The sequence below is a fragment of the Megascapheus bottae genome, unplaced genomic scaffold (genome assembly GCF_031878675.1).
Source record: "Megascapheus bottae isolate mThoBot1 unplaced genomic scaffold, mThoBot2.hap1 HAP1_SCAFFOLD_43, whole genome shotgun sequence".
Lineage (NCBI taxonomy): Eukaryota > Metazoa > Chordata > Mammalia > Rodentia > Geomyidae > Megascapheus > Megascapheus bottae.
The window spans coordinates 420,053-492,141 of NW_028327392.1; the positions used below are offsets into that span (position 1 = coordinate 420,053).

A 72,089-nucleotide genomic window follows, 5' to 3' on the forward strand; every position below is an offset into this window, starting at 1 on the left:
CACCACAGTTTCACACTAGAGCCTGCCCCTAGACCTTTTACATGACTAGTTAGGTACTAGTTAGGTACACTTTATTTTTTTACATATTTTCAAATGACTTATAGGCAGAATGACACACAAACACTCAATACTTAATATATACAGTTAGATAAGTTCGGAGCTAAGTAAGCATATGTGGTACATCCAAATCTACAATCTGTGTTCACAGCACATCCACCTACTAGAAGAAGAATCCCAAATGACCCTTACTGTACACTCTATTTTTATTGACAATGAAACAGATAGAGGAAAGCTTTGTTCCCATGGGTTTTCTCTGGAGACACATTCTTGACTTGTGGGAAGTTGATTTGCTTACTTACCATGTGCTGAGTATGGCTTTTCTAGAAGGAAATTTGGATGCTACCAAGTTAGAGTTTATGATGGTCCCATTTTTATTGTTTTTAATATGCTTTGCTTATACTCTTGCGAACCATTTCAGTCTTCCTTAATGTTATTTTTGTTTTTGTTTTTGTTTTTATAGGGCTCTAGCTGTAGAATGAACATGGAAGCTCTCCTTTTTGGCTTTACCAGAAAGTTATTCCAAAGCTGCTACTGCAACCTGCAGAGTCAGCAGTTCTAGCTTCTGAAATGAACTGGCAGTCTCAGGGCTAAGTCTGTGTGGAGGCAAGCACTCTGCTGGATGATGAATACAACCATAAACAGCCTGGACAATGGCCAGCAGACATGTTACTGATCTGGATGATGCCTATTAATACTCTTAATAAGGACATGCAAGTGTCTTTTCAATGTATTATCAGCAAGGACTATTTTACTAGGCCCCTAAATGAAAATAGTCTCAGGGAATTGTTTCACAAAGCTTGGGGACTTGGGAAATTCTAGGAATCTATTTAGAAAGCGGAGGCTGCATTTTTGCACAGTACCAGTCTTGATTTTCTTTAGAAGGGGGAGGTATGGAGTTTCATAAAGTCCTTAAATCTGGTAGAAAGTACCCAAGGCCTTGAATAGAGATGTAAGTGAACAAAGAGCATGGTTTGCATTGATCATGGAGAGAAGGTAGTGAATTTTGCAAAGGGAGATAAAGAGAAGATCAAATTCTTTAATAGTTTGCAAGGACTATGTAGAGGCCTGGATTGTGGAAGGGAAGAAAACATTAAAAGGCCCATGCAGATGATCCCATGGAAATGAAATAGAATAAAGTCACCTTTTGTAGGCAAATGTGACTTTTGCTCCTGTATTTCAGTTAACTCTCACAACAGCTTCAGGAGCAATTTCCAGAATGTAAAAATCCAAGGTTTATTGATGGCTAATCTTAGAGATGAAAAGTGGGATTCTATTTGACGCTACAAGCAGCTGAGCCAATGTCTGGTACTTACTGTAATGGGGAAGGCTGTAGAGATAATTTATTTGGAATTGAGGGGAAGGTGGAGTTTGATTTGAGAGATATAACCGTCTGATAAAAGAAGTGCATGAATATAGGTTGAAGTTGGAAGTTGAGATGTGAATTTGGAAAGTTGACAATGGCAGCCAGTATAAAGAGATAGGAGAGATGTAGACAGGACCTGGGAATTCTTATGTAAAGGTCTGCTCATTCCTCCTGGAGTGAACAAGCTCCTGAAGTTTGGGGGTAGAGTTGAGAAACTGTGATGGAGGAGAAGGGAGAAGAATAAGGATGAGGGAAAAATGTTTTCAAGCAGATGTTTAAGACAGATGTAATGGCTACCTGAAATTTGGTGATGAATTTAAACAACAAAAAAGCAACATTAGTTTTACTATAGCCACATTCTATAGCTTGATTGCAGGTTTGTGTCATTATTTTTTGTTTGTTTCTTTTTACCTTTTTTTTCCTTTTTCTTACTTTCATTTTTTTTTGGTGGGTCATGGGACTTGAACTCTGGGCCTGGGTGCTGTCCTTGAGCTCTTCAGCTCAAGGCTACCATCTTACCCTGGAGCCACAGCCCTACTTCCTATTTTCTAGTGATTGATTGGAGATAAGAGTCTCCTAATATTCAGTGCCTGGGCTGGCATTGAACTGCTATCCTGAGATCTCAGCCTCCTGATCTCAAGGCTAGAGATCTACCACTTGAGCCATAGCACCACTTCCAGCTTTCTTCTAAGTATGTGGTAACAAGGAATCGGGTCTTCATTACATGCTAGGCAAGCACTCTTACCACTAGGCCAAATTCACAGCCCCATTCAGACTTCTTTTATAATATAAAACTCTCAGTTTGTGTTTCTTTACCATTTTCTTATGATTAGACTGAGATTACACATTTTTATTGAATTTAGTTTCACTTTTGGAAAATTCATCTTTTAAGGGATATAATTCAATATTTCAAAACACTATTCACAGAGTTTATGGAAATACCACCACTACATTATCCCAAAACATTTTCCTCATTCCAAAATAAAATCTCATACCTGGTATATTGTATGTATGTTTATTTGAAATAGGGAAGGGAAGATGGGAAGACAAGATGATTGGGAGGGAGTGGGATGAGGGAAACAGGGACAAAAACATGAGGAGTATCAGTATCCAAGAAGTAAGATGCCTATTACCTGACAAATGTAACTGTAACTCCTCTATACATTATCCCAACAATAAAATTTCTAAAAATATTCTCAAAATTATATACTTAGGTTTTAAAAATTCTACAGATTTCAAAACCATGTAGACCTCAAAACTGAATCAGCTTTCCAACCCTAAAGGAATTTCTTTGCTGGCCTCTTGATTGGTTTTAATTCTTGGGGATCTCTTCTTTACTACCAGGTTCTCAACTTGAGCGGTGTAGCTGATGTACTGAATCAAAAGAAGATTCCCACTTAACATCCTGTTACTGAAGTGTCGTGATGAAGCAGAATAGAGCAGGCCACGGCAAGTGTCAAGTGCCGCACCCTGACCTGACTGAGTTGATCTGGAAGGAACTGTCCAAGTGTAGGAGCGATTTGCTCTCCAATTCTGTGGAGCAGAGTTTCCATTAGACATCAGTAATAGAGCTGGAAAGTGAACTGGTTGAGTGGTCAGAGTCGCCAGTGTAAACGAGGTGAAGCTGAGAGTCAAACCCTACGAGGGATGCATAACAAATGGCTGTCACTCTGTCAGAACAATGGACAGTACCAAGGTGGAGATCACGAGATCCTCACCACAAGGTAAAAAATGATTTCTGGGTGTGTGTTTAGTGGAGAATCCTTTCTAATACCTTATTTTCAGGCATTTTTTTTTTAAAAAATGTAACTGTGTCCTCAAGGGCTTCTTCTTCCTTAATGTCTTCCAATAATCAGTGTGTGCCTGCAGGAAGAGGACATCCATGTGTAGTCACAGAGCCTTCCCAGGGGCCAGCACAGCCATGACCCACGGACATGTCTGTTGCATGTCTGGTCCCAAGTCTCATCAGAAGTGATATCCTGTTTATTCTCTTCACCAACAGTGGTGTGCTTAGAATGCTAGTCAAATTGCCGTAAAAGTCATTATTAATTTATTGCCTCTGCTCAGTTCTTGATATTCTTTTGAATAAGAGCATCTTAAAAAGAAATTCCTGTAGCCATAAACCTTGAGTATGCCTAGTTCTGACAGTTATTGTAATTTAGGAGAGTTGCTAAATCTCTGTGTAGTTATGTATGTGCACGTACATAGAGATGTAGAGACTGACACATACACACCAGAGCATGGCTGCTGCACTTAGAAAATATTATTTGTAAAGCACTAGCAGTGTGTTTTGTGATCAGGTAATGGGAATTTCATCATAGCTTTTCCCTGTTCCTCCTCCCTTCTGCCAGTGCGTGTGTACATACATTTGTTATTGAGAGGGAGAGAAGGAAAGAGTCAGTGATAGACAGGGACAGACTGAAATAGAAACCCAGAGAAAGATGGAAAGCAATATCTCATCCCATTGAAAAAGCAAACTGAAACACATAGGGCTTTGTTTTCCAGGGTCAACCAATGATTTTAGAGATTTAGGTCCTGAAACTGACCATTTCTTTTAGCTAAAGTACATTGATGGATCTGAGGTTTTGCTATGAGGCAGAAGGATTTTGCTACTAGTAGAGGCTCATTTTACCTGGTGAAACAGATGTGAATGTTCCCGCCTCTCTTGGGCAGAACTAAGTGAGGATGGATGACTCCTGGGCAGTCCCAGGCTCGTGGGGCATTCCAGAACTTTTCCCTCTTGTTTCCTCTGGGCTCTCTACCTTTATAGAATTGCTGGTTCTGTTACTGCACCTGGGCTGTTGCTGTGGTTACCGATAAAGTTCCTGGTGGGAGTCGGGGAGGAGCTGTGTTTTATAAGGGCAAATTCTGCTTACATATAATTTGGAAGTTGTACAACTGAGTAGACTTGCCAAGGAATGGAAGACTGTACATCCCTTTCGTAATGACAACGATGGGTCTAGCAGATTCCTAGTTCCCTTTTTTCTCAAATTTTTGTATGGACTTGTGTGTTCGGTAGCTTGTGACATATTGGGAGGAGTGATCTTCAAGATGGGAAACGGAAAAGGAGCCATTTTTATTGAGATTCTGGGGGGCGAGGAGGCTGTTAGGTCTGTTTTAAATGTTTTTGAGCCATTGTTGTTCATGCCTGTAATCCTAGCTCCTCAAGGTAGTAGAGATCTGAGGACTGCAGTGAGAAGCCAGATCCTGCAGGAAAGTGTGAGAGACAGTTATGTCCAAACAACCAGCAAAACCCTGAAAGTGGAGGTGTGGAATTGGTAGAGTGCCAGCATTGAGGAAGACAGCTAAGGGATACCACCCAGGCACCAAATTCAAGCCCTAGCACCTACAAAAAAAATACACATACAAAAATCTTCCAGCAGATGCTAGAAATAATGTAAATCCAAAGAATTATATGTGAGCAGAAAGCCAAATGAATGAAACCTAAAGGAGATTACAAAGGTAGCCAAATGGAAGCAGATGAACTGACAGACAGGAAGTCAGTCTTCTGCGGTTGAGAGAGAGAAGTGGCCCAAGGAAGCAGAGAGCACTTTGCCTCAGGTGCTCATGTTTGAAGTCTATTTCTGGGGCACAGGGCCTATGTGGTTTGATGGAATCACCAGGCAGGCATCACTGAAGGATGCCCATGCCATCTGGAAAGTGAGAGACTCAACCAAGCTGCCAAAAGCTTCTTTCTCATCCAAAAAAATTGTGCTTAAAGATAAATCGATTTGGATTTTTTTCTGAGCAGTTGCAGACTTGCAATATAGCAAACATGTTCACTCACAGAAGAAGATTTGCGAGTGGAGCTACTACACAGAGCAGTGACTTACTACTCTGTGTGGGGTTAGACTAAGGCCTGCCTAAGGACTGAAGTATTCTTCTTTTGGGTTCAGTCCTCATGTAAATGTATATTTAGACCTTACTCTTCATTGTTGTTTGTTTCGTCAAGTTTCGTTGTGGTATAAGTTGAGGTGTCCCTATAGAATGAAACCAAACGTCATAGTCAGACTCTCTAATGGTTTTTGTAGACTTGATTACAAATCCCTTCTTTCTTTCTTTAATAACCCATTAACCATTGACAGTGTTTGGTTCGATTTCTATCTATTTCAATATTTTCTGCAGTTTATCTTGCTATTTCCAGTTGAATCCCACCATAGTATGATAGGAAAGAGTACATTGACTTTTCTTATATGCAATTGTTAAAATTTATGCCAAGAAATCTCTTTGAATAATTACTGTAGAGGAGAATTAGAGAAAGGGAAAGGGAAAAAGAATAATGCTGCCTCTAGGCTCTGAATATTATTTCCTTTGGAGAAAGCTTGGGGGTTGCTGGGATGATACATATTCTGGGACTGTTGTGTAGAATATTCTGCAGATATGTGCTGCCTTTGGCTCTTGGCCTTCAGTTGAATCTGGTTTCTTGCGGATTCTTTGGAAAGGATCCAACATGGTTGGAATCCATCTACTCATTTATGTTTAGCACTGTCTGTTGCGCCAAATTGGGTACATTGAGTCTTAGTAGGATTTTGTTGTTAATAATTGCAGTGCCTTTAGCCAAATGAAATGACTTTCATGTTGCAATACTTTCAAGTTTTCTTTGCCAGAGAGGAATACATTTATATTTGCTTCCTTTTGGGTGCCATTCTTGGAATATCTCTTTCCATCCATTCACAACAAGCCTGTGACTTTCTCTGCTAGGGAGGTGGACTTCCTTCTTTCTCTTTCTTACTGTGTTTATGTGCAGGTACTATTGGGCTTCCTCTTAGGGCCTGGGTGCTCTCCCTTAGCTTTCTCTATTAAGACGGGTACTCTACCACTTGAGCCATACTTCTGGCTTTCAGGAAGTTAACTGGATAAGAATCTCATAGAGTTTCCTACCGATATTACTATTTAGACCTCCACCTCTTTGTTCCAGAAAGGATTCTATCCTTTGGTTGACTGCATTTGTAACATCTTGTGAAGTGCAGCTGACATACTGACTAGAAATAAATTCTCTTCATGACCTGTTCCTCTAGCTGAAGAATATATATTCTATCAGAAGATCATATGCTAATAACCAGATCTCAAGAAGCTGAAAAAATGAAATCAAAAGTATATCTGATATTTTTTCATTCAAGGGGCTTGAACTCTGAGCCTGGGCATTGTCCCCGAGCTCTTCAGCTCAGAGCTACCACTCTACTTCTTGAGCGCCAGCACCGCTTCTGTTTTTTTCTGGTACTTCATGGGAGGTAGGAGTCTCAAGGTCTTTAGTGCCAGGGCTGACTCTGAACCAGATCCACAGTTCTCAGCCTCCTCAGTAGCTAGGATTATAGGCTCTATGTATCTTTTACTTTTATAAAGACACAGCTACAAATATCCCAAAGACTTTAGGGATTTTGATAAGACATGAAAGTAAATTGATAAGTACTTGATCAATCAGAGGTCTGATAAACCAAGAAAGAAAGTAAAAATTACTTCAAGCAAATAGAAAAATAAATGATTCTATTGCAAAACACACTAATTTTCATGTGGTAGCTTATGTTCTAGATGTGTAAGACAGAAGAGTATTCAATGGTGGGGATTTGGTAGTGTGTGTCCAATGATTGTGAAATGCCCTTTAGATTGTGCTGGTGTTTTTGCAGGATCTCAATCACAATGGGGACATGAAACATATCTTAATATATTTCTGTTTTGTCCAAATAAAATTAGAAAGATTCCCAGGCATACAATATCGAGATGAGGTAGAAACTTAGTTGATGTCATTTTCTAGTGCTGGAAAACTCTCCCTGAACATCAGAAATCTGTCTCCACATTTCTCTACTTATTAGGTATCTTCAGTATCCACACATGCAAAGAAACTGAAGTGAGGCTTTTTGCAGAAATTAAACTTTTACACCTGCAAAAGATGATTTTTATCCAAGGTTTAATAACACTATAAACAAATAAATCTTCCTAACCTGGTGGATAACAGCCTCATCTATTTGCACCCAACTCAATTCAAAGGGACTCAAGAGTTATATCTAATTTCTGCATGCCACTTGCCTTCCACTCCCAGCTCTATTTCCTGCCCCTCAGTTAGGGACAAGGAAGAGCAGTCGAAAAGCAGGACTCCCATTCAGTGTGAATGTGCTTCTTCCTCTTGTGCCCTTCAGACACCTGGGACTACCTTTAGGTTTCAGAAAGGGATTGCCAGGTCCCTGGGCTTCTGGTGAGTAGCTTATAGGCTCTGTGATAATCTCAGGATTCTGGGTGCTAGTTCTTGACTTCACAGCACTCCGTGAGCCACTGTCTTATGATCTGCTCTATCATTTCTCCTTAGTTTCAAAACATATCATGATTCCATGCGATATGGATAGGTGGTCCGGTGTACTGTGAAAATTCATCATTGTCCAAAATGGTTTATCATTTAGATGACCAAAAACTCAACTCACACTAAATGAAAGGAACTCTAGGATATGGAAACAAGAGCTTTATCTTGTGTGATTGCTGTTCTTAATGTACTATGTTATTTCTCTTCTCTTTTTTTCCCCTTATGCTTAATCTCATATTGTTACTGTATCTGGCTTTGTAACCTGGCACACAGTATATACGTTTATTTCCTTGTTTGAAATAGAAAAAGAAGTAGAAAAAACAAGATGATTGGGAGGGGGAAGGCACATGGGCACAATAACATGAGAAGGGATATCATTGTGTGAGAAGTAATGCATCTACTATCTGGCAGATGTAATTGTAACCCTTCTATGCATTACCCCAACAATCAAAAATAAAATAAAATTTAAAATTAGTCAACTCACCCCCTCTTGATGTCTTCATCTGAATGAACAACAACTTTGGTTAAGCTGCTGTCCTCACTGTGGATATATTGAAACATACAGAAATTAAATCGGACAATGTAGGAAGAAGTGATGGATTTTTCTGACACTTCTCGGTCAGAAAACTATGGCCTTGTGTGTGCTACACAGGTCATCTTTCAAATGTACTATGTCTCTAGCTCTTCTGTCTCTGCCAAACCTTCATTCAGTACTGAAGTTTCAACTCAGAGCCCTGTCCTTGCTACACCTTTAGTCATGGCCTGGTGAGCCTTCATGCCTAGGCTTGCCTGTTTAATGACACTTTCACTTAAGTCTTTCACCAGAACTCGAGATAGATGTGCAAGCCTTTTGTTCACAGATGTGATTCTGTTTTCCAGGGGTGTGGTGGATGTGGGGGGAAGACCACCAGAGGATGGCAAGATGACGCCATCCAGGGCAGAAAATCCTTTCTGTGGTAGGCCATATCCAATGAATCAGCAAAATGGTGTGCTGCACGTGTGTATCAAGAAGCAGAGCCTCAGTGATAAGTAAGAAAGGAAAACATTCCTGGAGCCCTGACTTTAAGGGATATCAGAGTACCGTCCTTCAGCCACATACGTATGGACTCTCTCTCTCTAACTCTCTGTCTTGTAGCTCTTTCATTGAAAATGTACATTTATTCATGAACCATGTATTCACAGATGTGAGTTGTAAGGACCTTGTCATAATGTCACCGAGTCATCTGATTATCCAATATAAATGGTACAGAGACAGTGTTTATAGTTACACAAAACTTAGGACCTCAGTTTTTAAAAGTTGGCATTAAGTGCACAATGAAAGGTATATGTAAAAATTAAGGTCCAGACCTAGGGAAAGGGAATACCCATCAAAGAATCAGACATAGCCAAAAAACTACGGAAAAGATCAAACAAAGTTGTATAGCCACTTTGAACTGACACTTGCATTTCTTCACCTGTGAAGAAATTGTTATGGCAGGAAATAAATACATAGAATTGTATGTCATTGCCGTCAGAAAAAAGGAACATAACCAATTGTAGTAGGTTGTCATACATTGGCAATGTGCAGGGTTTGGGGGGTTTTCCTGCACTGCTCCCTAAAATAGCAAAACACTTGTGCACCTCCTTTCTCATTTACTCATCAAAATGAAAAGGAGTAATATGACAGACAGAAGGTACACTGAAAGTATTTGGAACCTACCCAGAAATGATCAGTCTGTTTCATAACATATATATTTATGTACGTTTTTCTATTGATAGATATCTGACCTTTGCTTGAATTCTTCTGTCCCAAATTCTGTTGAATCATTTTTATCCAAGCTAGAGAATTAAATTATATACAGTCAAATACCATGTACATTCATAGTCTTACTCAAGGTAGCAAGTTACCCAAACACCAGTGAATTTGTAGAATTTAAATTTTTACATACTTAGCTAAATAAACAGAGGAATTCTACTATTACCCAGAAAGGAAATTAATTTCTGTGGAAACTTACATTTTTATCTCTTCAAAAGAAACCTTTAGTGCACAAGTAAAGAAATTTCCTTTCTTAGTAAACCTAACACAATGTTTATTGGTATCATGTATTTTCATTGTACATACAACTCACTACAGAGGAACTCAATCCTTTATGCAATCTGATTTTCAACTTTCCAAGTCTGCTCTACCCCCTCCGTACTTACATTAACTTGTTGTTTTCTTAACTGCTTCTCACCAAGAGAGTCCAAAAGCTGGACTGTCATCAGAACTGAGAGTCCAAATATCACATTTCTGAAGTATGAAAGAGGCCCACCGGCTCTTTTCACCTCAGAAACACTGAGACTACCTCATTGCTCCTGATTGCGATTCTTACCTCCATTGGCTCAGTGCAAGTGGCATGAAGGCCCTGATAATAGGTAAATAAAGATATGCTTGCTACTTTTCACTTCATAGCAGACCATGACCAAGTATGTACTAACTGACTATATCATTTTCTTTTAGTTTCAATACAAACAAAATGATTACAGGAGGACACAAAGAAGCTGTCATATAGATTGTGTAATAAATTCACACTACAAATGAATTTACACTCAGATGAGAGATAATACAACTTACCAAATGTTAATGGTTGGGTCACAAACTGCAACTGCAGTTAACGTTGTTTCATCTCTAAAAAATAAAGTAAGACACAAACAATTGATTTGCAACATACAGAGGAAATGAAACTTTTCGACAAGGCTGGATACTAAAACCATGACTCTGTTCATGTAGGATCATGTTTGCCATTTGAGCTCCAGCTCCAGCTCCAGCTCTTCTGTTCCCTCTAGCTCTTTGCTCTGGTACGCCGGTGTGAACTAAGAGACCAGAACCAAATGAAAAGCAGTATTTTCATTTTACCCAGAAATACAGTTGAATCTGTTCAGGAAATTAAATATGGAACAGTTTCATGCAAGGTAGAAGAATTTTTCCCAGTACCCCTACCACAGTACCTCTTGACATCTTGTATGAATTTCAATAAAATACTCTTCAAGGGAACTCAACCTGAGGTCATAGCTAATATTCTGCTTCCTCTGTTCCTTCTATTCCCTCATTACTTTCAGTAATCCTAGATGTCTTTACTGACTTACTCTCACATTGGACCAATGGGTGGCAGGCCAGAAGCAGAGAACTCTACACTGCTCAGCAGGACAAGGAGAACTCCCTCTCCATACTGGAGTCTCAATCCTTCACTCAATTTGCAAAAAAGACAGAATGGCACAGACAAAATTACACTTCCCTGACCTTCTAAATTGTTCCCACAAATACGGTGCTTGTTCTCTGTACAGCTTTGTACACTACTCTGTCTGTACTTGGGTATCTGACCACATATGGCTGTCCTCTGTCAATCTATGTATGTTCTGCTCCTCATTATCAACATGAACCATTAAATTATGCACAGTCAAATACTATGGAAGTTTCTAAAGAGACTTTTTCTTCCCAAATTGCTCTAATACCCGGAAAACAAACTCTACATATACTATATATGGAAGGGGGTATTTCCTGTGCTTTCCTAGAAATGAGGCCTCTCTCTCCAATGAAATGATTACCTGTGCTAAATAAAAACCTATGCAAGATTCACAAGGAGTTCTTTTCCTATGACCCTAAAGCACTGTTTAAACTGTTTTCGTGGGTTTCCTGATGTTCTGTTTCTCTTGCTATGAAGGAAATTGAGCTGATCAACCATCTACATTTCTGCTTCCTGTCCCCTCCTTGCTGGCACTACTGTCCTTTGTCTCTCCAGCCTCTCTAATTCATAAAAGGATTTCTAGTTCATGACTTATTCACCTTAACCTACAGAATATATGTGGAAACAAAAACACAGACATGCTTTAGCTGTTTAGGAATATTTGCTTTTCACATAATATTTCAACCCTAACTTGATGATAAAAAACAATGAAATAAGACACATCAGGGATGAACATGGGCATAAGCAGATTCGCTGGTTGGTCTTTTTATCATCATCATCATCTCTTGAGATAGACATCCAGCACATAATTAGGCAAATTTTTGTTTGGGGCAGAAAACGCACCTTAGCAGTAAGGCATTTTAGGAAAATACACATCAAATTAAAAATCCCCTAATAATCAGCCTTTTCTCATTCATCGAGACAAAGAGACAAGGAGAGATACAGAGCGAGAGAGAGACAGAGACAGAGACAGAGACAGAGAGACAGACAGAGAGAGACAGAGAGAGAGAGGGAGAGCTCGCAACTGTAACTTGTTTTATCCTCTAGTTATCAGAGAGACGTTTTTAAATTGCTGAGCCTTACAACAAAACACTAAATTGCCTTTGAACACAACAATAGATTAGGAACAATAACTCTTGACATTTCTTCTTGGAAACACGTAAGATTTTAGAAAGTTATCTACTGATATTACAGCCCAAAAATCTTAGAAAAATAGCACAGGCCCTGCAGTGTCATCAATACCTAAAATAAAGTTCAATAATCCTAATCACTTTCTTTTCAGTGACTATCCTTTTATGTATGACTGTACTTACATACATTTTATTATGCATAGATACACATAGATGAGAGTATATATATATATATATATATATATATATTTAGACGTTACCCTTCATTGTTGTTTGTTTCATCAAGTTTGGTTGTGGTATAGGATGAGGTGTCCCTATAGGATGAAACCAAATGTCATAGTCAGACTCTCTAATGGTTATTATAGACTTGAATACATATCCATCCTTTCTTTCTTCAATAATCAACTAACCATTCAAAGCGTTTTGTTCCATTTCTATGTATTTCAATATTTTCTGTCTTTTATCTTTTGTCTATTTCCAATTGAATTCCATCATAGTATGATAGCAAACAGTAACATTGTCTTTTCTTATATGTGATTGTTAAGACTTCCTTTATACTCTGCCAAGAAACCTCTTTGAATATTTACTGTAGAGGAATATTAGAGGAAGGGAAAGGGAAAAAGAGAATAATGCTGCCTCTATGCTCTAAATATTAATTTCCTTTGTAGAAAGCTTGAGGGTTGCTGGGATGATATTTATTCTGAGAATGTTGTGCGGAATATTCTGCAGATATGTGCTGTCTTTGGCTCTTGGCCTTCAGTTGAATCTGGTTTCTTGCGGATTCTTTGGAAAGGATCTAACATGGTTGGGATCCATCTACTCATTTATGTTCAGCAATGTCTGTTGTGTCAAATTGGGTGCATTGAGGATTAGTTGCCTTTTCTTTGTTGTTAATCATTGCAGTGTCTTTAGCAAAATGAAATGACTTTCATGTTGTAATACTTTCAAGTTTTCTTTGCCAGATAGGAGTACATTTACATTTGCTTCCTTTTGGGTGCCATATTGGAATATCTCTTTCCATCCATTCACATCAGGCCTGTGACTGTCTCTGATAGGGAGGTGGACTTCCTTCTTTCTCTTTCTTACTGTGTTTATGTGCAGGTACTACTGGGCTTCCTCTTAGGGCCTGGGTGCTCTCCCTTAGCTTTCTCTGTGAAGAAGGTACTCTACCACTTGAGCCATACTTCTGGCTTTCAGGAAGTTAACTGGATAAGAATTCCAGAGTTTCCCACCGATATTACTAATTAGATCTCCACTGCTTCGTCCAGAAAGGATTGTATCACTTGGTTGATATTCAAGGGGCTTGAACTCTGAGCCTGGGCATTGTCCCTGAGTTCTTCAGCTCAGAGCTACCACTCTACTTCTTGAGCCCCAGCACTGCTTTGGGGTTTTTTTGGTTGTTAATGGGAGGTAGGAATCTCTAGGTCTTTAGTGCCAGGGCTGTGTCTGATCCACGATCCACAGTTCTCAGACTCTTCAGTAGCTAGGATACAGGCTCTATGTATCTTTTATTTTTATAAAGACAGAGCTACAAATATCCCAAAGACTTTAGGGATTTTGATAAGACATGAAAGTAAATTGATAAGTACTTGATCAATCAGAGGTCTGATAAACCAAGAAAGAAAGTAAAAATTACTTCAAGCAAATAGAAAAATAAATGATTCTATTGCAAAACACACTAATTTTTATGTGGTAGCTCAAGTTGATATTCCAGATGTGTAAGACAGAAGTGTAGTCAACAGTGGGGATTTGGTAGTGTGTGTCCAAGGATTGTGAAATGCCCTTTAGATTGTGCTAGTGTTTTTGCAGTATCTCAATCACAACAGGGACATGAAACATATCTTTTATATATTTCTGTTTTTCCAAACGAAGTTAGAAAGATTCCCAGGCACACAATATCGAGATGATATAGAAACTTAGTTAATGTCTTTTCCTTTGTTGGAAAATTTTCCCTGAACATCAGAAATTTTTCTCCACATTTCCCTAGAAAGGAAATTAATTTCTTTGGGAATTTACACTGTTATCTCTTCAAAAGAAAGTTTCTATGCACAAGTAAAGAAATTTTCTTTCTTAAAATTAACAAAATGTTTATTGGTATCATGTAGTTTAATTGTACATGCAACTCACTACAGAGAAATTCAATCCTTTATGCAATCTGATTTTCAGCTGTCTAAGTCTGCTCTACTCCCTTCTTATTTTCACTAACTTGGCTCTTTTCTTAACTGCTTATGAACAAAATACAAGGAACAACAGCCGAGAAATTGGACTCTCATCAGAACTGACAGTGGGCCTGTCTAAGAAACAGATTTCTGGAGAAGGAAAGAGGCCCAACAACTCTTTTCATCTCAGAACCACGGAGCTAACCTAATTGTTCCTGACTGGGATTCGTGTCTCTATTAGCTCAGTGCAAGTTGCATGTAGGCACTGATAATAGGTAAATTAGGATATGATTGCTAATTTCACTTCATGGCAGACCATGACCAAGTATGTACTAATTGACTCTATCAATTTCTACTTAGTTTCAGTACAAAAATAACTATTACATGAGGATACTGATAAGCTGTCACATAGATTGTACACTAAACTCACACTACAAATGAATTTACACTCAGATGACAGATAACACAACTTACCAAATGTTAATTCTTGAGTCACAAACTGCAATTGCAGTTAATGTTGTGTCATCTCTAAACAATAAAATAAAATAAGACACAGAAAACTCATTTGGAACATACTGCAGAAATCAAACTTTTCTACGAGGCTGGGAACTTAAACCATGTCTGTGTTCATGCTAGGATCATGTTTGCCACTTGAGCTGCAGCTCCATCTCCAGCTCTTTTGTTCCATCTAGCACTGTGCTCGAGTACTCTGGTGTGAACTAAGAGACCAGAACCAAATGAAAAGCAGTATTTTCATTTTACCACAGAAATGCAGTTGAATCTCTTCAGGAAATTAAATATGGACCGTTTTAATCCAAGGTAGAAGAATTTTTCCCAGTAGCCTAACACTGGACCTAATGCTATCTTGTATGACTTTCAATACGATGTTGTTCAAGGGAACTCAACCCTGAGGTCATACCTAATATTCTGCTTCCTCTGTTCCTTCTATTCCCTCCTTACTTTCAGTAATCCTGGATGTCTTTATTGACTTACTCTCACATTGGACCAATGGGTGGCAGGCCAAAAGCAGAGAACTCTTCACTGCTCACCAGGACAGTGAGAACTCCCTCTCCTTACTGCAGTCTCAGTCCTTCACCCAATTTGCAAAATGATGGAATGGCACAGACAAAATTGCACTTCCCTGACCTTCCAAATGGTTCCCACTAACATGTTCCTCCATCTCGGTACAGCTTTCTACACAAGTCTGACTGTATTTGGGTATCTGAACTCTTATGGATGTCCTCTGTAGATCTCTGAGTGTTCTGCTCTTCATTACCAACATGAACCATTAAGTTATGCGCAGTCAAATACTATGGAAATTCCTAAAACTACTTTTTCTCTCCAAACAGCTATAACTAGCTGAATACTAACTCTAAATACTCTTTATATGCTAGGGGTTATTTCCTGTGTTTTCCTAGAAATGAGGCCTCTCTCTCCAATGAAATGTGATAAACAAAGATTTATGCAAGGTGTAAAAGGAGTTTTTTTTCACATGACCCTAAACCACTTTTTGCAGTGATTTTGTGGGTTTCCTTATGTTCCATATCCCTTCCTATGAAGAAAATGGAGCTGATCAAGCATCTACATTTCTGCTTCCTCTCTCCCCTCCTTGCTAGCACTACTGTCCTCTGTCTGTCCAGCCTCTCTGATTCATAAAAGGATTTGTAGTTCATGAGTTATTTACCTTAATCTACAGAATATATGTGCAAACAAACACACAGACATGCTTTGGGTATTACCTTTCACATAAAATTCCAACCATCACTTGATGGTAAAAGACTTCTCATCCACTAAAAATATCACAAATGGTATGAGGGAGCTGTCTTCAGCTGTCTGTTTTCCCCAGAACATGTGAAATCCTAGGCAAGTCATTCTATTTTAGCCAGCCTCCTTCCCACAGCAATGAAATGAGTCATATCAGGGATGATCATGGGCATGAAAAGATTCTCTGGTCTTTTCATCATCATCTCTTGAGATAGACATCCAGCACATAATTAGGCAAATTTTTGCTTGGGGCTGAAAACACACCTTAACAGTAAGGCATTTCTGGAAAATACACATCAAATTTAAAAACCCCTAATGACCAACCTTTTCTCAGTCACTGAGACATAAGAGAGAGACAGGGAGAGACACACAGAGACACAGAGAATAGACAGAGAGAGAGAAACAGAGACAGTCAGTCAGACAGACAGACAAAACCCCTGTAACTTGCTTTATCCTCTAGCTAGACAAAATGGAGTCACCATAGAGAAATTTCTTAACCTGCTGAGACTTACAGCATAACACTGAATTGGTTTTGGCCACTACAATAGATTAGGAACAAGAAGAATTCATGGTATTTCTTCTTGGAAATACCTAAGATTTTAGAAAGGTCTCTACTGATACTAGAGCCCAAGGATCTTAGAAAAATATCAAAGGCTCTGCAGTGTCATCAATACTTAAAATTAAATTCTCTAATCTCTATCACTTTCTTTTCTGTAACTATCCATTCACGTGTGTCTGGACTTACCAACATGCAAATATGCATAGATACACATAGGTGAGAGTGTATGTATATTTAGACCCTACCCTTCATTTTTGTTTCTTTCAGGAAGTTCAGTTGTAGTATCAGATGACAGTTCTCATTTTGGGGCAAAATCTCTTACCTCTCATACATTTCCCACAGAGTTTCCTTCACTGCTTAGGTTTGACAGCAGACTATAGTATTCCTACCTATGTCTCACAGCTGGGATCTCATGCCTATACCATATTGCTCTGCTACTTCTTGTTTAACATGTTGACATCTGTTTGTGTATGCACACATTTCTTGCCTTCATTCTGACATTAGGAATACGCATAGATATGTATATATGTAAATACCATCAGATCATTGAGAGCCTTCAAGGATATTAACTCACATTTCCATCCTAGATCACACATTATGTCCTACAGCCAATTTTCAGGATAGAAGTGTATTGGAATATATAGGCAGGCATGACACATAACTTTAGCATACATGTTCAGTCAAAGAACAATCTACTTTATACAAATGATCAATTTTCACTACTCATAGCAAATTGCTACCTCATAGGATACCATACATAATGATAGATAAAATCAGAAGATAGATGAAACTTGGTCATCATTTTGATTATAATAAAATGATATATTAACATTTACTGATTGTATAACTATCCTTCACTTAACAATAGATTGTTAATATTACCACAGACCCCACGAAAGCATTTATTTCAAGCTGAAATAAATATGTACTTTGATGATAATCAAGTATTTTAATCATATCTTTACTGACACTCACTAAGTCAACTTACTGCCAGTCGTACAGGGTACAATTTTAGGCTAATACACAAAGAAGAAGGGAATCAATCCTTCTCTGGGTTGGCAGCCACCAAATAACAAAGAAGCAATGAAACAAGGATATATGACAGAAATAAATGAGAATGGGAGCAATATGTCTCTTCTGATCAATCAGAAACTTAGGGGAATATGCATTATTGTATCCAATGAAAGTGCCAATGGTAGTAGAGTAAGTTTGAAAACCCCTGCCCCAATGATATGCTGGCTGCTGAATACCCATTTTTAAGAGTGAGGATGGAAAGGAAGAGTGTATGTCTAGAAAAAATCAAATGAAAGTAATAACAAGCAGTTCTTGATATGTAAAAAAAAAACCCAGACTACAGCAATCACTGGAAAAAGATGTCAAGAAGAGCAGGAAATTATGGCAAATACATCAAATAAACAACCACGAATAGTTATTGTAAAGATAGAGGTATATAGTGCAGGAAAATGCTTTTCTATAAAACCAACATCATGAGACCTACAAGGAGACATATACTTGAAGATTATATTACATGCATTCATATCCATTGCCAGAAAGGAAGTATCATTCAGACAAAAATGTCAATCACAAAACATCAAAGTTTACCACATTTCAAATTTGTCTAGAAGACACTTCAAAACATTTCATTTTCTAACTGAAGAATATACATTCTACCAGAAAATCACATGTTAAGCTAATAACCAGGTTAGAAGAAACTGAAACAAAAATTGGATATACCAATGTATCTTATTTTTACAAAGCAATAGAGATACAAAAAGAGAGAGGACAAAACAACGCATGAAAGTTAAGTGATAGACACTTGAATGATCGGGGGACTGATAAACCAAGAAAGAAATTTAAAGTGTCTTGAAGCAAATGAAAACAAAGTGATGATATTGAAAAACATACTAACTTTATGTGACAGCTCAACATGATAGTCAAGAAGTGTGAGGTAGAATAGTAGTCACAGGGTGGGGAGTTTTGGAGGTGGGTACAGAGTCAGTGGTGTATTAGCACAGAAGGAGTCACACCTAATGTTTTACAGAGCCCAGTAGGAGCTTGTTGGAAAGTCACTGAATGCTTCCCCTTTTTGTCACACTGGAGTGTGATGACAGGGCATTCTGTTTGCCTGCTAGGCAAACACTCGACCACCTGAGTAATGGCCTAAGTCATTTGGTGCTGTAGATGTCTTTCCAGGAAGGTCTTCCTTCTGTCTAGGTCTGGAAGTGGCCTCAGATCATCACCTGGTTATCTGTGCTCCTGGGAGAAGGGAATACAGCTGTGAGCTCCTAGGACAGGCTCACTGCTTGAGATAAGGGTCTCAATAACTTGTTCTCCATGCTGGCTTCTACATAGGATCACCTCCAATTTCCACATACCACACAGTCAGTGTGACAGGCAGACCCTTCCTGATGCATATTTCTTTCATTTTCCTAGCAGCACTGGTGATCCAACACAGAATCTTTCACTTTCTGAACTGCACTGCATCACACATGTCACCATTCCTTTCATGCTGTTTGTATTTCTTCAAATACAAGGGCTCAGCTCCAGCCTTAGGAATGTGGATACTTATGTGTCCATGTGTCTGTACATACATTCATATAAAATATGTACATAAACTTCTACATATACATTTGTCTAGCACTCTATTATATGGCTTGGATTATAGCTTACCTTTCAGTCACACTGTCATCATCATGTGCTGAACAAAATTCAAATCCAGATGTGCTATAGGAACAAAAAATACATATAGTCAGATATCACATGAATAATTAAACTTCATATTCTGGGTCAAATTATTTTGCAAGTCACAAAACAGTGGACTATGCTTCTTCCCTATAACTGAGATTTTCTTCTCACACTTGATTTCAAATCAGCACAACATTACAGTTTAAGATCATCAAAGAAATATACTTGGTGATAAAATATTAACAATTAGCGTTCTAAAGTAATCGTGTATCTAGCTCACTGGGTCAGAAAAGAAGACAGGTGCAAGGTCATCTCCAAAGGTAAAGAGAACACATTACTCACTGAGTCACCAAGACACTAGGCCACAACTTCCTAAGGAGAAGGCAGGGTAGTCATCTAGCCATGATCTTCATCACATGTAATCAAAACCTCCAGTTTTCCCAAGTAACTGAAGAGAGAGGAGAGAAAGTAACCATGGAGTCATTACTTGCTCTGAACGATACTGCAATATCCTCCATTCACAGGTTGGGATAATCTTCAGAGTATGTGTGCCAAGAATGAACATTATTACCATATCAATCCAGTCACTTTGAGACTTGGCAACAACCTTTCCATATAAAGAAGAGAGAGTAGTTTGGGAAGGGACATATTTGGTTTGGGACAATTCCATACAAGAAAGCCATATCCATACAACAAAACTTTTATGCTCATTGTTTGCAACTAAGTAAAAGCAGTGCTGTTAGCTTCTAATGGCCCTGTTTTCTCATTCCAAATTTCTTCTTTTCTCACAGCTAAGTTCCAGATTCTCCACTTCTCATAGCAATTTCTTATACCCACCATTAAAAATATCTACATTGTTATAAAACAATACAAAGTGTGGTATGAGGGTAAATGTCTGTTCAGTTTGTTAGAGATTAGGATCAGAACAAGCTGGCAGAGAGGCACAGCTAGACCCAGGGGCATTGTAAACACTAGCTTCACATGATGACAGGGCTGTATATTATAAGGGATACTTACATGACCTTGATCTTTCATACAAATAGTTCTGCTGCTCACTAGCCTCTACGTCTGTTTCTTTCTGCAATCTACTGCAGACCTGTGGGGACTTGTAGCTAGTGGTTTAGGAGCCATGCTGCTTACCACCTGTGTTTCAGCATGTACACTCTCAGTGATGCAAGCAGTCCAGAATCAGAGGGTGCCTGGTCCCTCCCGCCTGGAGTAGGAGATCCCAGATACTCCCGGCGAGTGGGGCCTGTCTCAGGACACCATTGGCTGATGGTCGCATTCAGGGAGGTCCCTATTTGATGACATGACAACCACCGCTTGATCTGTATTTAGCCATCGCGTTTTCTAAAATAAACTTAGATCTGCACTGAGAGTCTGGTGTCCAGATTCTGTGTTCCTGTGATTAGTCGTGGGCTCTGTCACCATCTTACCCCCGCCTAGAAGTCTGAGAAAGACCCCAAAAACTGGTGCCCAGACGTGGTGCACAACTAGCAGGTAAGTGGACCTCTATAAGCAATTATGTGGAAAGGGATCTTGGAGAGCAGGCACCTTCACTTTTCTCATAGACAGCTTGAGCAAGTTTATGAAATTTTTCTCTCTCTCTCTGTGAGGGATTGGAGGTAGGATACGGGATGAGTCCATGTGGAAAAGGGGAGTCCGGCAGGTCAGAAAGGGGAGCACATTGGTGATTTGCCTCATTTCTTCCCCATCGTGGTCGCTATTCTGAGTTGCCTCCGGGGTTCAGTCACCTTGGCTCCGGCGCCAGTCGGGAGACCAGCACCCCCCCGGAAGAAGGCTGCCAGCCACAGCCAGCTGACCTGAGTTCTGCCTCCACCTTTGCGACCTCACCAGTATGACCTAGGACACCGACCTATCCAGAAAAACCACCCTGAATGACTGCTCTGCTGGCTGTGGATGCCACAGACTCTGCCTCCACACTCTCCTCAAAGCTACCTCATCCTATGTCTACCCTGGCATGGGACCGTGATATGATTATGAACAATACAATCAGAGGAACTGCAACGCTATTGTCTTCCCTCAAAGCATGCTGGGGAGTACATGGGGGCTGTGACTCCTGTTAATGCCAGTCCCATCTTAAACCCACCTAGCCCTAGTTCTCTCTAGCCCACCACACTCATTTCCACAGCAGCAGGACCCATGTTTGCTTTAGCTAAGTTGGTTGAGTTTATCCAGGCTTGCCTGGATGCCATCTAGCTAATATCTTTGCACAAGGTTTGGGCCCCATCCTACATTCCATTATGAGTGTCCACAAATAAAGAAAAAGGGGAAACTGTGGGGTCTCCTATCTAGTGATTTAGGAGCCCCGCTGCTTGCCACCTGTGCTTCAGCATGTACACACTCAGTGACCCAAGCAGTCCAGAGCCAGAGGGCACCTGGCCCCTCCCACCAGAAATAGGAGTTCCCGGGTACTCCTAGCAAGTGGTGCGTGTCTCAGGACATCATTGGCTGATGGTCATACACAGGGAGGTCCCCATTTGGTGATGTGGCGGCCACCACTTGAACTGTATTTAGCAAACTGCACCAAGAGTCTGGAGCCTGGTCTCCAGAGTCTGTGTTCCCGGGATTATTTGTGGGCTCCGTCGCCATCTTACCCCCCTCCTAGATGTCCAAGAAGGACTCCAACACAGACCCATAGATAATATACTTCATATTTTCTGAAGGAATATGTTATTAATGTGAGCAGTGTAGATGAAGCATATTGCTCATGACCTGTTCTTCCCTCACCCAGTTTCATCTGAAGACAGATGTCATCCCCTGACACATCAGTGACAAGCATGACAGTTAAAATGACACTGCAATTCCAAACCCTCAAGAGGGTCGTTTTACAAATTTGAACGACTTCTTCCTTTCTCCTCTTGTTTCATCCTGCCCACTTCCAATCATGTGCTCTACACACTTAGCTATCATTAACTCATGTGTTTTGTGTGTTCACACATTATAAATATCTCTGCATATGTATATATGCACACTTGTGATAACATACATTTGATCACATATCAGATCTGATATATAAATTCTTAAATATTGTATAAAAATGATTCTGAAGCTTATAGCTACAGGAACCTTACGCCCAAATAAATCAATTACTTGGAAGTTTGTATATGACTTTACAATTTACTGAGTTGTATAAATTTATGATGCATTAAACACCTATTGCATATAGGAAAATGTTTACTTCCTCTGCCTTTCTTCTCAGATGCAAAAAGAATACAGCATTTGGTGATGGTTTCTGTTACCTCCCGATTCAGTTTGTTCTCCTAGTATACATCTCTTGTATACTATTTAAGTTCTTGATCCCAGTGTCTGTCACTAACACCGAAAGTTCAACATCATAAGAGAATTCACGCTGTAACCCAAGGGCCATAAACTAGAGACCTGCAGCTGGGCCTCTGAACAATGTACACTGGGATTGAGGTGTCTGCTATCAATATGGACAAAAGTACATAGATACTGTTATTGAATATAACTTTGGAAAAGCCAATCACTGCATTTCTTTGATGAGTCTGGTAAAAACTGACCTTGAATATTCATGTATATCATCCTAATTCATATCTAACATCTTTAACTAGAAATGAGTTTTCCTGTGATAGTGACCTGAACATTAAACTTCTGCAAAGGAAAAGCTGATGGATTCATATTGAAGGACTTATCATCTTAATACCAATGCATAGTCCCCCTTTTTAAGTACAATTACACTCTAGAGGGACACATCTTCATTGCAACCAAGAAATTTCTGATTAAGTCCCTAGACTAACTTCTTACATCCATCCATATCCACCAGAATAAACATGAAACACGTATAAATGTGAGGCGGAGTTCCATCAACAGTGATGATGAGTGGGTACTTGTAGAACCAGCTTCACCTGCTGTTGAAGGTTCCTCTACGCCCTGCCAACTGCAGCCTGTTTCTGGCTCTTTCCAAATTCTTTGTTTCTTGCTCTTTCAGGATTCTTTTGTCCTTCACCCAATCTGAAAAATCTCATACCAAAGCATTTTGAATGAAATGTTCTTTTAGATTGTGTGGGTGTTTTTACAGTGTCTTAAACACAACAGGGACACGAAACATTGCTTTCCTGGCATGTTTCTCTTTTATCCAGATAAGTTTCTGTTTTATCCAAAGAAACAAAGTTAGAAAGACTCCTATACACCCTGTATTCAGATCAGATAGAAACTAGGTTAATGGTGTTCTTTAGTGCTGGAAACCTCCATGAACATCACAATTCTCAGTCTCCACATTTGTCTACTTGGATAGCTATGTTCAGTATCCATGCAAGCTAGGAAACTCAATTGGAGGCGTCTTAGAGAAATTAAACTCTTCTACTTGCAAAAGGTAAGACTTTTCCCTAAAAGTTAAGAATACTGTGGCCCAATAAATCTACCTGATCTGATGGAGAATAACCTCTTCTGGTTTCAGTTCAACTAATTTCAATGGAAATCAAGACTTGGATATCATCTAAATATCAACATTCTAGGTGGCCTCTATTCCCTGGTGACTTTCCTGCCGCTAACATAGGGACAAGGAACAGAAGTCTAGAAGCAGGGCTACCATTGATTGTGGTTGCAGGCATCTATAGAAGGAAGGATATAGTCTTCCTTCATGAGCCATATAGACTGCTAGGATTACTTTTTTGTTTCAGAAAGGGATTCCCAGCTGCCTGGGCTCATGTGACTAGCTGACAGGCACTGTGGTGATCTAAGGATTTGAGATGCTAGTACTTGACTTCATAGCACCCCATGAGCCAGTGTATTTTGATCTACTCTATCATTTTCTAATAAGTTTCAAACCAGTTCATGATTACCTGCAGATATGGACAGACAGTCCTGTGTAGTCTGAAGACACATTATCCTCCAAAATGATATATTACTAAAAAAAATCAACTCACCAATTACTGTTGTCTTCATTAGAATGAAAAACAACCGTTGTTAAGTCGTTGTCTTCACTGTGGACATATTAAACATATACAAAAATCAGGTTGCACCATGTTGGAAAAAAATCACACATTTTTTTCTGACACTACTAGGTATAGAAATTATGATCTTGAGTATGCCACCCAAGTATCTGCCAATGGAGCTGTATCTCTAGCTTTTCTGTCCCTAACACCCCTTATCTCCAGTATTCAGGTCTCAACTCAGAGCACTATCTGTGATACTCTCTGTTCATGGTATGTGAATCTTTGTGCCTAGGCTTGCTTGATCCACTTGGGCTTTCACCAGAATCTACAATGGATGTGCATGCTTTTGGTTCATATGTATAATTATATCTACACAGGTGGCAAAGATCAGAGGACAGCAATATGAAAACATCCAGGGTAGAAATTTATTTTTGTAATTGTCCATCTCCAAGGATCCAGTAAAATGTTGCACTGTATGTGTGGTTCCAGAAGCAGAGCCTCAGGTATAAGCAAGAAAGCAGAATATTCCTGAAGCCCTGACTAGAAGCCATAGTATCAGAGTACCCCCATTCCACATGCTCGTGGACCCAATCTGTCTCCAAACTCTTTTATTTGAAATGTGAATTTTTTCATGATCCCTGTATTCACATGTGAGCAGTAAGAAGTAAAATAAAATCATAATGCCATGGATTCATCTCTTTCAACAGTATAAATGCTGTCTATAAAGTGTTCATAGTGTCACCAACCTTAGAACCACAGTGTTTAAAATGTGGCATGAAGTGGACAGTGAAAATATTATGCATAAATTAAAGTTTTGGATCTAGAGAAAGAGCACACCCATCAGAGAACTGGGCATAACCAGCAAAAATATGGGAAAGAGTTGTACAAGAGGTTATTTACCCCTTTCACAATGAAACAAACTTGTAGTCTCTTTGGTATGACATTTTATTTCTTCACCTTGAAAAATTCATTTGGTCAGAACAAATGCATGGAATTGTGTGTCACTGCTGTAACACCAAAGGAACAAATCTAATTCTAGTAGGATCTCATATATCAGCAAGGTGTGGATTGTCTAGGAATTTTGCTTCACTGCTTACTAAAATAGCGAAACACTTTTCTGAGACTCGTTTCTCATTTATTCAACAACCATGGAAAAGGAGTAATATTACAGACAAAAGCTGCACTGAGAACATTTTGAAAATAATTCCCAGAAACACTCTGTTTAACAACCATGTATATTTACATATCTTTATCTACATATAGATATCTGACCTTTTTGTCAATTCTTCGTTCCCAACTTCTGTTGGATCTTTTCCATTCATGCTAGAGGATTAAACGATAGAATCAAATGGCATGTGAACTCATAGTCTTAGTTTTTTATTCAAATTGGCTACAGTTTACCTAACACAAATAAATTCATAGGAATAGAAATAATACATAACTTAGCAAAATGAACAAAGGTATTTTCATTTTTCCCTGGAAAGGAAAATTAATTTCTTTTGTAAAAGAAAACTTTTATGCATGATTAAAGTCTTTTTCTTTCCTAGTAAACTTAGCACAATGCTATTGATATTATGCAGTTTAATGCTAGTTGGAACTCACTTCAGAGGAACTCAGTGCTTTAGAACTTCTAATTTTCTGCATTCTAAGTCTGCTCTACTCCCTCTGTCCTTTCATTTATTTGGTTATTTTTTTAACTGCCTCTCACAAATGGACAAGGAACGGTAGCCTAAGAAGAAGGATTCTCATCAGTTCTGATAGTGGGTATCAGAATTCTGGAGAATGAAAAAGATATGTTGTTCTTTTCACTGAGAAACCATTAAGACCATTCTCACTGTTTCTAACTGGGATTCTTACCACTGTTGGCTCTGTGAAAGCTGCATGCAGGCACTGATATGTAAATAAGGATTTGGTTGCTAGGTTTCACTTCAAAGCAGACCATGATCAAGTGTGTGTTCATTTATGCTATCATTCTCTATTTCAATACACACAAGGATTACATGAGAACTCTCTGAGAAGCTGCCATATTGATTGGGCATTGTACTTACATTGAAATCAGTTTAACTTTCAGATGATAGACAACTCACCAAATGTCAATGTTTGAGTCACAAACCGCAGTGGCTGGAAACGTCGTGACATCACTAGTAATGAAATAAAATTAGAAACAGATAATTGAGTTGGACCATGGAGAGGAACTCAAACACGTTTTATACAAGCTTGATATCGAAATCATGGCCTTGCTCCTGCTAGGAAAATGTTCTGCCACTTGAGCTACATCTACATCTCCAGCTCTTGTGTTCCCTCAAGTGATTTTCTCTGGTACTGCAGTGCAAAACTGAGAGGCATGTTATTAAATGAAAAGCAGTATTCTATTTTGCCATAGAAATGGAATTGTATCTCTTGGGGATATTAAATATGGACCTCAGAAAATTAAAGGTTTCATCCAAGATGGAAGAATTTTTCTCAGTACATCTACCACAATGCCTAATTCCATCTTGTGTAACTTTCAATGCAAGTCAAAGGAACTCAACCCTGAATTCCCTAATTTTCTGCTTCCTCCATTCCTTCAGTAATCTGGGATATCTTTACTGATTTCAACTCTCAGATAGAAACAATGGACAGTAGGCCAGAAGCAGGAATTCCATCAATATAATGGTGGGCTTTTCAGTATCACCATTCTGGAGAATGCAGGGTCAATCCACACTCAATAAGAACTTTAATACTAGGCTCTACACACCATTTCACCACAGGGTTACTTCTGAGTAGGACTGTCACCTCCGTTGGCTAATAGAAAGCAACATACCAGCACTGACATTATGAAAAATTTGGTTGCTTCCTAGACTACAGAGCAGCCAATCCACCAGTGTTTTTTGACCAATTCAATCATCCTCTATTTGTGTCAATATTCAAAATGACTTCATAAAGATATTCCTAGGCTGTCTTTATAATCTGTATTGTCCTCAGACTCCAAAACGGTTGTACACTGAGATGTCAAATCAACTCACCAAACATTTGCGCTCGGTTCAGATATGAGGACCTCTAATGTGTGGTGCTCACTATAACAAAATACAAAACATAGAGACAATTAAGTGGGACACTGGGAGAAGAAACAATGCATTTCCCTAAAAGGTTGGGGGTTTAAACTATGGTTTTCGCTAGATATGCATTTGAGTTGTGTATCTAACTGTTCTATAGCTTCAATCCCTGTCTCTGAAACTGCAGCTTAAAGTTTGGGCCCAGTGCTTGCAGCTTAAAGTTTGGGCCCAGTGCTGAATGAAGCTTCTGAGGACAGAAGATTGCTTTTGTCTATGCTGACTCAATCATCCCTTGCTGGCTGTGCTCTCAGGATGATCTGGCATGGGTAGATGAACCACTGTCAGACCCCTGTGATCTACTGGATCATGTACTGAGAGAACTGAAGACAGATGACAAAACAAAGTCACTAAGGAAAAGAATGTGTCTGAAAGGCTAATTCAGTTCAGCAGCAAAATGCTGATGAGGGAATGTACAGATCAAGAGTGGAAGCAACACCCATGGCACAAGAAGAAAAGGAGCACAAGGCCAAATACCACAGCAACTGCACAGGAACACACACACACACACACACACACACACACACACACACACAATTGGTAATTTCCTTGATGAAGAATGTGATCTTGTGAGAAAACCCAGCAACTGTTCATTTCAACAATTACCATCATGTCTTGATGCCAAGACTTTAAGGCTTTACCCAAATAAATGACGTCTGTGCACTATTCATGGAGTCAGAAACCTTCGATTCACATTTATGAAAAAGTTGCATTAACTGTACAGAAGAACATGGCATCTGCCAAATAGGATAGAAATCTAAAGGAGGAGTGGATGGGCCAAACAATTGTCCAAACCAGAAGGGAGACTTTGTGGAGACATTCCCTTCTACTGTCTCGAACAAGAGACAAATGTTCACAGCCACTTTCAGACCTATAATCCCCAGTCGTGGGAGGTAAATTGTTAGTGCACAAGTTCTTCCTTTGTGATCCTTTGTTACTGCAGTCCTAGAAAATGTGTACAAACCCTTCGATCTGTGTCTCATGCCCAGGTGGTCTGATCAGAGTTTTCTAAGAGTTCCCTTCACTGCTCACAAGGACCGGGAGAATTCACTTTCTTCTGGAGTCTGAGTCCTTCACCCAATTTTCAGAAGGATGGAATGGCACAGACAAAATCGCACTGCGTGACACTCCAATAGTTCTCCACATTCTATGTGCTCAGTCTCTGAACATCTTTGTACACACGTATATCCATATTCTGGTATCTGTTATTTTATGCTAACCTCTCTAGATATACGTGTGATCTGCTTTGAATCATTAAATTATACACAGTAAAACACTGGAAATTCCTAAAACTATTTTTCACCCAAATTTGGTACAATTCATCAAAAACAATCACAAAATATACTATTTTTGGAAGGGGAATTTCCTAGAAATGAGGTTCTTGGTCCAAAGAAATGTTGACCTCTGATAAAGAAATCTTTTATAAAATGATTGACAAAGAATTCTTTCCTTATGGACATATATTGTGGATTTGTGTCTTTCCTTATTTTCCATTTCACTTGCTATGCAGGAAATCAAGCTGATATACCATCTACACTGCTGCTTCCATGACTCCCTCAGTTCCCACTTGCTGGTGCTACTGTTGGCTGTCTTTCTAGCCTCCTTGATTGATAGAAAGATCTGTAGGCTCCCATCCAATGTGATAGTATGCCTTTCAAGGTAACAGAGGAGTGGAGTATGAAGAAGTGATTCAGGTTCCATTAGTGTTTTTTTTTAAGTGAAATCTGTTTCCAATACATTCAATTGGTGTGAGCTTTATAAATGAACTATGACCATCTTCATTTCCCTTTATAGATCCTACTACTTGACTTTCAAAGAAAACAGGAACAATTGTCTTTTGACCTTTTCTATTCTTATTTATGTCAAAACTTAAAACAAGGATGTACTGATACTGATCGACTGTCATATATATTGTCTACGGTTACAACACTTTACATTGTTTATCACTCAGTTGACAAGTACATGGACTCACCATATGTTGAGGGCCGGCCAGGACTGGGATACATTTCCCCTCTGGGTGTCAGATTCCACACTGTGAAGAAATTAAACACATACACAAAAATTGAGCCAGAACAGTACAGAAAAATATCTACATTGGTGGGTATTGAAACCATGGTCTTCTCCATGCCAAGCATGGGATCTGATATTAGAGCTCCACCTCCACCTCTGCTATCCCGGCCAGGCCTCTCTGCAGTACTGAGTTTTGACTTCAGACCCTTGGGTTAGATGAAGCTGCATAGGAGTGATTCGAGTTTTGGCAATGCTGCCTCATCATGTGAACCTCTGTTTTCTCTTAGCATGGCCAGGAATGGACTGGTGAACCACTGGCTCAACTCAATAATAACATTTCCTAGAAGATCTGATGATAGCAAGTGGAAGGCACTCAGAGTAGAAATGGCTTTGAATGGCTATTTCCAATCCTGCAGCAAAACATTGGACTACAAATGTGGAGTTTGAGTGATAATGCGTTATATTAGAGCACAGGAGCAGAGGGGCATGTCATAATACCAGTGCATAATCATATGAATACACATAAACACACATAAACACACATACACACACACACACACACACACACACACAGACAAACACATAGGTTACACAGTCCATAATTTCTTTGGTTGAGTATGTGATTTCTTTGGAACACCCAGTCACTCTTCACTTCAGCAATTAAAATCATGTCTTGATCCCAAGACTTTAATGATTCGCCCAAGATAAATGATGTCTATACTCTATGCATCCACTCATAAACCCTGGATTCATATTTGTCAAAAAATTAGCATTGGGATGGGAGTTTGGCCTAGTGGTGGAGTGCTTGCCTAGAATGCATGAAGATCTGGCTTCAATTCCTCAGTACCACACACATAGAAAAAAAAAGCCAGAAATGGTGCTGAAGCTCAAGTGGTAGAGCTCTAGACTTGAGAAAATCCAAGGACAGGATTCAGGCCCTGACCTCAAGCCCAGGACTGGACAAAAAATGTTAGTATCTACTGTACAGAAAGAATGGCATGTGCCAAGTAGGTCAAAAACTAGAGGATGAATCCATGGGCAAGAAAACTACCACAACAAAATGGGACTTTGTGCTTCAATTATTTTCTTCATCCTTGAGTCAGAGCCAAGTGTTCATGGGCCCTTGGAGAACTGAATCCCCTCAGTGCTCTCAAATACATTGTTAGTGCAGAAGCTACTTCATTGTGATTTGTCACTGAGCTCTAGAAAACATACACAATCCATTGGAATAAAGTCTCATGGAGGTGATCTGATTATAGATTTTTCTAAGAGTTCTCTTTATGTCTCACTAGAACAACAGGAACTCCATTCTCCTCATTCATCTTAGTCATTCACCCAACTCATGAAAGGATGGAATGGCACAGATAAAAGTGCACTACTGTGACATTCAAAATACTTCCCACAAACTTGATGCATACTCTCTGTACAACTTTATACACATACCTATCTATATTCCAGTATCTGGCCCTCATGGCTGACTTCTCTAGACATACATTTCCTTCCCCTTATGATCACTACTTTATCTTTAAATTATGCACAGTCAAATACTATGTTAATTCTCACACCTACTTTTTTCCCAAAGTATCTATATATTGTATATGCAAGAGAGTACTTCCTGAATTTTCCTGGAAAATGATGCTTCATTCTGTAATAAATGTTCACCTCTGCCAAACAAAGTTTTTATGCAACATTGGCCAAGAGATCTTGCCTTATGAATCTACACAGTGTTGACTGTGGCTTTGTGGCTTCCCTTATTTTCCATTTCACATGCTATGTAGGAAATCAAGATGACATATCCTCTACATTTCTGCTTCCGTAGCTCCTCTGTTCCCTACTTGGTTGCAGTATTAGTGGCTGTCTGTCCTACCTCTCTGATTGATAAAAGGATCTGCAGGTCCTCTATCTGATGTGATGCTGAGTCTTCCAAGGTAACATAAGTGTGGGGTATAAAGAACTGATTCAGGCTCCATTAGCTACTTTGTATGTGAAATCTGATTCCACTCCATTCAATTAGTGTGAGTTTCATATATTCACTGTGACCATCTTCATTTATCTTCGTAGATCCTGCAACTTGACTTCCAAAGAGAATAGGAACAGTTGTTTATTGGTGTGTTCCATTGTGGCCTGTTTATTTTCAAAACTGAAAACAAGGTTGTACTGACACTGTGTGCCTGCCATGGGTATTGTCTATGGTTACAACACTGCATATTGGTTAGCACTGTGATGAGAAGTACACGGGGGACTCACCAGAAGTTCAGGGCCGGCCAGGACTGGGACAACTTTCCCCTCTGGGTGTAAGTGTCCACACTGTGAAGAAATTAAACACATACGCAAAAATTGAGTCTAAAAAGTAAAGAAAACTATCATTTTCTATCTACAATGCTGGGTATTGAAACCATGGACTTCTCCATGCCAAGCATGGGATCTGCTACAGGAGCTACCCCTCCACCTCTGCTATCCCTACCAGGCCTCTTTGCAGTACTGAGATTTGACTTCCGAAGCCTGTACTAGATGAAGCTGCAGGGGATGAGACTAGCATTTGGCAACGCAGTCTCATCACATGAACCACTGTTGTGCCCTCAGCATGGCCAGGAATGGATTGGTGAACCACTGGTCAACTCAATACTGACATTTACTGAGAGGACTGATGATAATAAATGGAAGGAAATCAGTACAAATGGCTTTGAAAGGACATTTCCAATTCAAAATATTGGCAACAAAATATTGGACTGGGAAGGAAATTTGAAAAGAAAACATCAGACTTAAGCACAAGAGCAGAGGGGCAGATGTCATAACACCAGAGTACCAGCACACAAACACACATATAAACACACACACACACACACACACACACACACTCACACACTCTCCCTAATTTCTTTGAGAATATGATTTCTTTGGAACACCCAGTCACTGTTCATTTCCACAATTAAAATCATTCTTGATGCCTAGACTTCAAAGCTTTACCAAAGGTTATTGATATCTACACACTATTCATTGAGTCATAAACCTTGGATTTAGATTTTGAAAAAGTATTCACTGTACCGAAAGAATGTGGTATTTGTACACAATGGAATTCCATGCTGCTGTCAGAAAGAATGACATTGCCCCATTTGTTAGGAAATGGAAAGACTTAGAAAAAATCAGATTAACTAAAGTAAGCCAGACTCAAAGGAACTTAGGCTCAGTGGTTTCCCTCATTTGTCATAATCAGCGGAAACCTTGGGCTGTCCTAGCAGAGATTTGCAATAGGGCAAAACCTTGATACAAAAGGCCATATAGTAGGACGCTAAATGAAAGGATCTCTAGGATATAGAAACATAAGCCATATAATGAATGATTGTTGTTCTTAAGGTACTATGTTATCTCTTATCTCTTTTGCTGTCCCTTGGTTATCTCGTATTGTTACAGTATCTCACTTTGTTACCTGATATATCAGATATATTTGTTTTTGGTTATTTGAAATTGGATAGGGAAGGGGGGGAAACAAGATGAAGGGTGGGGGTGGGGGGGAGGGAAATGAGGACCAAGACATGTGAAAGGTTATCAATGTATGTGAAGTGATGCACCATCTATCTGGCAAATATCATGTAACCCTTCTATTAATTACGATAAAAAAATATATGAAAAAATAAGAATGGCATATGCCAAGTAGGGCAGCAATCTAGAGGAGGAATCATGGGCCTGACAATTGTCCACAACCAGGAAAACAGGGAAAAGGGATCTACAAGGAACTTCCTTTTCCTCAGCCCTGAGTAGGGGCCAAGTAGCTGTGGGCCCTTTGATTTGAGCCCTATATCCCCCAGTGTTGTGATGTAAATTGTTACTGCGGAAGCTACTTTTTCTGTGATCATTTGTCATTGCAGTCTACAAAATGTGTACAGCCCCTCAGAATAGGGTCTTATAAACAAGCTATCCTATCAGAATTTTCTAAGAGTTCTCTTTACTGTTCACTGCAACATCAAGAACCCCATCTCCTCACTGGTGTCTCATTCACCCAAATTTAAAAGGACAGTATGGCGCAGATAGAGCTGCACAGCTGTGACATTCAGAATAGTTTCCATAATGCAGGGATCAAGTGACTAAAGTCCTAGCTACTCAGGAGGTTGAAATCTGAGGATCATATTTCAAAGCCAGCCTTGCCACTGTAATTTCCAATGAGACTGGAATCTCCAGCTAGCCACCAGAAACCCGGAAGTAGTGCTATGGCTCAAGTGGTATACCCTGCCTTGTGCTGAAGAGCTCAGGGACAATAGCACACAGGCCCAGAGTTCAAGTACCCATCCTACAAAATAAAATCAAAGAAAATAATCGGTCCTACATACTTATTTAGTCTCTGTATATCTTCATACATATGCCTAACTATGTTCATTATTTGACCTATCATAGCTGACCTCTCTAGATAGAGATGGGATCTGCTTTAATCATTAAATTAAGCACAGTCAAATACTATGTAAAATCCTATATATACTTTTTAATTTTTGCTAATTCTGGAGCCTAAACTCAGGGCCTGGGCACTGTCCTTGAACTTTCTCAAGGCTAGCGCTATATCACTTGAAACACAGCACCATTTCCAACTTTTCCTGTGTATGTGTTACCAAGAAATAGAACTGAGGGCTTCCTGCATGCTAAGCAAGCACTCTACCTCTAGGCCATACACCTGGCCCTTCCTATATGTACTTTTTCACACAAATTAGCTGCAATTCACTGAAGACTAACTATAAATATGATATATATATACATATATATATATATATTCAAGAGGGTATTTCTTGTGTTTTCCTAAAAAAGAGACTTTGGGATCTAACTAAATGTTCATCTCTAAAAAACAAAGCTTTTAGACAAGACTGATGAAGAATTCTTTCTTTGTGAACCTACACCAATGTTTTCTGTGGTTTTGTTGTTTCCTAGATTTTCTTTCCCTTGCTATGTAGAAGCTGAATCTGATATATCACCCAAATTCTGATTCCAGGTCTCCTCTTTTCCCTTTCGCTCGTTATGTAGAAACTCCAGCTGATATGGCTTTTAAATTTTGTATCCGTGTTCACTGTTTTCCATTTCACTCATTATAAAAAAAATTCCAGCTGATATATCATCTAAATGTTTGATTCTGTTTCCCCTTTACTCCTTGCTTCCACCAATACGAGCTTTCTTTCCTGCCTGTCTTATGGAGAAAAAGATCTGCACAGCGGAAGCAAGATTCCTATCCATCATGATGGTGGTATTTCAGGTGAAATAGTCCTGGCTTTTGACACATTTATCCTGATTCCTTTAGCTACTTCATATCTGAATTCCTCCTCACTTCAAACTAGTCATTGTGACTTGAGTGCCTGACCTGTGATACTCTTTTAGCTCCTCATAGTTAACTTTAGAACAGCCTATGAGAAAGTTTCTTTTGACCTCTTTCCTTTGGTATTTTCAAAACAGATAACAGTTACATGATATGGTTGGGCAGTAATATCAACTTTGTCTTGGTACCATATTTCAAAATGATTTTACTTTCAGATGACAGGTAAATCCACTCACCAATTGCTCATGCTGGATCAACAGCTGCTGCCAGAGCCCAGTTTACATGGACTCAGGCATGCCTATCACAGCATCTCAACTGCAGTATTTTAAACAGAAGGAAGCCTGGTGGTGCTGGCATACGTTGGTACTTCTCCTCTGTAGGAGATAGAGCTGAGGCTCAGGGTTGAAGCCAGCCGCAGCCAACAGTCCCTGAGACTCTCATCTGCAATTCACAAACAGAAATGGAGATGTGGCACAAAGTATCTGAAAACTAGCTCCAAGCAAAAGAGCTCAGGGACAGTGCTAATGTCCTGAATTTTAAGTACCAAGACCACAAAAAGAAAAAGAGAAAGAAAGAAAGAAAAAGAAATGTGTTTAATTTGTGAATGTGTGACATAACATTTCCATAGAGATGACATTTATTAACAAAGAAAGTATAGGTATATTCTCAATTTCATCAGCCAAGCTTGGGACTTTTACTCATGGTTTAGCATCTTTGAATCCCATGACTTACATATTACATTTGTTGAGGGTCAACACTGCTACAGTGTAATCCGGATATATCTCAGTATAGTATCACTAGGTAACAAACCATTCACCTAAGAGAAGGAAAACACAGAAGAATTTCACACTGATTTGTTGAAAATATACTTAATATACCAAACATTATGGAAAGTCATGCACACAGAACTCTTTTAGGTGGTGGTGAGCCTTTTAAAATCTATAGCCTATGAAACCTTGAAAGCTATAATTCTTCAGAGTTGACCAATCCTGGGAGAAGTACATTCTGCAATTACTTTTCATAGTTCTGTTACAGAACAAGAGAAGAAAAATTTTTGAATCAACAAACTTTCACTGATATACAAGGCACCTTTACAGATAATGCATTACTTCACAGGACATAGAGATGTAAATAAATCCATTATTAAGAGAGTTTATATCACAGTTATTACGGATTTTCTACTTGGAAACATTTTATAATAGAAATAAAAAGGATGAGAAATATTGTACATTCTATAATATTTCACAGAGTGGGTACATGTTAAGATAATACAATGTCAATGGGAAATAAAAAGATATTATAATCCTAGCTACTAAGGTGTTCTGAGGATCTCAATTCAAAGAAACCTAAAAAAACAGCCAGGAGACTCCACTTATCTAAAAGGAAAAAAAGCTTCACTTGAGAAAGGGTATCAATGTATGTGAAATAATGCACCTTCCATCTGGCGAATGTAATGCAACCCTTCTATTAATTACAATAAAAATATATGAAAAAAATATATATGAAAAAAAGCTGAAATTGGACCTGTAGCAGATGTCATAATTCACTAATCCTGGGTGCAAAAAAAGTTGTGAAAGCATTTAAGATCCCTGATTAAAACCCCAGTGTTACCACACATTCAAAACATATGTACATACACACAAACACACCCACATACTCAAAATTGTCCAATAATAATAATAATATGATATTTACACTAAGGCATCCAGACACATGTAATACATTCCTACACTCTTCAAAAGAAAAAGTTACATGAAAATAAGAAAATTCTTCTTGTAAAAATATATAAATAAATACATTTAGGTAAAAAACTGGTTCTGACTTTTAGATCTGGAGCAGACACTTGTAAAGCACATTGTATCCAGCCATACCATTTCATTCAGAAAGGAAACAGAACTCCCAATGCTTGCAGTCCCTAGTCCTTAGGCCCTAGCCATGGGAGCCAGAAGAGGTCAAGGCAGAGCAAGTCTTGTAGCCAGCCCTGCTTCTGCTGTGGAGCTGTGACAGAACTGTGAAGAGCTTCAGGTACCCTAAAATAATTAGGCAAAAGGACTCAAACTGTCTCCAGCCTTTCAGTTTGTAAACAGCTAGACACAGAGGAGGATCAAACTCTGTCACAAATTTAAATCATAGCTGATTTTCCTGCTACCTTTCAGGCTAAGAACTTTCTTTTCTTTTTCTTTTCATTCCTTTTGGTTCATCACTTCCCCTAAACCCAGTTTGTTAAGATAAATCTTCAGAGGAAATGAGCTTTAGGTGATTGACTAATCAGAAATCCCAGGTATTCAGGAGCTGAGATCTGAAGACAAGAAGTTCAAAGCCTCAAAAAGCTTCGTGGAACTCTAATCTCCACTAACCAGCAAAACTTGTACATGGAGTTGTAGCTCAAGTGGCAGAGTGGTAGGAGTTGGAGAAAAAAAAAAAGCTAAGGAACAGTGTCCAGGCCCCAGTTTCAAGTCCCCATACACACACACACACACACAGACACACACACACACACACACACACACACACACACACACACACTTTATTCAGATAGCTACAAGGCAAAGCCTTCATATGTAAGAACCAGAGAGATCCCCAGTCAGCTCTCACTCCTCCAAGTCCCCTCCAATCAGCCCCTTCTCCTCCTTACATTATCCAACAAGCCCTCCCTCAAAAAACTCATTCTTTTTACTTTAATCCCTATGGAAAGGATGGGAAGAAAGTCCAATGTCATAGAGAGCAAACCCTATGATAGACAGACTGCCCTTGCTCAGACCCTTACCTTGTAGAGCAAACTCTACTCATATAGTTGCTCCTATGGCAACCCCAAACAGAATGCACTGGTCATCTTTACATCACTGCAGAATGAGGAATGGAATGTTCGAGAATTAAAGGCATACCAGTTCTCCTTAAAGACAATGGACTGAAATTGGAAAGGACATAAGACCAAAGTCGAACACTACAGTAAAATAGTTTCAACACATAGAATACCTCACCTTTTCTTTTGCCTCTATATTTAATGTGGAGAATTTTTCTGTTAACCCAAACTTGAAAAATGATTTTTGAAATAAGAGTCTGGGAGATTGGCCTAGTGGTAGAGCATTTGCCTAGCATGCATGAAGACCTGGATTTGATTACTTGGTTCATACCTAGAAAAAATCCAGAATTGGGGTGTTACAAAACCATTTATTAGCTCAAAATTCAGCCAAAAACTAGATATGTTTTTAATTTGGCAAAACTAGTGGAGCTTGTTCCCATGGAATACGCTGGCATACCAGAATGCATAAAACAAGTTGATCAAGAACTAAATGGAAAACAAGATGAACTGAAGAGTGAACAGTAAGTTTGGCCTCTCATCCAGACAGAAGTGAAGAATGTGCTGATGAAGCAGTGCCCTTTTTACTTTTATTTTTATGTAAAATGTTACAAAATTGACTTTTCTTAATGGACTTCTGTATTAGGAACTGTTCACTGCTGTATTGGTTTGCAGATATTTACCAAAATGCTTCCATATCACTTAGTTGAACTAAGGACTTTGAGCTAGTCACATAAGGTGTGCTATAAAGTTTTTGTGGAATTCTGTTTGGCAATACTGTAAATTACATTATGTTTCCAAGTCATAGAACACCATTACATTGTTGTTTGTGATGACACATTTAATAGAAACATGAAAAATTTGTTCTGCATTGAAATAAATTTTATTTTTGCCTCCAAACCCAGTTTAATTACATAGAATAATCCTATTACGAGTAGCAAACTATATGTCATATACTAGACATAGATTTACTTAGTAAACTTAATATCCAATATATTTGAAGGCCATACTTCAGAGCCCTTCATATGAGGTCTTTTTTCAAGAGTGGCCTAGATTAGTAAAATTAAACCAGAAGTGAGCTAAGCTTTTAAGATTCATTCTCTCTCCTGTACTGAACACATTATATCTATGGTTCTTTGTTTTTTAGAAATTCTTTGTATAAACTTTCTTTTACAAAGGGATTCTTTTTAAAAAATTTATTCCTGCTAAGTCAAATCCAGTTATAAGAGATATTGAAGCATTCCAGGGGTTCCCCAGTAGCCTCTTATCTTTGATCCAAGATGTCCATTCTGTATTAATGTCACTACAGTGAGTTAAGCCAAAGACTTTTACTTAGGCATTCCTTCTGAGTTCAACACATCAGAATTATGAATAAAAATCATTTTGGGTTTCATTGTAATTGCATACGGTATATGGAGGACATCTCAAACTGTCACTCATCTATATGTCTTCATCATCTTAAAATGGACTGAGCTTTTGGGAGGTGGTTTTCTACTACATTTAGGACTTGGCTCTTCAAAGAGTTTCAAAAATACAAAAAATAATTTCAGAAAAAAAAAAGAAAAAGCCAGGAGTGGTACTGTGGTTTAAGTGGTAGAGCTCTAGCCTTTAGAAAGTCCAAAGACAGTGCTCAAGCCCTGAGGTCAATCCCAGGACTGGCAAAAAAGAGATTTCTGAAATAAAAAGCTTTACTAAACTCTTACAAACTCTAATTAAAAATAAGTGTTAATACTAGTTCCAATTCCCTACTGAGAATAGGTAAAAGGAAAATTGCCCACCTAGTGAAGAGAACCAGGGTGTTTCATTAATAGAAAGAATATCTGGAAAGAATACTAAAATATTATACTGCATCAAATGAAAAGGAAATCACACACAAAGGGAGGAAAATCTTGAACTGATAAAAATTTGCCCTTCCTTGATTGGTTCTTAAGGAGAAGTACAAAGTTCTTGGTGACTAACCTTAAGAATACAGGGACTCAGTTGAAGCATTGTCCCCTTTTCTCTAGTTTAATGTTGTTGATGTACTCTGTTTTTCTCTTTACTCCTCCATCCTACAGTCAGTAACAAGTTGAGAAGTCTCAGAATCCTCTTATCACCTATTATGTATTCTGATAAATATATTACATTGATCTGTGTCTTCCACTGTCGGTTGGGTAGAATGACTAGAAGGCTGGATATTTTCTGACCCATATTCAATTGGGGTCCACTAGGCAAGAGCGATAGTGAGGACTTGGGGAGGAATAGTTGAATCGCTCACGCTCTCATTTCAGAGAATTGAGAATTTATATGGCTGGGTATGGGGGCTGTAGCTTGCCATCTTATCTATTGAGAAGCAGAGACTGGAGACTGTGGTTCAAGGTCAGCCAAGGAATACTAGTTCTTGAAAGCACATCTGAACTAACTGTTATTATCCTAGCTCCAAGGGAGACACAATGGCTGGGATCCATGTTGCACGCCTATCCTACCCAGCAAGGTGAGTGCACAAAGCTCATCTGGACCAGACACAAAGCAAGAGCTGCCTCCCTCAAAAAGAAATGAAAAGAAATAAATCACTGCAAATTAACATTTTTAACACTATACATCATAGTTATGGTTGAATACAGTAACAGAGGAAAATTAAATGAAATAAAGCTAAAATGCCCTGGATATGACTCCTTGGAGATTTCTATGAAAAAAAAATTACCACAAAGGGGGACTCAGTAACCCAACAAATGGGCAAACACACGGAAGAGACATATCTTGAAAGAATACAATCAGGAAGAAGTCTTCAAAAATTCCTTGCCCTTAGAGAAATACAAACCAAACGTGAGAACTTCTCCAACATCAGTCAGAATTGGCAATCACTCACAACACAAACAACAACAAATGATAAGGAAACAGAAATCAGTATAAGCACTATGGAAACTGATACGGAGGTTCCTCACAACCTGAAAATACATTTACCACACAATACAGTGATAACATTTTGGGTCATGTATCTGAAAGAATGTAAATCAGGATATGATAGAAGCACAAGCAAACACACAACCTTTGTAGCACTGTTTAAAATAGTCAACATATGGAAACAGTTAACCCTAAACTGTCAAATGAATTGGTAAATGGGGTATAGCTACATAATATGTATTATTCATCCATAAAGATGAAGTTATATTGTTTTCAGGCCAGGTTCACAAGGGAAAAATCACATGTTTCCTCTCATATGTGCAAAAACATATGTAAAAGGATACATGGGATCATATACAAAAATACAGGAGTATCTTCATTATTATGGGAATGTTTTATTAGATGAGAAGGAAATGAGGAAAAGAGAATGATAGATGTTGAAAACTACTGCAATAGAACGTATCTGTGAATGGAGACAGTATCACAATCTTACTAATGAAAACGCTGCTGAATAATACCAGATATAGGGAGAGTAAGAAAACGTGGGTCCATCTAATTCAAGAATACTAGGTGCAGGTTTGAAACACCCTGGTGAAGGATGTAGGTTCTACAAATAGATTTAGCTTGGGACCCTGCCATAATGCTATTGGGGATATATCTCAAGGAATCTAATGAATATACAGGAAAACCCATGCATACCATGTTTATTTCAATTCGATTACCACAAGCATATGATGGATTCAGCTAAAGTGCCTAGGAACTAAAGATTAAATAAAGAATTGTAGTACATATATACGATGGAATATGACTCCGTTATTTTTTCTCTCATATATTTTATTGTAATTAATATAAGAGTTACATTATATTCACCAGATAGAAGGTACATTACTTCATATATATTCATACACTTTTTCATGTCATGGTACCCATTCCACTCCCCCCTCCCACCGCACAACTTGATTTCCCCTCTTCCCTCTCCTATTTCAAATAAGCAATGAAGCATATATAAAATATATCAGATAACAAGGTGAAATATTGTAATAATATGAGATAACCAAGGGACAGTAAAAGAGATGAGAGATAACATGGTATGTTAAGGACAGCAATCACTCATTATATGGCTTTTGTTTCTTTATCCTGGACGTCCTTACATTTAGCGTCGTACTATATGGCCTTATGAATCTAGATTTAGTTCTATTGTGAATCTCTGCTAGGAGAGCCCAAGGTTTCTATTGATTATGACAAATGAGGGAAATCATTGAGCCTGTGTTCCTTTGAGTCTGGCTTACTTCACTTAATATGGTTTCTTCCAAAGTTTTCCATTTCCTTACAAATGGGCGGTGTCATTCTTTCTGACAGCAGCATAGAATTCCATTGTGTACAAATACCACATCTTGTTGATCCATTCATCAACTGAGGGACATCTGGATTGGTTCCATATCTTTGTTATGGTAAATAGTGCTGCAATGAACATTGTTGTACTGGTGGATTTAGTATGTCCTTGTTTCTGCATGATTGGGTAAATGGCAAGTAGTGGAAATGCTGGGTCATAGGGGAGTTCTATATTTAGTCTTTTGAGGGACTGCCTTGCTTTCCATAGTGGTTGAACGAGTTTGTACTCCCACCAATAGTGTAGTAAAGATCCCTCCTTGTCCATATCCCCTCCAGCACCTGCTGGTAATAGATTTTTTGATCCTGGCCATTCTAACTGGGGTGAGGTGGAATCTTAGAGTTGTTTTGATCTGCATTTCTTTTATGACTAGAGATGTCGAGCATTTCTTCATGTGTCTATAGGCCATTCTTATTTCTTCTTCAGAGAAGTCTCTCTTTAAGTCTTTGGCCCATCTTTTAATGGGATGGTTTTTTCTTTGGAGATTACTTTTGGAGTGATTCAATTTTTTGAGCTATTCATATATTTTAGATATGAGGCCTTTGTCTATTCTATGGTTAGTGAAGATCTTCTCCTACACTATACGCTTTCTAGTTAATTTGCTAGCTATGTCCTTTGCCATATAGAAGTTCTGCAGTTTAATGCAGTCCCAATTATCCAGTGTTTCTTGGTCCTTATTAAGAAAGTTTCAACCTGTGCCAAGGAGACCTAGAGTATCTCCAATTCCTTCTTGTAAAGTTTTCAGTGTATCAGCTTTTACTTCGAGGTCTTTGGTCCATTTGGAATTAATCCTAGTGCAAGGTGAAAAAGAAGGATCCAACTTTAGTTTTCTGCAGGTGCTGAACCAGTTCTGCCAGCAACATTTGTTGAAGAGGCTTTCTTTCTTCCATTTTATTTTTTTGGCTCCCTTATCAAAGATTAGGTCTGTGGGTTAATGTCTGGGTCCTCAGTTCCATGCCGTCTTCCATAAATCCTCAGTTATTTTTTTTTAAAAAAAACCCTAACATCCTGTGATTTACAGTAAAGTGAACAGTCCTGGAGATGATCATGTGATTGAGATGAACCAAGCTCAAAAAGAAAATATCACATTTTCAATTATTCCTGGAATCCAAACTTTAAAGGCATACCAGTACACGTATATTATATATATATGTATATATATATATATGTCTGTCCACACACATATACACAGAAACACCAACATGGAGGCTAAATATAATCAAACTATAGTAAATAAAAAGGCTGTTAATGAACAGAGGAATGGTAGATGGAAAGAGAAATAGGATGAGATTCTTCCTATTAAAATGCAGTGTATACACATGGCAAATATTATGGATATACTGCTTTATGTAGTAAATATACACTAAAAATTAAGCTCTTCAAATAATACCAGCCTTTATTAAAACAATACCTAGCAGGAACCCTAAATAATAACTAGAGGGGCATACTCTATCAATCCTTCAAAACATGGATAAAGGCATTAAAACATGGAAAACTGAATTGTCGGAATTTATATTAATAGTTTTTCATCATTATAATTAAGGGATAGTTACAGTAAAGCCTTAACATGTATCATTATTTCATGATAATTATTTACTAATATCAGTTTTAAACCTTTCTGAAAGTAATATTCACATCTCTGGAAAATTTCACCCAAACTTCACAGTGATTTTTTTTCCTGAAATCATCATAGCAATAAATCATTAAATTCATAGGGAAACATAAAATATCCCAGGTAGTAAAAATAATCCTGGGTAAAAAGATCAAAACACTAAAGGTTTTATACTACCAGACTTTAAAGGTTGTAAAGCTACATGGATAAAAACAACATGATCCTTAGAAAACTAAGAAAACAAAATAGAAGACTCAAAATTAAATGCAATCATAGTCTCTCTATACAGTTCAAAAATCAACTCAAAATGGATCAAAGCTATTTATATTAAGATTGGAAACTTTGACATCACCACAGAACAACACAGGGTGGCAGTGAACAAGAGAGCCAGGAAATTATCTCCTGGATAGGACTCAAGAAAATAAGAACAAGAATTAGTTGACAAATAGGATTCCAATCAATTAAAAAGTCTCTGCACATCAAATGACACCATAAATTCATGCAACAATTTACACAATAGGAGAAAATCTTGGTCCTCTATAAAACACATAAGGGTTAATATGAAGAATACACAATTCTACAAACAAAAACCAATTAATAAATTAGCAAATGACTTCTTCAGGTTGCAGAAGTATAAACAGTTTCCACCTCATTTGCAAAGTGACCCTGAGACTGCAATCTCACCACAGTGAGAATAGCAATTATTATAAAAGCAAACAACAAATGCTGATGATGAGGTTGTGAGAGTAGACATGGGGAAAATATCCTTTATACAATACACTACTGTGGGTGGGCATGTAATTTCGTGTGTCCACTGTGGAAATCACATACATATAGGATGCTATAAATATATACATACTTGTATGTAAATATATATACAAATATATATACACAAACACATATAAGTGTGTATGTATATATGTGTATGTATCAGTATATATGTGTGTATATACATAAATGTATTTATACATATATATTTATTTATTTATGTTGGCTAGTTCCATTAACCCTAGCTAATCAATAGAGTGAAACCTGATAGATGACAGTTCCCCCCCAGCCCTGGAGGAAAGACCATGGTACTTCATCTTCCAAAGTGACCAGCAACAAGCCACGCTGGAGTATGGTTTAAGTGGCTGAGTACCAGCAAGCAAGCCAAGAGAACAAACTCTAGGGCTTGACCTAAAATTCTCCTATTTAGGGGCACTTGGGATAGGCTAAAATAGAGCAACCTTATAATCCTGCTGTGTGACCTTTGCATAAAGAGTGAAAGGATTGATTAGACATAAAACTCAGATGCTGCTATATGACCTTTGGACATACATCCGGAGAAGTGTAAGTTGTTAAAACAGTTAAACATTTATAATACCCATTTTTATTGTAGTGCTCTTCCCAACAGTTAGGCTGTGCCTCAGCCAAGGTAAACAACAACCAATGAATGCGTAAAGAAAATGTAACACTCGGGCCCAGAGGATAGCCTAGGGGTAGTGTGCCTGCCTAGTATGCACGAAGCCCAGTGTTACATTCCTTGTTACTACCTACACAAAAGCCCGAAAAAGCCAGAAGTGGTAGTACCCTAGCCCTGAGAAATCCCAAGGACAGTGCTCAGGCCTTGAGTTCAAGTGCTAGGATTGGCAAAAGGAAAAAATGTAATACTTACAAGCAATGGAGTTTGATTCACATGAAGAAGAGTCAAATATCACTGGAATCATCATGTTGACTGACATAAACCAAGCTCAAGATGTCAAATAGCGCAGGTTTCCATTCATGTGGAAACTAGATCTAAAGTAATGATAATAAACCATAGTAAAAATGGGATATGTGTAATAAAAAAACAAAACAAAGTGAAACAAAAACACAACAAAGGGAAACCTGCTGATTAAATAAGTCAGAGAGGGGGATGGAAACCAGGTATCAGGAAGATGAAGTTTCATACAGACACTCACCTATATATGGAGAGAGTCTGCAGAAACCTATTAAATGTTTTATGAACAAATGGGTTAAAAAGTAATAGGACAGGAGAAACTCATTCAAAGTTCAATGTACATATGTATAGGAATATCATAATTAAACCCCATGGTACTATTCATAAATGCTAATCAATTAATCATTACAAAATGATAAGTACGCAAACAAAATTAGTAATTCTCATTATACCAAAATGCTGAAACCAATGTCAATACCAAGGAAAATTGAAACAGTTAAGTCAATACGATCTATCCACTTCAGAATTTGGCCTAGTTATAGAAAGTAATGTGTAGGAAGAGTAGACATAAACATGACTTCTTATTTTTATAAAGACTGTTGATGCGCTCAATATTAATGTCTGTATAGCTGCAATATTACACAGCCATACAAACTAAAAATGCAACAAAATGGGAGGCAATTTGAGAACATCTCATAGAACCCAACAAACTAACTTCACAAAAATTAGGTCTTCATTCATATGCGGAATCAAAAACTAAAAGGAATATATATATTCATGTTTAGGCCTATATGGATAAATATACAGCAGGAATTTGACTAAAGGACTACTTAAGTATAAATGGAGAAGGGTGGGTAAAATAAAAGTAGTGGGTAAATATTTAAATAGCTAGTTTGATTGCAAAAATTCTGACAGAGCAAGGAAACCTGTTGAAAAAATTTGGGGAAAGTAATAAAGGAAGATTGATTACAATATATTGTATACATGTACGAAAAAAAGGCAATCCAATTCTCCACCTTAAAATTAATATAAGCTAATACAAGATTATTTGTAACTTATGTGTCAATATGCACAGGAATGGTGATAAAGGAATCTCTCAACATACTGAAAGAAGTTTTTCAGAATACTTCAGATTCTCTATGCAATACTATTGAGGGGAAATAGAACTGAATGAATTTTTCCTCACAATGAAAACATTTGAAATACAGCTGGCTGTACCCAAAAACACAGACAATACCGAAGGCTGACAAGAGACATGGGGAAGAATTGGGAACAAGACTACAAGGTGATGCAACTGCTTTGGAAAATGCATGTAATGAGGCAGATCTTCACAGTGACCACAGGACTCAATACTTCTAATGTAAGCTGTGTACATACCCAAGAGAAATGAAAGCACTTATCCACAAATGTTCACTGCTGTATCACTCAAACCACCCAAAAAGTAGTAACAACACAAATGAATGCTTGAAATATGCCATGTCTATGCGATGGGGTATTGACCTTCCAAACGAGTGCAGAGTAGATATATAGATACATACTACAACCAGGAGGAACTTCCAAAGCATACTAAGAAAAACAATCCATGAGGCTGCCGCCCTGCCCCGACCCGGGAGCCGCCGCCTCGGCCGTGTCCTGAGGGAGGCGGGATTCGCACGAAACAAATCAGAATGAGTTATGCAGAAAAACCCGATGAAATAACGAAAGATGAATGGATGGAAAAGCTCAATAACTTGCATGTTCAACGAGCAGACATGAATCGTCTCATCATGAACTACCTAGTCACAGAGGGTTTCAAGGAAGCAGCAGAGAAGTTTTGAATGGAATCTGGGATTGAACCAAGTGTGGATTTGGAAACCCTTGATGAACGAGTAATTAAGATTCGGGAGATGATTCTGAAGGGTCAGATTCAGGAAGCCATCGCCCTGATCAACAGCCTCCACCCACAGCTCTTGGACTCAAACCGGTATCTTTATTTTCATCTGCAGCAACAGCATTTGATGGAGCTGATCCGCCATTGTGAGACTGAGGCAGCCCTGGAGTTTGCCCAGACACGGCTGGCAAAGCAGGGTGAGGAGAGCAGAGAGTGCCTCACAGAGATGGAGCGCACGCCGGCCCTGACGGCCTTCGACAGCCCTGAAGAGTCTCCCTTTGGAGACCTCCTTCACATGATGCAGAGGCAAAAGGGGTGGAGTGAAGTTAACCAAGCTGCTCTAGATTATGAAAATCCTGAGTCCACACCTAAGCTGGCAAAATTACTGAAACTGCTACTTTGGGCTCAGAATGAGTTGGACCAGAAGAAAGTAAAATATCCCAAAATGACAGACCTCAGCAAAGGTGTGATTGAGGAGCCCAAGCAGAGCCTGTGCCTGGACCCCCGCAGTCACCGGCATAGGACTCGCCTCTCTCGGGCCACGACTGACAGAGCCTCACTGCAGTAAAGAACCTTTCTCCCCTTGTACTTCATGTTGTTTTTGAGCCAGCATCTTTTGAAAGGGGGAAAGCCACCCTTTTAAAATGCTGGCAAACCCACAGCGAAAGACCCCGACTCTTGGAGTCTGATGCCGTGTGTGCACTGTGACGCGACCTGAGGGTTGGACCGGCTGACCTTCCTTGTTGTGGGCTCCTGGTGTTTCTGGCTGCCCATGAGCTCCTTGGCCAGGAAGGCTGCGTTGGAAGTCTGCGTTGGTGGCGGTTATCAGTCAGCCATAAAGCTTCCCACTCAAAACATTGGAAAAGCACTGATCATTCTTTGGCTTTCTGTTAGCTTGTAGACAGACTATGTTTTCTTAAATTTTTCTTAAGACTTGTCAAGCCTTCATCTTCCAGTTTTTCCTTACCATCTTGTTTTTGTTTTCTGTGTGTGTTTTTTCCCATAGGAAAGAATATAAATTTGTAAATCCTAATTCAAAGACAACTTGTGTGTGCAAGTATTGAGTTTGGTTTGTTCATGCCTTTTGGTTTGGATTGTATGGCTTTTGGGGGTGATGTGTGTGTGAGGGGCAGGCTGTGTGGTTTTGTTTTTTTAAATATATATTTTGGTGCTGTATGTGATGAGAGACTGTTCATAGCAGACCAGTGGGCCATCTCTTACAGGTAATTTTGTTGAAAATAAAGGTTTCTCTTTGATTCTAAGAAAGTCCCATGAGAAGTCCTCATCATCTCAAGCAGCCCTTGTTTTTGGTGTACTTTCCTATGCTGATACAGTGGTGACAGCTGCAGAGTGACTTTGACCAGTTTGTGTGTGTGACAGCAAGACAGCCCTGCGTGCTGGTGGGGACCAGGACCGAGGCTGTCACACAAGGCCTGTCAGCCTTTCTCGTCTGCTCCTGAGCTTGGCAGAGTAGTTCTCAACTCCAGTTGTCAGCAACGCTGCAGATGTCCTGCTTTTTTCAGTTACTTGCTCCTCACTTGGTGGGAGGTGTGGCTGTGAGGTGTGGCATGGCACTAGTCTCTGCTGGGCGATGGTGTGTACATATGTAGATCAGGGCAGAGATGTGTGTGGAGACCTTGCTGGAGCAGGGACCCCCTTCAGTAAGCCTGGTGGGAATGTAAGCAGTGCAGATGCCATCTTTGCCCCCTCCCCCGCCTGGCCTCAGCCTCCCAGACACTGGAACTAGGGGACTGCTTGCCTTGTTTGGCAGCTTGAGGCATACCAATGAGCTAGGTTAGAGCGGGCTATGATTGCTCATTGGCTAATACCTAACTGCTTAGTTGACAGCTGATTGGCCTCTTAGCACACTCCTTTGTATGTGCTGGCTTTCTGTTTCTAGGCAGTGCTGGGGTCAGAACTCGGGGCCTTGTGCTAGCTAACTAGGCAAGTGCTCTACTACTTGATCCATGGCTATAGCCCTTCATGCTTGTTTTGTGTGCCAGTACTAAGGCTTGAACTCAGGACCTGGATGCTGTTCCTTAGCTTTATTGTTGAAGACTCTACCACTTGAGCCACAGATCCACTTGCGGCTTTATGATGGCTAATTGGAGATAACATGCTTTCCTGCCTGGATTGGCACTGCATGGCAATCCTCAGATCTCAGATTCCTGAGTAGCTAGGATTACAGGTGTGAGCCACAGGCATTCAGCTATCCTTTTAGGTTTTGTCATTTTTTTAAATAGTATTTCCTGTTTATGCCAGGCTGGCCTCAGTCCTCCTGTGTACCCTTTCCATACAGCTAGGGTGACAGGCACCAGTCACACTCAGCTTTTCTTGGTTAAGAGGGAGTCTCACTAGCTTTGCCTGGTCTGGTCTCAAACCACGGCCTCCCAGTCTGCTCTCCAGCGACTAGGGTCCTGGTGGAACCACTGTACCCAATGTGCCCTGCCTTCTTGAGCATGTTCCTTCAGTATCTTGTCAGCCGTTCTTCCAGAGGACTTACTTCCCACCTCCTTGGAACTGAGTGAGGTATCCTCGGCTCTTGGCTTCAGGAGATTTGGCCGTACTCATGCTTAGCTAGAGTGAATATGAAAGATGTGGAGCTGCAGCTGTTATGGGAATTCTGTAACCAACCCAGTCCCCAGAGGGACCCTTTGCTGCCCTGCAGGCCACAGGATGGTGTTGGTAGTCTACCCTTGGCTCCAGGCAGCGTAGGTCTCAGCAGCCATCTCTAGCTGTGATCTTTTTTTAGAGGGATTCTTTCCTTCCTTAGATTTGAGGATAAAATTAAGGTAGTTGATAAGGGAGTTTTAATCTTCAAGTAGTTAGTATTTTAAATGTAGCAGACATTGGGGAGAGATAAAGTAAAGTACCAGATAACTGACATTATCTTATTAGTGTATATTAAGATTGTTTACATAGGTACTAACTATATAATCAGTTTGACTTGTTCTCACACTCAGAGGTGTGGGAGACAGAGTAACAGGATTATCCACAGACAGTGGGGTCATGAATGGGGCTCTCATGAAGTATTGGTGAGTGGTTATACGACAAAGTGTTGCTATTTTATGTACAATTCAGTCAGTGCTGAGATCCGCCAAAGTCAGAATGCCTGGACGGTTTCAGACACTGGGGTCTCTTCCCTGGATTGCCAGTGGACTGGGCGTGAGTCCCTGCCGGGGGCTGCTCCGCCTGCCCTTCCTGGGCTGTAGTCTTCGACTGCAGCAAGCAAACCGAGTTAGTCAGTTTCAGTATGGCTTCCTTCTTTGCCTCCTTGGGATCTCACTCTGGTGACTATTGAAACATGGTTGTATTGTACAGATTAGCTTTTTCTTTTCATTTTTATGCCTTCTGGTGGAAAGTGCCTTGAAATAAATGAAACTTGAGAATTTTTTGGACTTTATTTCATATCATGACGTTGTATGTGGAATAAATCCCAGCTTGGAACATTCTGAAGCCTAGAGATTATGTGGGGAACTAATCTGTTTGCCACTTGAATTAATTGTAGGTTCTGGAAAAGGCAGGAGTTGGCTGGGACTAACGTTTGAGACCAAAGTCTGTGTTGGTACATAGCTGAGAGCTGTTGACCTTGTGTATGCAGAATCAACAAGCAGGTCCCTGTTGCTGTCAGGGAATGAAGACAGCCTTTGTCAAGCAGTGTGATGTCCTTATTGTCTTCTTCCTGTGTGCAGCTGGTTTGGAGAGTGGAGGCAGCAGTGCTGAGAGGAATCTTGACTCACTTGCTGAAGCTGGCCCTGGCATCCGGGACATAAAGGGGCAGGCATCCCTTCCGGGACTGTGCCGCTCTCATGTAAACAAAAGACGCAGTAAGAGCACCTGTGGTGGTGTGCAGGTGTGCCTCTGCCGTTGAGGCTGGCGGTGAGGATGGCGGTGGGCACCAGCCTTCACTCCTGCCACCTGGGTGGCCCCACCGTGCACATGTGGCTTACCACGGGGATATTTGTTTCAGAAACATGTATTTCTTTCTCAGATGTATAAGTTGTATTGTTAGCAGTAGTCATGTAAACTCCTGTATAAATTCACAGCCTGCTAGAGTACTGTTATGCACATTTGACTCTGTAATTCTTTACTCCGGGGTGAGATCTGTGCTTCCTGGCCTCTCATCTATCTTTTGAGAAACACAGAATAGGTTGCCTTTGCCGCCTGTTCTTAATTTGATAGTAAATGTTTTCACATTTTCCCCCCCCAAAAAAAGAAAAACAATCCATGAAAAGTCTGAAAAAGCAAATACACAGATACATTGGTAGTTGTTTATAGCTCTGATGGAGAGTCAGGAAAAGAACAGGAAATATGACTGCTATTAGGTATGGGGTTTCACTCTGGGTGATATGGAGTGATAGTTTCCTCACTCTGACAATGTAAAGAAAGTACAGTAACCTGCATATATAAACGTAACTACATAGACATAAAAATCTATGATGGGCAATATACTCTATAGACATAATGTTTTATTATGTAGATTAATATTATCTATGCCATACAAAGACTCACCTTAATTTTATTTATATTCTAAAATCTATGAGCCAGTGACAGTATATTGAGATTCCCTTTGTTAAACATGACATTTGAAATAGGATGTAAAAATCAATGTTAAAAAAAGTGAAACGCAGGGTAGATGAATTAGCTTGCAGCGAACATGAAGAAAAATCCACTTTCCCTGTCGATTCTAAGGGTGGTAACTAGTTCTCATCTGATGGTGCAAGTGATGCATGCTAGGCTCTCCATGAATGCACAGTTTACTAATACCTGAGGTTGTGAAGACTGAATGCTCTGCTTCAACACACACACCACTCCTGGACAACTACGATGGCCTCCAGAAATCCTGTTCCTGAACCTCATGCGTTCCCTCGTCCTTGAACCTGGCCTCCATCACCTCTTCTGCTTGCTTAATTCAGGACTCAGTATTAGCATCTGCATGGCCAGGGTCAAATCTTCTGGAAGCCAGTCCAGGCAGACCACAGTCTGAATACAGGTGCTACAGGGAGACAATCTGGCATACTTGCTCTTCCTCTGGGGAAGAAGAGGAGCTGGCATCCATCCCTTCACTCACAGTCCTTCCTGCCCCTCCCCATGTTTCCAGAACCCTGGGGCTTTGGGGCTGCAGCAATTTAGGCCAGGCCATGGAATAACTTCGGCAGGTCCACCAGGCAAATCCCCCAGTCTGGCACTGCCTAGATGCCTCTTCTCTCACTGCAGGCGGCCCACTGGGTCAGGCAGGCACCAACTCCTAGGCCTGGAGAACAGCAAGTCTGGGCCTTTGGCCCCACCACTCGGCCAGCCCGGCAGCCCCTGTAGGATGGAGGTTCCAGGAGCAGCGATCACCTCTTCTGCAGCCTGGGCTCTGACAGTCCAAGTGGACCTGCGGGCCAGGCCTCCCACGCAGGCCACTGCCGGGTGCTCCTGGGCTCCAGGCCGCTTCAAAAATGCCGGCAGGACAGGTGACCCGGGTTGCCGAGAAACCCGAGGGTGAAAAGGAGTCCTGCCACTCCTTCCCCAGGAAGGCCTTGGGGACAGAACTTAGTCCCCTAGGTGCAGCTGGAGGAAATGGCGGTCAAGACTGGGAAGTAAATGTTCCCAGTGTCCCAGCATCCAGCTGAGGCTGCATCGGTGACATCCTAGTTGAGGCTCCGCCCCTGCCCAAGTCCACGTCCAGTCCAGGTCCTGTCTTCAGGTAGACCCGCCCCAGAGCAAGTCCACGTCCAGTACAGGTCCTGTCTTCAGGTAGACCCGCCCCCAGAGCAAGTCCACGTCCAGTCCAGGTCCTGTCTTCAGGTAGACCCGCCCCAGAGCAATTCCAGGTCCAGTCCAGGTCCTGTCTTCAGGTAGACCCGTCCCAGTGCAAGTCCAGGTCCAGTACAGGTCCTGTCTTCAGGTAGACCCGCCCCCAGAGCAAGTCCAGGTCCAGTACAGGTCCTGTCTTCAGGTAGACCCGCCCCCAGAGCAAGTCCACGTCCAGTCCAGGTCCTGTCTTCAGGTAGACCCGCCCCCAGAGCAAGTCCATGTCCAGTCCAGGTCCTGTCTTCAGGTAGACCCGCCCCAGAGCAAGTCCAGGTCCAGTCCAGGTCCTGTCTTCAGGTAGACCCGCCCCAGAGCAAGTCCACGTCCAGTCCATGTCCTGTCTTCAGGTAGACCCGCCCCAGAGCAAGTCCACGTCCAGTCCAGGTCCTGTCTTCAGGTAGACCCGCCCCAGATCAAGTCCACGTCCAGTCCAGGTCCTGTCTTCAGGTAGACGAGCCCCCAGAGCATGTCCACGTCCTGTACAGGTCCTGTCTTCCTGTAGCACCCATCCCCCCAGAACAAGTCCATGTCCAATCCAGGTCCTATCTTCCGGTAGCTCCCCGCTAGGCCCCAGCAGAAGCCCATGCCCACTTATCGGTCCTGCTTTTCTCATAGACCCCCGGCCCCCAGCGTGTGAGCAGCAAGGCCTGGTGGTCCACAGGACAACTGAAGGCCCAGGAGGGTAACTTTCTTTCCTAAGTCCTGGCTGGTGTAACTCTCCTCCTGACAAGAGCCTGAGCGGCTCAGGAGCATCGCTTCATCCCATGCCTGGTCCCTTATTGGTGCATCTTCTGGACTGCTGGCCAGATGGCTTTGACTGGCTACCTTGGGGGTTCCTCACTGGTGACACCTAGGACCCCAGGAATGACTGGCAGCTTCCTGTGGTGAGTTTTGGCCACAGGTGATTTTTCTGTCACTGCATAGGGAATTTGCAGCCCTAGATGATCCTGGTTCCTCCCTGGGTGCTGAAGAGCTTGCCATCAGCCCTCCCAGGACAAGCAGCCAATGGTGGGAGTGGCCGGTTTCAAGGTGGAGCAGCACCTCCTCCCCCCAGACATGTCTCCCTCAGATGGTCTTGTGACCCACTTCCCCCATCCTCCCCTCTGCCTATCAGTGTTTCCCTCTCCATTTGGATTTGAGTCTCCTGAAATATTCATCCTTTCCTGAACACATCTGGGTTTTACTAGCACCACAAGTAAGCAAGGCTCTTGTGTTCAACAGGGTGCAGCCCTGGAGTCATCCCTACCGATGGCTCTGATTCCCATGGGAATAGTATTTGTAAATTCACTCTAGGGTGTGTTGCTGGGTGGACTCAGATGCTCAGAGTAATTCAATTCTAGGTAAAGTTGTTCTGTTATCTACTATTTCTCTCCCTTTTTTCTGTTTTCAATTTCTTCATCTCTTCTTTCCACCCCCTGCTTCTGCTCCTCCCCTCCCCCTTCTGTCCTGCTCCTCCCCCTATCTCTCTTATCCCCTCCTATACACCAGAACTTGTACTTTTTCTTTCTCTTTCTTTTTCTCTTATCTGGTGATCTACCTCTAGAATCACAGCTCATCTTGTAAATTTCAGTGCTTATTTCCAGAGAAGTATTTCTAATATCATTCCTCCAGCTCGCTTCAAAGCATGATCCTCATATCTCAGCCTCCTGAATATTTAGGATTACGGCTGTAAAACTCTGGTGCCAGACTCTACTCTCTTCTTGCAACATTTAATCATCACCTGTTGCATATACAAAGACAAGAGCAAAACTGCCTTGGATACTTCATTCCCTTTCCATCTTCTACTTTATTTCCCTTTTTTTAATTTACTATGTGGAAGAACAGAATATTAAAGCTAAATTAAACTAGTGGATAAAATGCAGAAATCAGGGAAGGAAAGAAGAAAGGAAGGAAGGAAGAGAGGGAGGGAAGGAGGAAGGAAAGGGAAACAATGAGTGGTTCTTACTTTTCTTTGTCACAGTCTTCTTTACACACATTGGAATTGAACATTTAGGAACTACCAAAATTTTCTTTACCTCTGTTATGGTGCTTAATACATGTTGTAAATTTAAAGATGCCTTAATGCTAACAATAAATTATTTACAACCAATATTAGTAACATTTAATCACAATATGAATTAATAATTTAATAATAACAACTAACGGTGTACTAAGTTGCATTTCCCTTCCATTCCTTAGTATTTGTTGCCACTCATATTCTTGAATTTGGCCAATCTTACTGGAGTGAAATGCAATGTTAGTGTTGGGTTGATTTTCATTTCCTTTATGACTGGAGATGTTTAGCATTTACTCGTGTGTTTATTGGCCAGTGTTAATATGTGTATCACATTTGCCCATTTCTTGAGTTGGTTTGAAGGCACCATGGCTCGTGCCTGTAATCTTAGCTACTCAGGAAGTTGAGATCTGAGGATCACGGTTCAAATCCAGCTCAGGCTCTAAAGTCAATGAGACTCTTATCTCAAATTAACGACTACAAAATCAGAAGTGGCGCTGGGGCTCCAGGGTAGGGCAAGAGCTTTAGCTTTGAGCTGAAAGGGCTCAGGGACAACACCCAGTCCCATGACCAAAAAAAAAAAAACCTGTAGCAATTCAGAATGAGACCTAGAGGTTTTAAAAAATGCCAAAATCTCCAATTCTTTTATGAACACTGAATGGTAGCAATCTTAACTGAATACATACAAGGCAGTCAAACAAGTCAGGATGTCAAAAACTGAAGAATAATCATTCAAATACCTCAAGCCAGTGGAAAACATTGACGCAACTGACCCTGCTCAGGTACTGGTCCAGGCTCTCAACTGAAGTGTATGCATTGAGGAAGAAGTCACATGGTTTTCTCCAGGAGAGAAACTTCCCTTCAGTTCTGCATCACGTGGAAGTTTTTCTGTAGAATAGCCCTCACTGCTAGGCCTTGTGACAGGAGTATGGGCAAGAGACTGAATGTGTGCAATCACCAAGGAAATTCCTTCAATGGCCTCCTTCATGCTGTCCACAGTCCTGTGAGGTTTGCCAAGGACAAATACCAGCATTTCATTAGTCAATAAAGAACTCCTAAGAAACTTGCATTTCTGAGAACCAGATCAAAAGAATAAATGAAAAATGCCTTTGCATCCATAGTGTTATTAATATTGGAAATATGTCATAACATGGCTGAGTGCTGAGGAGCTGTGAATGAAGATTCTTTCTATGAGTATTTTTGAGATATTGATCAAACTCATGTTTTAATTTTATAATCCTATACATAAAAATATTTGTTGAAAATAATTAAATAGGAACATATAAAATTATTTATATACAGAATATTCTTTCTGGCAGCATCAACAAATAGCATATTCAAAATGTTTTGCTTTACAATAAGATCTCAGTATATTCTCCTTTTAGGAAGTCATTAAAATTATGATTTAAGAAATATGCCTTTAATCATTACATGTATCAGTGGTAAACTAACTTGTCCCAAACTGTCAAACACTACATATAGATAGGCATTTACCTCAAAATGACAAAATTCTCCTTCCTGTTCTTCACACTGTAACTGTGATAACATATTCTTTGCTTTTTTTTGCTCCTTGTCTTGGCATTTCAACATATTTCCCAAGCATATTCTCATACATATTTTACATATGAATGAAGTGCATTCTGGCTGAAATAACCAACCTGAAAGAAAACAAGGGAAAAAGCTATGTCAGGTTGGGTTATTTTTTTATTATAAAGGAACACATATTTTCTCATCCACTCTCTGTCCAAGTGCATAAAGAGGTTCTACTTCATGAAACAACTACATGAAGATCTGTAGGTAGATGAGTTACATCCTTGTTCTGGGTTAGCTTAGAGACTAGGGCAATGGAAAGGTAGAAAAATGGCCACTATCGATTCACTAGATGCTGGAATAAAATGCATTTTCTCCTAGGAATTGACCTTCTTTAGGCACAGGAGTACTTTCCAGAAGAAAATAGCTACATTGATAGCTAAACACTAAAAAGGAAGCAAGAAGAGAGACTATGAACTGGCATTTATCCAGTCTACAATATTTACTGATGCTTCATGGCAGTCTGTTTCTACCTAAGGTGGAGTAAGCTGCACTGAGCTCTGTTTCTGTATGAAGCCAATCCAAAAATATTCAAGCAAACCACATTAAAGCACTTTGAAGACAACCTATTTGAGAGAATGAAGTCAGTGAATGCACAGACCAAGGCAAAGAAAGAAGGGAGCTAGGTGGTGCATACTCCAAGTTCCCAAGATGCAATGGTGAGTGAAACAGGCTGATGGAAGCGAGGAGGATGAGTGTCACGTGACAGTGCACTGGAGAGTTCAGAGTGGTATGAGGGAAATCCAGGAGAGCTACACAGGACCCCCTTGCATATGTAACAGAGCAGTGGATCACGTGTGTTCAGAAAGGAGCCTGACATTGAGGAATAAAACACATGAAGAGATGACAGGAAACTACCTATTGTTCACACACTGCAAGTGATGTCTTTACAGAACAGAGGACATCAGAGATGCCTTGCTACAGCAGGGCAAAATTAACACCCCTTAAATCCTGCCCTGAAATATCCAAAAATTTATAAAACCAAGAGAGGAAGAACCAACTTTCTTGTAAGTGATCTAATTATTGCCAAAAACAGGGCTCAAGAAATCTAATTGCACATTACAGATATAAAAGATTGAAATCGTACAGAAGGTTGATGAGCATAGCGAATGTTAACCCATGTGTTAAACATCAGTGTTTTATCTGAGTAGTCCTAATTATAAGTCATTTATTTTCCTCTGACATTTCTTACAAGTGAATAAAAGAAAGAAACCCCATGCCAATAGATATGCATGCCAGTAATTCATCTCTTATAATCCTATTTACTCAAGAGGCTCAGAGGATCTTGGTTCATAGCTACCAGGGGTAGGTAAATATAGAAGAACTTTACCTTCAGTTAGTCATCAAAAAAACTAGAAAGTAGAGGATCAAGTGGTACAGAGCCAGCCATAAGTAAACAACCAAGCAAGTTTTTGAGGATTGGATTTCAAGCCTTACTACACACACACACACACACACACACACACACACACACACACACACACACACAGTGATCAAATTAGTGCCAGAAAGTATCCTCTCTAAGAAGGAATCTAGTAGACTGAAGAGACCCCTCTCTAGATTTCCCCCTAATTTCCTGAGTAAGCTGTGGGCTGTAAATTCCTGACAGAAGAACAAAGGCAAGAAACCAGGTGGAAATGTTACAATTTTATTGGCCTCTTGCATATGGCCAGCTTGTGCCTTATGGTCAAATTACTAAAAAAAACCCTGCTAACTGAAGGGTCGGGAGTCTCAATTCTAACCTGCTGTGTGGCTGATGATTAGGAGCCCAGGCTCAAGCTTGCAATAAAAGACTCTCAGGTGTTTACATCAGATCCTAGCTACTCAGGAGGCTGAAACGTGAGGATGAAGGTTCAAAGCCAGCCCCAGCACAAAAGGACTTGAGACACTTTATCTTCAATTAATCTCTAGAAAGCGGGAAGTGGGGCTTGGCTCAAGAGTAGGGAAGCTGAAGAACTCAAGGACAACACCTAGGGTAGGGTGGAAAACTTGAGCTGAAGAGCTCAGGGACAGTGCCCAGGGCGAGTTCAAGACCCATGACCCACCCCCAAAAAATTACAAGATGTGGTTTAACAGATGCCAGAGGAAATATTTTAAAAGTAGTTTTCACAGGTATTAAAACTCCATCTTGCACACTGAAGTCATCATACAGAGAAAAATCAGAGCTTTTATATTTGTGTTTATTCTTTATTTAACTTAAACTACTATAGTTGAGTATCAAATACATATTTTAAGTACTAATATCTTCACTGGGCTAGAAATAAAATATGAAAACACTTTCTAGAAGAAAAATTGCTTATGTCTCAAAAGATGATATTGATATGATCAGAGGGATCCTAATAGTGAATTAAGGAAAAGAAAAAGTATCATCAGCTGGGCTCTAGTGGCTCACAACTGTAATCTTAACTACTCAGGAGGCCGAGGTCTCAGAATCCCTGCTTGAAATCAGCTTAGGAATCAAAGTCTATGGGACTTATCTCCAACAAACCTCCAAAAAACTAGAAGTGGAGCTGTGGCTCAAATGGGAGAGTGCTAACCAGGAGCAAAAACATGTAGGTGCCCAGCTCTGAGTTAAAGCCATAGGATCATCACCAACAAGCAACACCAACAAGAAGAAAAGCAAGTATTTTCCTAGATACAAAAGGACCCAAGAGGGTATTAATCTATTTATTAAGGAAAAGCTTTCCCTGGTAAGAAAGCAGTAAATCATGTGAGAGAGTTCAATGGAAATTTTCTTCTGTACATTAGCTTTATTTTTTTCTTTTTTTAAATTTTTTATTGTAATTAATAAAAGGGTTACATGATATTTGCCAGATAGAAGGTGCATTAATTCACATACATTGATACCCTTTCACAATATCTCAATTCCACAGAATATGTATTGGATATGATTAAAACCTTTTTTCACCTGCTTTCTCTCTATTATGTGGCTCCCCATTATTGAACTTCCCCCACAAAAAAGTTTCTGCTTCCTGGTATTCATTTTGTGCAGCAGTTTCTTCATAGGAGTCATACCTTTGGATTTCTCTCCTAACTATACCATCCTTCAGCCAGTTTGCTTATATCTACATGCATAAACATCATACTACGTTTTTTAAATTCTAGCTCTCACTACCAGGTAAGTCAAGAGAGAAGACATGTGAGTCTCTCTGAATCTGGCTTTAAAAAATCAATTTGTTTTCAATTTCTTAGCATCTTTTAAATTTGGATCTTCATGACAGTAATTATACAGCTCTAGTCACAGAAGTCCATCATGATATTGAACTCAGGGCTGAGCACAGTCCTTGAACAGTTTTTGCTAAAGGCTAGTACCCTACCAGTACGAGCCACATCAGCCTTCCCACATATCTTTTATATCACATAGGATCATATAACAATGTGGAGACATGTTTAAGTGATACTAAATAGGCAATACTCTTCCGTTTTCCAATTTAGCACCAATATGAATCATCAGATGAATAGGGCCATTGGGAGAGAGGAAAGCCAAGGGAAGAGTAAATGTGCAAGTGTAAAGCAAGATGAATAAAAATTAGAAGCCACAAAGTTATAAAGAAATGATGTGCTAGACAATCAGTATAGCTGCAGATGATAACTGGTCTTGAGCTTTGGTAGACCTCTCCCTAGGAAGACTTCCAGAGAGAAGCTTAGATTGTTTCTCCCTTGGATGGTCAGGATTAAGCCAGGAGATAACCAGGCTATATAGAATTAAAAATTAAATGAAGTATTTTTTTGTTGAGAATATAGAATAAGGAAGGAAGAAAGCTAAATTCTATATTTAAGAAAATCAAAATAAATAATAAATAAAAATGATATAATCAATATGAATAAAATAATAAATGATAAACAAACAAAATATAAAGTGTTTTGCCTCTCCCCAAATTAAGGTTTTAGTGTGGTTTTATGTCATGAGTGATTACAAACTTCCTTCATACCAAGTCTACATACTGCAATCAGTTAGAATACTTATTATTGATGATTAAAACTAATGGCAGTAAGCCATGGAGTTTTCTCCTCTGTACTTTCACAGTCTTCATAAAATTCTAAAAGGTAAAGGAAATTATCTTCATTTTACTGTTTAAGGAAATATATATGAAGAAATGAATATCATAAAGTTGAAGTAATTTCCCTGCATTTCAAGGTTGAAAATGATAGAATTTGGGGCTGGGAGTTTGGCCTACTGGTAGAGTGCTTGCCTAGCATGCACAAACACCAGGGTTCGATTCTTCAATACCACATACATAGAAAAAAAAAGCTAGAAATGGTGCTGAGGCTCAAGTGGTAGAGCTGTATCTAGCCTTGAGAAAGTCCAAGGACAGTGCTCAGGCCCTGAGCTCAAGCCCAGGACTGGCAAAAAAAAAAAAAGAAAATGATAGAATTCTACTCTTTAGGTTATATTATTTCTACAGGTCACCTTAGGATCACAATGACTTTCTTTTTAAACTTAAGTTTAAGAAAATTTAACATAGCATTATCTGTTTGAAACAGGACATTAAGTACCTAATTATAGTGCCTCTAATGACTACATACAGTTCTGAATTACATACATACTTAAACATTTTATTTATTTATTTATTTATTTAGGCCAGTCTTGGGCTCGAGCTCAGGGCCTGACCACTGCCCTTGGACTTTCTCAAGGCTAGAGCTCTATTTTCTGACTATTTATTCTATGTATGTGGTACCAAGGAATCGAACCCAGGTCTTCGTGCATGCTAGCCAAGCACTCTCCTACTAGGCCAAACTCCTGGCCCATACTTAAACATTTTTAAATTACATGATTTTTTTTCTCAAATTCATTAGCCACACCACACACTCAAGCATTTTAAGGGGGTAGGAAAGTTGTATTTGTATTGAATATTTTAAAAAGAACAAAATGGGAACCAAGACATATGAAAGGGTATCAATGTATGGGAATTAATGCACCATCTATCTGGCAAATATAATGTAACCCTTCTATTAATTACAATAATAAATATATGAAAAAAATAAAAAGAACTAAACAACAACAAGATAAGATATTTTGGAGTCAAAAATAATGTAGACTGGGCCGGGAGTTTGGCCTAGTACTAGAGTGCTGGCCTAGCATGCATGAAGACCGGGCTTCGATTCCTCAGTACCACATACATAGAAAAAGCCAGCATAGTGAAGTGGCTCAAGTGGTAGAGTTCTAGCCTTGAGAAAGGCCAAGGAGAGTACTCAGGCCTGAGTTCAAGCCCCAGGACTGACAATAAAAGAAAAATAATAGCGTATATAGAATAGCACTCAAGGTAATATTCACCCTCAAAGAGACAGACATCTTATAGAGAAGAAATTAGCACAGCTTTATCAAAATAGTTTGTGATAGAGTATGGAATTTGCCTTTTGGGGGATGAATTTAGTTAAAGCTACTTTAAAAGAGTAGATGAAGCAAGCAATGGGAAGAAAAAGTATACTCTGTTAAGATTCAATTTATGCTATTCAATTCTACAATGGCCCAGCAGCAATTATAGCCAAATGATTATCAGCTGTGGCCTAGTAGCTCACTGAGACCTGCCTGAGGATGAAGGAGGTTACTTCACTTGAGAATACTTTATTTTCAAATAAGTACCTACAAACATCCACTCTCTCCTTACATGAAGTGAGCCCAAGAATACCCTTATTTCTCTATGACTGTGTATTGTAACCCCAAAGAAGTTATTCATGAGCTTACATCTAAGACATTAAAACCAGAGAAGCTGGTCTCTCAAGGAAATAAGTTTGTACATGATTTGCCTTTATTTGAAATTTATGAAACTAATAGTAAGAATAATACACAAATCTATTTGATTCTCTACTTTTTTATCAAAATGTCTCATGTCTATGAAGTACAGATTACTTGCATTAGAGACAAGATTAAGTACAAATAGAATGATGTTCACTTTAAAAAAATTGATACTAAACACAAGAACTTGTCTATTCTCATTATCTTGTTTTGCCAGTCAGTCTAAACATTGAGCTAAACAATGTGTTCTACTTGGAGGTCAAGCAAAAGTGAACTGAGATATAGTTATGCCAGTGTACAATTAAAGATCACTCTACAGAATCAAGCCATGAAAGACAGGCTTATGAATAAGTATCTATTCTTTGGTCAGGCATAGAACATCATTCTATGTACTAAATGCATTTTAGTAAATATTAGTAAGACAATAATGTATTGAGCCCAAATGTATAAATTCCAGTCTAAAAGCAATATTCTCATATTAATCACTTCCAGTCTGTTGGATGTTGGATAAATTTTACTGTGGTTAGTAGTTTCCTACCTTAAAGTTTAAGCCCCCAAATCTTGAAGTACAAGGGAAAACGGGAAGTTTGTTTTGATAAACTACTTAATAGTAATAAGTGCATTTGGCAGCCATGACACTTCTATCACTAATAACAGCAAGTGACTTAATGTTAAGTCAATGACTTTTATAGGAATTTGAATTACTAGATGTGGTCACTGTTACATTACAGCTGGAAATCAGCATGGAAATTGCAACTGTGTCCCGATAAATGTTAGCTGAGTAATAATCTAACTAAAATACAAAGCCCTGAGTTCAAATCTCAGTATAGCCAAAGGGGAAAATGGGGGAGAATGAAGAAAGTGAAAAGCATTTATAAAATAAAAATAAAGCATGTAGGCATGTTGAGTCTGCATTCTTGAACTGCACTGGTTTCCCATGGTGAATTCAAGGGAGTTGACATTCTCTGATTTACAAACTTTACCACACTTAACATTATACATCAAATCTCCTTACCTCATCTACATTATCTGTAGGGTCTTTGATTCACAGAACCTTTCTTTATATTACTAACCATTTATGTCTTTTTCTAAAATAATATTTAACTGGTTTCTTTAGGGGTTAGTTCAACAGAATCAAACTATATTATAGTAATTTATGAAACAGGTAGATACAAAGGTGGAGAAGAGCAAGCATTTCAAACAGACAGCTCTGAGAAAAACACAGGTTGACCCTGACCCACTTTAACATTCTGTGATGTCTCAGTCCATTTATTTCTATTACAAGAGCCATACCTGAAATAAAAATGCTTAGATTAAATAAAATCCTATTAACAAATTATTCTTTTAAAGCTATACAGCCTCTTGGCAGGCGATAGCCAAGACAAATCAAAAGCAAACAGGCAACATTAAAGATAAGGTCCTTTTTACACCAAGTGGAGTTAGAACATTTCAGGATGCTCATGTAAATTCCAGTAATACATTCATGTTCACATAGGTTCCCTGAAGATGTAATGCTTTGTTGGTCAAGTTCCACTGTTCTAAATTACAGCATTACAGCATGCAAGTACTTAAAATCTGTAAGCAGAAATTATAGCACATCTTCCTCACATTTCTCAAGCCATTCTAGCAGGAGTTTCTTTGGTAGAAATTAATATTACAATATATATTTGGAAAAAGAATCATGTCTCTGCAACATATTATCACATAACTCAGAAAAAAAGAGAATAAAACCTATCTCACTTGTTCCCAGTCCTCTGTCCTTCTGCAAAATATGGCTGTTATCTTCTTTAATAAATGGAAACAATATTTTAAAAAAGTAATCTGTAAAATGTTACATAAAAACACATTAAAAGGACACATAAAAGTCAACATCCAACAAGTCCATACTCTCGAATGCAATTTCTTAGAAAGCACTTACTACACCCTCCATATCCCTCTTCCCTCCCCAGGGAGAAGATAATAGACTTATTGGTCACTGGTAGGGGCTGGCACTAAGTTGGTGAAACAAAGACTTTCTCTCTCTCGAGATGTATTGGAATGATGGGTTGATTAGGTCACGGCCTCTTCAGTACTATGCATCTAAATGAGAATTAATATTTGCAGATTTTGTTGAGTTTGGTAAAATTGAAACTCTGTATTCAACCTTTCTACTGGTCCTTTTTTTAGTCCGGGTTAAAATGAGAATGCAAGACTTTCCACAACTCCATCATTAGGTCATTGGTATGTGCCTTCTCCATTCCTTCTATTCAGAATCATTATGTTGTTAGCATTGTGTAGGATGAGAAAATAACTTTCTTCAGAATTGCTTTTGGTTTCTTTTTTCTTCTAACAAGGCAGCTACTAAAATCCAGTAAAAATGGAAACTAGGACCAAGTTGTTAGAAACTCAGTAGAATAATTTAGTGATGGGATTACTAACACTTCATTTTGTTGGACTAGTCTAGAGAATTGTATTTTTTCAGCTTATATCAGTTTCAAGAAGAAACATTAGATAAGAATCTCTATGACATGTAATTACTTCCTTCTTTCACTTAGAAAGCTCTCTAAACATAATATTACCTGTTGAATCCCCTTAATTAATGATTTAGGGCTCATCTTTGTGAGCATCCATTACTGCACAATGTGGCTATATAGTTCTATGCCCGCATTATTTTTCTCTTGTTTTGCAATGTCAGCTGTCATTTCTGCTGTCACTGTGTCTCTACGCTTTACTTCTTTACTGTTTCTAATCTGTTGTGGTCTGGGAAACTAGATAACCAAGTCAATTAGAATGCCATGCTAATGGAATCAGTAAGGTTCAGAGTGGGAGCTGATAATTTAAACACCTGACTTATATGTGGAGTGTTTTTTTTAATTTTGAAAGTTATTTGGGATAAGTAGAACCTATTTTTGTAGAAAAATAAATAAATAAATAAATAAACCAACTCTGGAATTAAGACAGTGGAAATGGCTATTTGAATGGGTCAAACATATCAGTATTTCGTATTAAAATATTTCTCTACAGAAGTCTCAGTTTTAAAAAGATAAGCAAAACCAGGTTTGAGGTAGCTCACGCCTGTAATCGTAGCTATTCAGGTGGCTGAGATCTGAGGATCAAAGTTCAAAGCCAGCCTGGGCACAAAAGAACCTGAGACTCTTATCTCCAATTAACCTCTAGAAAATGGGGGTGAGTGGGGCTTGGCTCAAGGGTTAGGTGGTGGCCTTGAGCTGAAGAGCCAGAATTATTTGGCTTACCCTTTTAGAATTTTTTTTAATTTTTGTTTATTTTTGTGGGTTTTTGTTTTTACTGTGTTGATTTTTACTACTATATGGTCACTTTCATTTTGAAGATCCTAGGTAGGAAAGAAGGAAACACTTTACATTTCTATGGTCTTGAAAAGTGCCTAGAGGAGAGTCTAAAGTAGAAAAATGAGTTATATGCAAGACTTTTATCTATAAAACAATTATTTTGAAAGAAGGGAATAAAAGGATAGCAATTAAAAAATCTAAACCCTTTTATCAACTCATATTCCAAAGAACAAACTGCAAACAGAATGCTGTGAGGTGAACATGTCGCTTTTACATCAAGATTTAGGTCATATCTAAGTTTCTAACTTGCACAATTAGCTTTCTTGCACAATTATCAAGTATCTGTACCTAGCCTGAAATGCAAAGCATAATGTAAAGCATGAGCATTATAAAATGGAACATTCCAAAATATAAAAGTATTCATAGAAGTGTCTATGGTATGAGTGATATAGCCCCAAAACATATGTCAGTTGATACTTTTTATGTATTGAGTTTTAAAAAATACCCAGGGATAACACAACAGATTGATTTCCCAATGTATTTTATTATCAGGCCACCAAAGCCTTGGACCAAAGACGATGTAAGTTAGGAAAAGGAAAATATTTTTTACATCTCTGGACTTCTTTCTTTGCTTAGAAATATCATGAGCAATTATCTTCATAGTGTCATACTGAGTAGGCTGGGATGGGACTACAATGTATATCAAATAACTACCACTGATACCAAATACTCATGGCTCATTCCTGTAATCCTAGCTACTATGGAGGCTGATTTTAAGGATCATTATTTGAAGCCAGCCAGGGCAGAGAAAGCCAAGAGATTCCTATCACCAATTAATGAGCAAAAAGCCAGAAGCCAAAGTATAGCAGAAGGTTGCCAGCCTCAAGGGAAAAAGCCAAGTGAGAGTGCAGGGCTTTGAATTCAGATTTCCATACCAGCATGTGCACATTCACAAAGAACTGGCATTTTAAAAAATGTATTTATGTATAAATAAGGCATGTACATACACTGAAGCACTCATAGCTCTAGTATCATCTTATAGCACAAACTAGATCTGAATACGCATTTGAAAACTGTATTTCAGACGGGAGTATGAAGTCTTAAAATTCAGTACGTATCCTACAAGTTAATGAAATGGAGGGACAGGGTAGCCTTGGGAGAGATAGGAAGAATGATAAAAGGGGTGGAGTTGGTTCAAAGCCATTATATCCATAAACTGCTTCGTAGAATGACAACTTCTTTGCAAAGCCACTTAAACATAATAAAAATAAGATTCGGAAAAGAAAATCATAATTTGTTATTTAAATGGACAGTACTGGTATGGTTGCTTGATTCTGTAATCTTGGCTAATAGGGAGGCTGAGTCACAAGGATTACAAATTTGAGGCTAAGCTAAGCAACTTAATTGGACTTTGTCTCAAAAAGCAAGTACAAAAATAGTTGTGAATATGAACTCCACAACATTTGCCTGGAATGCAGGAGGAGATCCTAACTTTAATTCTAATTACTAAAGAAAAAGAACGTTACAGATCAAACTTAAAATGTTAATATTTTCACTGGTTATTTCATGTATGAACATGAATATTAACCACCTTGTTCTCCATTCTTTGCCCTCTGATCACACAGACCACTTACCTATGGTGATTCCAAAGACCCATCTGAAATATCTGTTCTCTTATTGGACACAACAGATTATGTGATGGATTAAGCTGGGTTGGAAAATTTACAATACCATCTCAATAACTTCACGGTTCTGCGAAGACACTTTTCTAAAGGCATTTTCTTTTAATACTTCAAAAGTCAATAACTACATTTCAGATGGCGGCAGGAAAGGAATCTCTAATAGCGGTGCTATCTTTGTAGGTAGATATATAGAGAGAGATTTATAAATACAAAGATGAAAGGGAAGCCCGGCCTTGCTTAATTCACACCCTCAGTAATCTTTAGGTGTAAAGATTTTCAACTCAAGAGTAAATAAAGAAAGGAGTGAAATGTTGGATTTGAGGAAGAGGGGCTCAGGAGCACAGAACTAGTTTCAATACTCTCATGCCATGTAAATGGAAATGCTTTTTCTCAAAATCAGATTTATAGGCTCACCCACCATGACAGGTTCACAGTGACCTGTTATCCCATAAAATATTTTGTTAGCCATCCAAATACACAGGAGCTTTTTTTTTTAAAAAAAATATTAGGTTTGAAGAAAATGAAAGATTGTTGAAGTCTTCATTTTGGTTCTTTAGTAAGGTCTAAAAAGGGCTGGGAGTTTTGGCCTAGTGCTAGAATGACTGCCTAGCCTGCACCAAAACCTCGGTTTAATTCCTCAGTACCACATATACAGAAAAAGCCAGAAAGTGGTAGAGCATTAGTCTTGAGAGAGCCCAAGGACAGCACTCAGGCCCTGAGTTCTAGTCCCGGGACTGGCAAAAAGAAAGTATAAATAATAAGGTCTAAATATAAGCCACCCCCCAACCTTCTATGTATGGAGCAATATAAAGGAATAAAGCAGTGTTATTCCAAGATGGCATTGTGAAAATGTGTGATACTTCTTTTCTCTCTTTTTTCATGATCAGGATTGCATCAGTCAGTTCATTGGTTCTCTTTACGACACTGGTCTTCATAGCATATCACCAGCCTGTTATAGTTATAATCAGCCTTAATAAGAACCCAGGAACAAACTGAGGACTACTTTCAAGGCACATCCTTGAAGGTCTTTCCTATTTGAAAATAGATGAATTTTCTTGCGCATCAACTGAAGCATTCTATTGGGAGGTTACACAAACTCATCTATAAAGCTTTCAATTTTTATCTCATACTCATTTGGGAAGGCTGTAGAAACTAACAAGAAAGAAAACTAGCAAATCCTTACTGGAAATCCTAATCCTTACTAATTTCCTTTACTTTTACTAGAACATAAATAAGCCGAACTTAGAAAAATATGCTTTTTGGTTATCTTATATCTGAATGATCTTTATTAGGAAAGGCAAGATCTCTTTCATAAATGGAACAAAATACAGTTGGGATCATTCAAAATTGCATTAGTAAATCATGTTTTGAAAGTCATTCTCATCCTCATCTTTTGATTGTTCTATTTTATTGTTAATCTGTGATATACAACACGCTAGGAGTTGTATATGTTCACAGCAATATAATGCACTGTTTTTAACTTGTTCTGGATTTATCTTTTCAAGGTCAAAGCATTCCAATCTGCCTAAGAAACTACTTGGTGGAGATCATTTTTTCATAAATTCCATATCTTCTTAATTCCCATGCATGTTTAAAATTCTAATCAGAATGTGAAAAGCCACATTTAAAAGCGATAAAATGGAGAGAAGCAAAAGCTTTCATCTGCCTCTATGTCGTTCCTATTTATGACACATTAACAAAAAGCCTATTTTCCCCATCTCATCAAATGTGTCAGCAATAATGACCTGATATTAAGAATTAAGGGGAGGGCTTTTGTTTGTTTGTTTGTTTCCTTTTCTCTGTTCCTTCTATATTCTTTGGGTACTGTGAGTTATTCTACTGGGGCAGTACTTAGACAAATACTCTCATCCCTTCTCATCAGTCAGCTCTTTCATGTTAGTAGAACTTGAAAGTACCATGATCAATCATTGTTTCTTCAGCTGCCAGCCAAAATGTTCATTTTGTGAATACTGAACCAGCATTCCAATCAAGGACAATAGAGAAGTCCCATAGTTAATTTTAAATGCTCGATCTGGAAGAGATAAAACTCTGTAAAGGGGTTAGATAAGTGGGAAATGTTAAGTCATCTGTGCCTCTGCTACTAGTATTGAAACATTGAAAAGGAAAATAACAAACAAGGTAAGGGAAATAAACATTAGCTTGCTGCATGTCCTGAAAGCAATAGCTCCCACAGACTATGTTGTAGGCTACGTGAACGGCTTTTTTCATCGCACGAAAATGCACATTTAAAAGGCAATCCAGCTGGGCACTGGTGGTTCATGCCTGTAATGCTAGTTATTTGCTAATTATTCAGGAGTCTGACATCTGAGGATTGCAGTTGAAGTCTGCCCAAGCAGGAAAGTCCAGGAGACTCCTATCACGAATTAACCACCAAAAATTCAAAAATGGAGCTGTGGTTCAAGCGGTAGAGCACAAGCCTTGAGCAATAAGCCCCTGGGACAGCACCTAATCCATGAGTTCAGGACCAGCACAAAAACAAAAACAAACATTAAAACAACAAAAATCCATCCAAAAGAGTAAAAACATCTGAATAAGGAATAGATAAAGCCCCGAGGAATAAAGTTAAAGTAAGAAAACACTGAATGAGGATATGGTAAATAGCAAATACCTGGTAATAAAAAAAATCTACCTAAACTAATTCTACCTAACCAATTACATAGGAGGTATCAAGATTAGAGCTGGCAAAATATAGCCATATCTGGCATTGAGAGTTGGGTATTAACTAGCCTGTTTTGGCTGCCTCCTTGCTTCTTCTAGGTTCTCTTCAGGATACAATCATGTCCCTTCTGCTCATTGTGGGGGGACTGTTGCATTTCTTCCTATCTACACTTGGTACAAAGGGCAAAATAAATCAGCAAATAAGCAAACACATGACTACAAACAGAACATCATAATGGTTTGTGCTCCAGAAATACATGCTGAGTAAATGAACTGTGATATTTCTACAACTTAAAAAAATAGTTCTACTACCATTAACTACCAAAGGAAAATATGGAAAAGGAAAAGGACAGTAAGTAGGATCAAATTTTTGCATTATTAACTCAACTTGATATAGTGTGCTTATTTCTAAAAGTGCAGATATAATAGTAACTTAAAAGTGTATTTCATGGGCCAGGAGTTTGGCCTAGTGGTTAAAGTGCTTGCCTAGCATGAGCGAAGACCTGGGTTTGATTCCTTGGTACCACATACATACAAAAAAGCTGGAAGTGGTGCTGACGCTCAAGTGGTAGAGCTCTAGCCTTGAGAAAGGCCAAGGACAGTGCTCAGGCCCTGAGCTCAAGCCCAGGACTGGCAAAAAAAAAGTGTATTTCATGGCATTGCATTTTAGACTTTGAGGAATAAAAATAAAAGTGTGTATTGAGTAAAGATTTTATAGTACTTTTAAGTAGGAGACATCAGGTATAAACATATGAATGGCTACATAAATACAATGACACTCCTAATATTCATATAGTTGACTAAGAAAAACAAAACATATTAGGAATTTGAAAGGGGACTGGATTTCCTAACTTTGTCTCCTACATTTACATGTTGTGTCAGCTAGGTTAGTTATTTTACTTCTTTGAGTCATTTTTCTCTTTCATTGGAAAAGTTAATATACAATTGGAACTAACTAGGTGAACCTCTACATTAACTGCCACAGATAAGACATTTGATATAAACAACAAAAATTCTTGAAATTATTTGTTTTTGTGGTCTTTCACAATCTTCTCAGTTTGTTTACTGAAGTAATTCATTCTAAGTCTTAGAGCAGTCTGGTTAAAACAGAAAAGTCAGGATGGTTAATTTTTCTCTAATCCTTAGAATTTAGAGTCAGAATCTATGAAGTTTCATTTTATGTGGTTAAGTTCAAGCTGAGAAAAAGCCCACCAAACCAATTTCATCAAAGAAACAGCAGATTTGATTAGAAGAAAATGTAGGTTACATGCTTTGTCTTACTGACTTTGTGGTTGAATGAAAGAATTCCTTATCCTCAATCTTCATCTATAATCCTAGAAATTTTCCACAGAACAGAAACAACCATCAAAGGGCAAATAAGAACTTGTATTTCTCCATTTAGTAATTCAATCTTTAAAAATTAATTGCTGTATATTTCCCTATTAGGAAATTTAAATCCTGGGGACTGCTCCTAACTGATTGTACTAAAATAGAATTCCCTTTTCCCATACTCATGACAGCTTCATGCAAATGGATCTGAGAGTGCCTTTAGAATAAAACCAGCTGGAGTCTCTGCACTTATTTATGAGTCCAGTTTTCTAGGCTTAATTTTGATTTATAACTATTGAAATTACACCAGGCATTTTCACTGCTTCAAAAAGTGGCTCTGATTTTACCATTGTATGAGAGAGACTGGAATTATTTACCAACATATTGAGTTAGGAACATTTCATCTCGGTACAGGCAAAATCTATAATGTGCCTAAAAATTTATTATTTTTAGTGTGTGTGTGTGTGTGTGTGTGTGTGTGTGTGCAAATACTAGGTCTTGAACTTAGCCTGGATGCTTTCTCTTAGCTTTTTTATTCAAGGCTACCACGTAGACCCCAGTTCTGCTTTTCACCTTTGGGTTGTTAGTTTCAGATGAGTTTTATAGACTTTTCTGCCTGGGCTGGCTATGAACCATGATCCTTAGAACTCAGCCCCCAATGGAGCAAAGATTACAATTATGAATCACCAGTGTCTAACTTAGAATATATCTTTATGTCCATGTTGTACTTGAATTTCTAAGTATGTGATTGTGTTATCTCCAACAGCCGTGAGTATTAGATTTTTCAAATCCAACTAGAAGGAATCAAATTACTTATTTTCCACCTTTACTAAGTGACTTCAAGGTTATAGCTATTAAGGGTTTCAGATAAACATTTGACATGCCATCTGGTGGCAGTGCGCAAAGGATATACACAAATATCCTTGCTTTATATTCATGCTGTCTTCACTACAGGTAATCCTCACCCAGTGACATCCTGTTAAGGAGAGCAACAAGTCTTTTGCTTGTAGCCAAAGTCAGTATTCTATTTACCAGATACCAAATTCACAGGAGATTAAAGATGTTTTGTTTTGGGAAAGGAAGTGGGACATACATAGACCAATTGCTTGCATTTTTTCTCCTAGCAATAACTATAATTACTTAATTAATGGTAAATTGTAATTAATAAAAAGTAAAAGTTATAGGGGACCAAGACATGTGAAAGGGTATC

The 72,089-nt window shown here is 39.0% G+C and overlaps 2 long non-coding RNA genes and 1 pseudogene across 2 annotated transcripts; 1 reads left to right on the forward strand and 2 right to left on the reverse strand.

Moving 5' to 3' along the window:
- Positions 1-24,097: 24,097 nt before the first annotated feature.
- LOC150039937 (uncharacterized) lies at positions 24,098-29,306 on the reverse strand. The gene is made up of 5 exons (XR_016534167.1): positions 29,199-29,306; positions 27,140-27,190; positions 26,222-26,275; positions 25,407-25,457; positions 24,098-24,182 (listed from the first exon to the last, which is right to left on the reverse strand). It is a non-coding gene; the product is annotated as an uncharacterized LOC150039937 (long non-coding RNA).
- Positions 29,307-34,887: 5,581 nt separating this feature from the next.
- LOC150039938 (uncharacterized) lies at positions 34,888-37,336 on the reverse strand. Its single transcript, XR_016534172.1, has 3 exons — positions 37,294-37,336; positions 35,259-35,343; positions 34,888-34,967 (listed from the first exon to the last, which is right to left on the reverse strand). It is a non-coding gene; the product is annotated as an uncharacterized LOC150039938 (long non-coding RNA).
- A 9,244-nt stretch (positions 37,337-46,580) lies between these two features.
- LOC150039939 (glucose-induced degradation protein 8 homolog pseudogene) lies at positions 46,581-47,451 on the forward strand (annotated as a pseudogene).
- The last annotated feature ends 24,638 nt before the right edge of the window (positions 47,452-72,089 follow it).